The sequence below is a fragment of the Pan troglodytes genome, chromosome 2 (genome assembly GCF_028858775.2).
Source record: "Pan troglodytes isolate AG18354 chromosome 2, NHGRI_mPanTro3-v2.0_pri, whole genome shotgun sequence".
Taxonomy (NCBI): Eukaryota; Metazoa; Chordata; class Mammalia; order Primates; family Hominidae; genus Pan; species Pan troglodytes.
The window spans coordinates 76,276,932-76,342,646 of record NC_086015.1 but is presented as its reverse complement, the minus strand read 5'-3'; the positions used below and the strand labels follow the sequence as shown (position 1 = coordinate 76,342,646).

Below are 65,715 nucleotides of genomic sequence, written 5' to 3'. Positions count from 1 at the left end.
TCACTATGTTGGCCAGGCTGGTCTCAAACTCCTGTCCTCAAGTGATCCGCTCATCTCGGCCTCCTAAAGTGCTGGGATTACAGACATGAACCATGGTTCCCAGCCTGTAAATACATTTGAGTAAGAAAAAGTTAAGTCAGTTAGAAGGCAAATGCTAAGGGAAGAGCAGCAGGGTGGTGAGTGGAAGTAGAAACAGCAGTCAGGTGGGGCTGGGATGCTGGGATTTAGGCAATGTCGGGTGACTCAGCTCTGCTGTTCCTTCCAGCAGAAAATTCTGTGGTTCTCAGAAGCATGCTCTTCATGGGCTGAAGCAAGAGGTGAGTTCGCTCTTCCCCTGTGTATTCGTTTCCTGTGGCTGTCATAACAAATTAACTACAAACTGGTGGCTTACAACAACAGAAAAGTATTCTTTTACAGTTCTGGAGGCCGGAAGTCTGACCAAGTTGTCAGCAGGGCCACGCTCCCTTCGAAGGCGCTGGGGGAGAATGCTTCCCAGCCTCTTCCAGATTCTGGCTCCAGGCTTTCCATGGCTGTGGTCCCATCACTCCAATATATCTGCCTCTGTTTTCACATGGCCTTCTCCTCTGTGTCGGTATCTTCACCTCTTCCCTTTCTTAAAAGGATGCTTGTCACTGGATTTAAGACCCACACAGGTAATCTAAGATGATCTCATCTTGAGATCCTTAATTTAATTACATCTGCAAATACCTTTTTTCAAATATAATCAGGTCACATTCACAGGCTTCAGGGGTTAGGACTTAGACATGTCTTTTTGGTGGCCACCGTTCAACCCACTATACCTGGATCTGGTCCCTATTCGGCACCAATCCCTGTTCTGCAGTGCTGCCCTCTCCAGGGAAGCCTCGCTATGTCCTGAGGCCCCTTGGGGGTTGAGGATTGGGGGCATCTTTGACGGGGCCCGGGTGTGGAGCAGCAGGAGTCTTTCTGGGGAAGCGGCTTGCTCCCAGGCAGCCATTGTGGGGGGCTGTTTGCTCTGGTCATCCATTTCTGAAGAAGGAGGAAAGGGGCTGAACTGGGAGGATTTGGTCCTCAGGGAATTTGTTGAGGGCGGAGGCCTGCTTATCCACCTCTTTGGAGTTATCTAGTTCCTCTGTAGACTTTGATGAATATTGCTTTCTGAATGCAGTGGGGGGAAGAAAGAGAGGGGAGGAGGGTCTGCATCAGGCATGTGACTTGGGAGTCCCATAGCCTGGATGCCAGTGCTGCATTCACTTGGCAGATATTCATAGATCACCTACTATGTGATAGAGCAGCAGGAACACAGCACCAGGAGCTTGCAGCCCAGGGAGATTAGACAGATAAAACAATGACAAAAACTGTGATCACTGCTAGAAAGGAAATAGACTGGGTGTGGGGATGGAGAGCGTCAGGCAAAGCCTCTCAGAGGAAGTGGTATTTGAGCTGAGACCTAGAGCTGGAGGAAAAGCATTCCAGACAGAGGGAGCAGCATGCGCAAAGGCCCTGAGGTTAGAAAGAGCCCAGCTCATAAATGGAAAAATGTCCAGTGCTGGAATGTACTCAGTGGGGGTGAGAGTGGGAGAGGTACTGAATCCTACTGGCCTCATGGGCTGTGGGAAGGAATTTGGATTTTATTCAAAAGATTTTAAACACGTTGTGCCATGACTTGAGTCAGCATTTTTAAAGATCCCTTTGGGGACCGGCAGAGAATAAATTCTAGGGCAGTGGTCAGAAACCTTTCTCTCTAAAGGTGCAGATGGAAAATATTTTTGGCTTTTGGCTGGGCACTGTGGATCATGCCTGTAATATCCGCACTTTGGGAGGCCAAGGCGGGTGGATCACTTGAGCTCACGAGTTTGAGACTAGCCTGGGCAACCTGCATTTTTTATCTCTAAAAAAATACAAAAATAAGCCAGACGTGGTGGTGAGTGCCTGTAGTCCCAGCTGCTCAGGAGGCTAAGGTGGGAGGATGGCTTGAGCCTTGGAAGCGAAGGTTGCAGTGAGCTGAGATCATGCCACTGCACTCCAGCCTGAGTGATAGAGTCTCAATTAAAAAAGAAAGAAAGAAAATATTTTTGGCTTTGGGGGCCATATAGTCTCTGCGGTAACTACTCTGCTGTTGTAGCCCCAAAGCGGCCAGAGGTAATACATGAGCAACCAGGCATGGCTGTGTGCCAATAAAACTTTATAAAAACAGGCAGTGGCTGGCCTGGCCTGGGGGGCTGTGCTTTGCTGACCTCTGTTGTAAAGTGGAAATGAGAAGAGTCTTGTGGTCCAGGGCAAGTGACTTAACTCTGTGCCTCAGTTTTCTCATCTGTAGAACAGGCACATCTTACCTCATAGAGATGTTGTGAAATTTCTGAGTGTTAATGGAAATAAAGTTCTGAGCGCGGAGCCCCGGCCTGTAGTAGGTGGTCGACTCTCAGTGGCCATAACAACACTAGTGGCTGCACTAATTATTATTACATCCAGCTGGGATGATCATCACAATTATAAAGCAAAGACTTGGAGTGAGTATAGTTCACCAATGCTGGTCATTGTAGTACTTCAGTGGTGGGTTGGAATGTCTGTGTATGGAGTTGAATGAATCCTACAGTGACATGAATTAGAGCTTCCTCCTTGGGTGTGCCAACATATCTTCCTCAAATCTTGCTCAAAGGCAAGATTTGTCCTGAAACTTTATTCTTCAATGTAGCATCTGCCACATCCTGTCTGCCAGCCCAAGTGGCCCTCCTGTCATCCTGTCCCCCTTTGGGGAATATCTTTCCAGCTGCAGCAGCTGCCCTAGGCTGTTCCTCTGGGTTGCATATGAGGTTTAATTAATCTTTGTTTACACCTTCTTCTTGCTTTTTTTCCTCTCCCAACACGGGGGGGTTTCAAGACTTCTCTTTCCAGTAACTTGGTAGGAAGGAAACTATAGAGAAGGATAAGGGTCAGTTTTTCTCAAAAATCTCACCTAGGGAAGGAAGAGGTAGGTACAGAAGAGAGACGTGGGTGGGGAAAATGTGGGTAGGTGTATGGGGGAGTCTAAGAGACCACATTTGTCTACATGTTCTGGCTGATTTAGAGGGCACAGCTCAGGCTGAAAGGCAGGAAGGGTAATGTGGGGCCTTTTCCTCACCTCTGTGCCTTCAGGGTCACTGTTATGGTCCCTGACCTCTGAGACCAGGTGCTTCAGGGGAGGTGGGAGAGGCCTAGTCCTAAGGCATTTCTGGGTGGGACCGATCACAAAACCAAGAGGGACAGAGGCAAGAGGGATGGGCACAGAAGCAGGGAATGAGGCTAGGACTTTCGAGTAGAAAAATGGGGGTTCCTAAAGTTCACTGTCTCCTAAGCCTGCTCTCCCAGAGCAAAGACCTCCATGGTACAGTTTGGGAAGAAGGGGAACCTTGTTCAGAATTCTGTGTTCTTCCAGTTGAATATCCCACGGTTGGGTAAACGTTGTGAGTCTAGGAACTGCTACAAAATAGAAACAGACAGATAAGATAGATAGATGGGTGGGTGGATGCATGGATGGATGGGCAGAAGAATGGATAGACAGAGAGATAGAAGATAGACGGGTGGATGGATGGCTAGATATATGATAGATGAATAGGTGAATAGATACATATAGAGCAGATCTTCTCTGTGCAATCAAGTGAGAGTCATTCATCGTTTATTAACAAAGATTTCATGAGCACCAACTATGTGCCAACTATGTGTCTAGTACTGATTAGACAATGCCAAGTGAAACAGGTGGGCTCTCTGCTCTCGCAGTGCCCTCAGTCTCTTGTAAAATCTAATGCTCTGGGCCGAGAGAAACGATTACGATTTCTCTCAGTGTTGTTTCTTAGTGTGAGTCACAGAGGAGCCCACATCCTCCACCAGGAGAAGGCAGAGGGAAGGGCCTGAAGGCCTGGTACCCACATAAGTAAATTTTAAGAGGCTGACAGGCATCATTGAGCCAAACCATTAAGGCTTTGGAGTCAGGCCTACCTGGGTTCAAATCCCTGGTTTTGCCACTTTATAATTTGTGACCTTGGACAAGTCACATCCCCTCTCTGAGTTTCAGTAGCCCCATTTGTTCACTCATTATTTATTTTGAGTTCTTGCTAGATACTAGATACTGATTTAGGTGCTGAGGAGGCTGTAGTCAACAAGATAGATAAAGTCCCAGTCTTTCTGCAGTTTATAATATACCTGCGGGGAGACAGAAAATAAAACATCAATTTCTAATACACCAGTTCGTGATGAGTGGATGGAGAAAAGTCAAGCATGGGGCGAGGGGTTTCATATGAGCAGCTCCCTGAAGGAGGCGAAGAAATGAGCCATGTGTATGTCCTGGGGAAAAGCATTTCGGGTGGAGGGAACAGCACACACAAAGGCCCTGAGGCAGGGGGCACTTTGCAGATGTGATTAAGCTCAGGATCTTGAGAAGAGACGATCGTCCAGGGGGGATCATGAAGGTCCTTCTAAGAAGGAGGCAGGAGACTGGAGGGACAGAAGGCAATGTGACAAGGGAAGCAAGAGGTTGGAGGGATCCGAGGAAGGGACCATGAGCCTGGGAACACAGGCAGCCTCCAGAAGTTGGAAGAGACAAAGGGGATGGTTTCTCCCCTGAGGCCTTCAGAAGGAAGACCTTCGGAATGCAGACCTGCTGTCACGCTGATGCTAGACTTCAGACCTCCAGAACTCTAAGAGAATCAATCTGTTTTAAGCCATCGAGTTTGTGGCAACTTGTTCCAGCAGCAATAGGAAACTAGTCCAAGAATGCCTTTCTTCTTTTGTGAAACAGGACCGTGAGAGTCCCTGACTGAGGCCCTGTAGAATTAGGGGACAGGAAGCCTGGCAGCTCTGCCTGAGGTGGGAGAGCTGGCTTGGAGTTGGCCTGAGAACCAGGCTACCCCTGGGACTCCAGCTCCAGCCCCTCTGGCAGGTCCGAGGTGCCCCTGGAGGCTCCACTCTCTCCTGCCTCCAGGCCTCTGCACAGGCCCTCCCTTCTGCCAGGAGCTCCCCCATCTGGCCCCATCCATCCTTTGGCTAAGCCCCAGATGGCTCTGACCCTTTCTTTCCCTTCCTCATCACCCTAACCAAGTAAGTGGAGCTCCTGCTTCTGGATTTATACCCTAACTGAGCCCTTGCACACTCTTAGCATTTAAATACTTGTTTTCTACTTTGCATTCCCCTCTAAGAGTAAGACAAATAGCTCACCGTTTATGGGGCCCTTACTGTTTGCCAGACAGGGCCACTGTGAAGAGCCGCACAGGCCATGACTGATCAACCCTGGTGTGAACAGCACCCACTAGAGCTGTGTGAGGTGGTAGCAACAGTACTAAGTGCTCATTCATTCTTCACAGTGACCCTGTAGGGTAGGGCCGTATGCCCACTTTACAGATGAGGAAGGAATTATGGGGCAGAAGGGACACACTCACAGCTCCCTGGAACATATTTTCTAAGCATTTATTGAATATTTTGTTAAATCCTCACCATGACCCGGTAAGATTGGTGCCATAACTATTCCCATTTTACAGATAGGAAAATTGAGGCTCGGAGGAGAAAAGCCACTGGCCCATGGTTGCAGATCTAGTAAACATGTGAGCTGGGATTCAAGAGTGGGTCTGCCTGGCTCCTGAATCTGAGGTCTTAAGCCTCTGCTGTGCTGTCCTCCCGACTACACACCTCTAGAGCCAGAGACCGGGCCCTCATCACTGTTGTTTCTGCCTGGTTCAACAGAAGAAATGCTCATAAAAACTTGCTGAAGGAATGAATGAGGAAGGAATGCATCAGGAGGTGGCCCTGAAGTTCCTTGGCTATGACCTTGGGGATGCTTTATTACCTGGCGTGTTGTAATTTACAGTTATAAGTGGCTGTGAAGGTCAAATGAGCTCACCTCCCCAGCAGCCCTCTGAGAACAGGACAGCAGTGTTAGCGTGGGAGGGATTTTCCTGGGCCCACACCCAGGTTCTCAGCCTCCTGGGGAAATTCTGCCTTTCTGGCTGCCCTTACTCTTCTCAGCTTCAGAGAAGAGTCTGGCTTTTTCTTCAGCTTCTGGAGGGCCTGAGACTCTGGGCGTTCCTGGAAGAGGCTCCTGTCCCCACCAAGGCCTATTTGTGACACCTGGGCCCTTGGCTCTTACCTGGGGGAACCCCAGAAAATTTCCTCCTGTTTTCACCTCCCTGTCCCTGGGGACCAGGCCCCAGTGGCTGTGGTGTCAGGAGCAGCTGGTGCCTCCCAGAGGGTCTGTAGGATCCTTTGGGGAAGCAGGTGGCATTTCAGGGTGGCTGCGGAGGGCCCAGCTAGGCTCATCGGTGGCACCATTACCAGGCTGTGCCCCTGTGCCTCCCAACACTTTGGGGCTGAACGTCATGGCTTCCCAAGTACATGTGCGTCAAAGATCTTGATTAATCCTAATGCCTCCCAAGAGATGAGGATTAATCATTGTGCAGGTTCACATTTCTGGGTTGTTTACTAGGTGCCAGGCACCGAGCTGAAGTCTTCATGTGGATTGTGTTTTTCCTCCTCATGACAAGCTTATGAAGTAAGTGCCTTTCTTGAGCCAGTTCCCATTTGTGAATGGGGACACCGAGGCGCAAAATGCAAAGCTCCCTGCTGGAGACCACACAGGTGGTGGCAGAGGCATCTGGGCACCCAATCCGAGTTCTGCCAAACGGCTTCTATCAGAAACAGCTGTTTAACTGATGAAGAAACTGAGGCTCAGAGAGATGGAGTAACTTGCCCAAGGTCATCGACCCTGCCCCCCAAATTCTGCTGCCCAGCATCTTGCGGGAGAGTAAGGGAGGGCTGAGGCTTACCACCTGCCCGGGCTCTGGGGGACAGCCCCAGGGGGGGCCGGGTGTGGGAAATGCCCTGGGCCCTTGAGGGCTGTGGGCCTCTGTTTCCCCAGCTATAAAATGGTGGTGGTAACAGAGGTGTGACTGACAGACACATTGCTCCTTCCTAAGACTTCTCCAGCCCTGCATTCCAAGACCTGGATTTTCTAGGGCAGCGTTTGGCCCCAATCCAAGCCCCATAAATGGCTGCTAGTGGGCCCGCCCCACCCCCACCCAGCTATCCTCTCTCCCCTAGCCCTATAATTGGAGTCCTGTAGGTGAGTTATTGGCTCAATATGTTTATAGGTTCCCCCAGCTCCCCTCCCCCTCCCCCACAAACAAAGGAGCTATAAGACTAGAGCCAAAACACAGCTCCAAGAACGTGTGCCTGTGACCCAGCCCCCGCCAGGATGAGGTGGAGAACTTTCCATGTGGCCCATTCCTGGGCAGGGCCTACTCCTCTTCTCCCTCCGGAGGCTCCTGCTTCCCTCTTCCTGTCCCTGCTGCTCCACAGAAGCTGCTCTGTCCCCTCAGGCTGGGCCAGCTCCCACAGCAGCACTTTAATGGTTTTGGGAAGGGTAGGGACTGTGTTGACAGGCTACCTGGAGGCAGTTGGCCAGGAAAGTCAGTCAGTCTGCCCTTGTCTCACAGTCAGACTCCGAGACACAGCCAGGGCCACACAGTGAGGCATGGCCACGCACACCGTGAGTCCCAGGCACGGTCAGCTGGTCTGTTGGCCAGCCTCAAGCAGTCAGCCAATTGGCACACTGGGCCAGTCAGGGAGTTAGCTGTTGTCTCACAGCCAGACTTGCCTATACGAGTCAGGGCCACCCAGTCAACGCCCACTCACATCAGGAGTCGCAGTCACAGCTGGTCAGTCAGACACCCAGCCAATCTCAGTCAGTTGGTCAGTCAATTAGTCATTGTCTCTTGGTCAGATTGTGTTACACAGTCAGACATGGCCGCTCACACAGTGAGTCACAGCCGTGGTCAGCAGGTCTCCTGCTGCCTGGTCAAACTCGATCTGTCAGCCCATCAATCAGTCAGTCAAGGCAGGGTTAGCCAGTCAGCCAGGAGTCATCAGTCACCCACATAGCCAATCAGAATCAGCCACCCAGTCAACACATTCAAGTCAGTTAATCCATAGGTTATTGTCTCACAGCCAGACTCAGTTACATTGTCACAGCCATCCAGTCAGACAAAGCCACTCACCACGAGTCACCCAGCTGTCTCTTGGCTGGCCTGTTCATCTCAGTCAGTCTCTGGCAGTTGAGTCAGCCAGAGTCAGTTTTCCATGACTAAGGCAGGTGGTCAGTCCACCCGGTCTGTCCTGTGAGTTGGGTGTAGTCAGTTTCATGGTTAGTCACAGGTAGCCATAGGCTGTGGCTTGTTCAGCCACAGCCACAATGAAACACCAGGCAACCAGCCAGTCAGTTGATCTCAAAATGTCAGGCATGCAATCAAGGCGGTCAGTCAAGACTCAGGGGTCACAGTCAGACCCACGGTTACCAAGTCAGTCTGGAAGAGACAGCCAATCCCAGAGCCAGCTAGTCAGTCAGTCAAGATCATCACTGACGGCTATCAGTTAGGAGATCATAGTCATCCAGACATCCAGTCAGTCTGAATCAGCCTGCCAGTCACACTGACTCAGTTATTCCCTCAGTCAGCCAGGCAGGCAGTCACAATAGTCAGTCATAGTAAGCTGCCTAGTTATCCAGTCAGTTTGAATTAAACAACCAACCAGTCAACCATACACCAAACTCATTGTCATCAACTGGCCAGTCAGTCAATCATGTATGTGGTCAATGAGTTGGTCTCCTTGTCAACCTGTCTCCTCACCAGTCATGTTCAATCCACTGAATCCATCAGCCCAGTTGCAGTTGGCCCAGTCATAGTCACAAGCTCCCACAGTCCATGGCCTGGTCAGTCCAGATCACAGCCAGCTAGCTACAGTGAAACGCACAGTGACCATCAGTCAGTCAGTCAGTCAGTCAGTCAATCATCTAACCTTGTCAACACAAAGGCCCTGACTGACTTCTTACAGTATCACATGAATCACTAGCGATCACTGACAGAAACCCTAGATCAAACCGAAAGCATGCCTTGACCCTCTTCAGCAATGTCCAGAATAAGTGGTCCCCAGTCAGCCAGCTACTCCTATTCATCAGGAAGGATAGGGGCAGGGAGAGGCAATTAAGTTGACATATGAGTTCAGGGGAACCCACTTGTCAGCCAGAGAGGCCATGGGGCTGGCAGCCATGGAGAGAGGGCAGAAGACCCTTGGGCCAGTTTTCCAGTCCCACCACCTGGATGCTCCATGAGGGTTTTCTCAGAGCAGGGACCCCCAGTGCCCTTTCCAACACCCCTGCTGTCCCCAGGTAGGGGAGAGTGAGAGTATGAGATACCCCTGCAATCGCTGGCCTCCTCCTTTCTCCTCCCTCCCTTCCCCCTTCCTTTTCCTCCCTCTCCTCTTGCTCCTCCACTTCCTCGTCACCTCCGCCTTGCTCTACATAGGTGAACCTAACCCACCCACACTCAGATCCTGTCCTGGTGTTCCACAGTGCCATTCCCTCCCCCACCCTACACACACCACACAATCACAAACACTCCCAACACACACATACACACACCAGTCACAAACACCACCACACATACCACACACATACCCACACACCACACACGTACACCCACACACTACATATACACACATACACACCCACACACATCACACACATACAGACCCACACCCATCACACATATACACACCCACACACACCACACACACACCCACACCACACATACACATATACACACCCACACACCACACATACATATATACACACCCACACATACCACACACCCACATACTCCACACATATACACCCCCACATACCACACACCACACACATACACACCCACACACATCACACACACCACACACAATCACAAACACCCCCACCACACCCACACACACACCACGCACACCACACATACACACCCACACACATCACACACATACAGACCCACACCCACCACACACATACACATATACACACATACACCCACACACACCACACACACACCCACACACCACACATACACATATACACACCCACACACACCACACACCCACACACCCCACACATACCCCCACATACCACACACCACACACATATACACCCACACATACCTCACACATACACACCCACACACACCACACATACACACCCACACACCACACATACCCCCACATATCATACACCACACACATACACACCCCCACACACCACACACACCATACACATACCCACACACAACCCCACACAATCACACACACCCCCACCACACCCACACATACACCACACACACCACGCATAGACACCCACACACATCACACACATACAGACCCACACCCATCACACATATACACACCCACACACATCACACACATACAGACCCACACCCATCACACATATACACACCCACACACACACACCCACACCACACATACACATATACACACCCACACACCACACATACATATATACACACCCACACATACCACACACCCACATACTCCACACATATACACCCCCACATACCACACACCACACACATACACACCCACACACATCACACACACCACACACAATCACAAACACCCCCACCACACCCACACACACACCATGCACACCACACATACACACCCACACACATCACACACATACAGACCCACACCCACCACACACATACACATATACACACATACACACACCCACACACACCACACACACACCCACACACCACACATACACATATACACACCCACACACACCACACACCCACACACCCACATACCCCACACATACCCCCACATACCACACACCACACACATATACACCCACACATACCTCACACATACACACCCACACACACCACACATACACACCCACACACCACACATACCCCCACATATCATACACCACACACATACACACCCCCACACACCGCACACACCATACACATACCCACACACAACCCCACACAATCACACACACCCCCACCACACCCACACATACACCACACACACCACGCATACACACCCACACACATCACACACACCACACATACACACCCACACACCACACATACCCACACACCATAGTCCAAACACCACCACACCCACCACACACATACACACCCACACATCACACCACACAATCACAAACACCCCCACCACACCCACCACACACACACCACACAATCACAAATACCCCTGCCACGCACATACACACACCACACAAACACCACCACAGACACCACACACACACCCACACACACCACACAATCACAAACACCCCCACCACAGCCACCACACACACACACCACAAATCACAAACATCCCCCAAACACACTATACACACACACACCACACAATCACAAACACCCCCACTACACACACCACATATGCCAACACATACACGGGCCCACACACATCCGCTCACACACATGCACACACACCACACATACACAAACACTCCCTGCCACACACCAGACACCGTGTGCATGTGCGCATACCACATGCATATACACACCCACACACCACATACATCACATATGCCACACGTCACACACAGACACCACACTCACACATAGCCCTCGCACACCGCACCCTCCCACATGCACGTGCACTTACAACACAGGGCACACACACCACACATGCACACATGCATATACCACATGCACCTATGCACACCACACACACACACACATACGCTACACAGACACGCACACACGCCCTGCTTCTTGGCTAGCCTCCTCGTTTTGGAACATCCTGTTCCAGGCAGCCTGGGAGAAGGCGCTCAGACACTCCTTGGGCCGGCCCCTCCCCCTCTGCTCCCAGGGTTTCCGCCTCCTGTCGCCGCCCTTGCTGGGGTAGGTGGGGGCCTCCTGGCATAAGCCTGAGCGCAGTGTCCTGGGTGTGGACTCTTTCTGCAGGAACTCCTCCTTCCAGCTCCTCTGGAGGAGAGGGATGAGCGGGGGAAGGCTGGGGAGGGGAGGTGTCTTTGCTCACTTCATTTCTCTGCCTGGGGGCTCCCCCGCCGGCTTCCCTGGAGTCAAGCAGGGCTCCCCAGGCAATTTCGTTACCTGGGTGAACACTGGCAGGTGTCCAGCTCAGAGAAGCAGCTGGGAGTTCTAAGCCCGAGGGGAGAGCTGTTCATCTCAGGCTGACTGGGGCTGCTTTCTGCTCGAGCGGGCCACACTCTAGGCAGAGGTGCCCTCTGGACCTCTTTCTAGCATCTGGACTCCACCACTTACTAGCCTTGTGATCACATTGGGCACATTAATTGGGGTTTAGGAGCCTCAGCTTCCTCCTCTTTAAAATAGAGAGGATAACAGAGCCCACCTGCTTGGGTCTGGGTAACGATGAAACGAAGAACACGTGGAGAGGGCTCAGGGCAGCATCTGGTAGCTCCTGTGACTGCCGACTTGGGGCTCATTTGTTCCCACCAGGCAATTTGGTGGCCAGGCCACAGGGGGTTCTAGAAGCTTCTTTCCATGCCCCTTCTCTCACCTGGCTCCATGACCCCCTGCCCTATTGCAGCTTCCAGTCACCGAGGGCTCCTAAGTGCCCAATACCATGCTGGGTGCTCTGTTGACATTATCACCCTGCACCCTCACAGTAGCCCCATGATGTCGGTGCCCGTACTATACCCATTTTACAGAGGAATAAACTGAGGTTCTGGGAGTTAGAGTAATATGCCCAAAGCTGCAGGTAGTGAGTGGAAGAGCCAGAACTGGCTGACTTCCTGAGGCCCATAGGGTGGCATGGTACCTGCCCTGGTACTGAAAGCCACATGTGCATCTTTGGGGCCTTTGGGGAGGGTGGGGAGGTGTTTTCCATGCCCCAGTTATCCCAGGTTCCCAGCTTCTGCTCTATCTTGTACTGGTTACCTGACATGTTTGTTGACAACATTCATTGACTTTGCATTAGTGAAGAGTTGAGTGGATGTTGGTGGAAGCACAGGCACTCCAGAAGCTGGGGTGGGTGGGTGGAGGCACTCCTCAGACTAGGGAGGCCCCAGGGACACTTCCAAAGCTCTGGTTTGGCTGAGGAGTTCATATCTGAAAGGAATGTATGAGAAGGCTTTGGGAAACACAGAGAAGCTATCTTTTATGGGCGTAGGGAAGGCCGCAGAAGAACAGCATCCAAATCTCCACATCATGTGGACCTTGCTGTCGATAACAGCAATCTTAATGACAATCTCTACAGGCCCTGGGCTCCTTAGGAGGTAGGAGGAGGGTGTCTTTATCCAGAAACCCTTCCTATTAACAGTAACAACATAAGGATTCCACCCAGTGCCTCTGGGGCTGGTGGCGAGAGGACTCCAGCTTGGGGCCACCCCCTAGGAGAGATTGCTGTGAGCAGCCCTCGAGGGCCTCGCAGTGATGCCCGCCAGCCTTCCAGCTTTCCCTCAACCCGCAGGTGGCTCTGCGAAGGCGTCTCTTTATTTGGAATTGCACTTGGCAGTGATGACACTTTTTGAAGGGCTGCAGGGTAGAAGTCGGCAGCAGAAGCCCTTAATTCCCAGACCCGAGGGGGCTTTGCAAAGACAGCTCCTCTCCTGCTGAGCACAAACCCACCATTTCTCTCACTTCCAGTCTCCAAGGAGGAGGGCCAGGCCACAGTGTGAAATGCTCTTAGAGGACTCCCGCTGGGGTGACAAGGCTCAGAAGAAAAAGGCAGATGGCTCCCCACTGCCCTCGGATGACATCCAAACGGCCTGCCTGCTGAATTAACAAAGGCCATCCTCATCCTGCCTCCGGGCACTGCTCCAGCCCAGGCCTTTGCCATGCACACCATTCCAGCTACGGCGAGCTTCTCAGTCCTTACAGCAGGACTCCTGGAACCCCAAGCTGCCCCCTCTACAGAGAATATGCTTCCCTCCCATCATCTCTCAGCTAACTCCTATGCATCCTTCAGGACTTAGGCGTCACTTCCTCCAAGAAGCCTTCCCAGAATGCCTCTCCCCTAGTGTCTAGTAGCCTCAGGCGTTCTTTAGCTTGTACATTGCATTCTCCTGGTGTCTTCTCACTGTCTTCCTCTGTGCATGTCTGTCTCTGTCCATTTCCCCTTTGCATAAGGACACCAGTTATATTGGATTAGGGCCCATTCTAATCATTTTATGTTAACTTGATTACTTCCGTAAGAGCCTATCTCCAAATAAGGTCACATTCTGAGGTTCTGGAGTTTAGGAGTTCAACACATCTTTGAGAGAGAGCACAATTAAACCAGAACACTTGCTTCGTGACCTTAACTTCTAAGCTAAGTGTATTCCTTAACTTCTCTGAGCCCTGCTTTTCTGTCTGTTAAATAGGGATTGTGAAAGGGAGAAGAATTACCCCAGGATGCTGGGGACTTTGGCTCAAGACTGGGTTCCACTGAGCAGCTGTGTGACCTTGGGCAGCCCCTTATCCTCTCTGAATCAGTTATCTACTGCTGCAAACAGACCACCTCCAAGCTCAGTGGCTTACAACAACATCATATGTTTTGTTCATAAATCTGCAATTTGGGCAGGGCATGGAGAGGAGGGCTTTTCTCAGTTCCCATGTGACAGAAGCTGTGGCAGCTCCACTGGGTCGGAGGATACAATTTCAAGATGGCTCGCTCATGTGGCTGTGCCTAGCAAGTAGGTCTGTTGGTCGGCTGGGAGCTCAGCCTGGAGCTGTGGGTTGGGGACCTTGGATTTTCTCCATGTGTAGGATTTTCTCCATGGGCTGTGTGGGCTTCCTCACAGTATGCTGGCTGGGTCCCAAGAGTGAGCATCCCAAGAGAACCAGGCAGAAGTTGCATTATCTTTTGTGACCGGGCCTTGGAAGTTGCGTAGTGTCACTTCCATTGTAATCACAAGCCTGCCCAGATTCCAGGGAGAGAACCCAGGTTCTGTCTTCTGGTGGAAGAGTGCCGAAGTTATGTATTTTGGAAAACATGATTTGCCGCATCCTTCACTGACTTAGGCAACAGGAGTTACCACTTAACCAGGGCATAGGTGGTGAGCTGAGGCCTTTACACACATTATCCCATCTAATCCCCACAACAACCGCCTGCTGCTGGTGGTATTGTTATCTCATTCCACGGATTAGGAAATTGAGGTTCAGAGAGGTAACTTGCCCAAGGTCACCCAGCTAGACAGTGACAGAGTCAGACCTTCCTTCCCTCCAGAGCCTTCTGTTACTCAGATGGACATCACTGGTCACTGCTGTCTAGAAGGTCCTGCCCACCCCTTCTCCCTCCTCCTTTGGAGTCCCCTGAACTTAGTGCTTATAGTGTTCTTGGCCTTGTGAAGTTTGCCTTTTGTACCCAGTCTTTTCTCATATAAGAAGATCTAGCTGGTGGTGGGGTGAGGCTGATGTGGGGCTCTGAGCCAGCCGTTAGGCACATGGTGGCTTAAAGAAGCTTTTGCAGGCTGGGAACACTGTTTCTATGGGAAAAGCATTCAGAGTCCATCCCATTAATTTTCAGACACTTCTGGAAACTTCTAGAAAGATAGATACTGCCTTTACCAATAACTTCATCTAGATTGATATGTAGGTAAACGTGTGTGTGTGGTGGTGGCGGTATTTCTTTAAATATAGGGTTTAGAGTCTGACAGATTGGGTCTGAGTTTCTTTTTTCTTTTTTGAGACAGGGTTTTGCTCTTACCCAGGCTCGAGTGCAGAGACATGATCTCGGCTCCCTGCAACCTCCGGCTCCTGGGTTCAAGTGATTCTCCTGCCTCAGCCTCCCGAGTAGCTGGGATTACAGCTGTGTACCACCATGCCCAGCTAATTTTTGTATTTTTAGTAGAGACGGGGTTTCACCATGTTGGCCAGGCTGATCTCAGGTGATCCGCATGCCTCGGCCTCCCAAAGTGGGGGATTATAGGTGTGAGCCACCGTGCCCCGCTGGGTCTGAGTTCAATTCTATAATAATAGTCAAAGGGCATTAGTTTATAATCAGAATACAAAGACCCAACCCTCACCACCACCCCATTTTACAGATGAAGAGTCGGAGGTTCAGAGAGGTGAACTGACTTACCCAAGGCCACAGAATGAGTAAGGGTAGGAATGGGGAATTGACTCTTGAGCCTGAGCCCTTTTCATCTTAACTCCTCCACTTAAGCCTGAGTCATGAATAGCCATTAGCCACTGGATGAAAACATGACAGTGGTTGCATGGCTGGTGAGAGGAACCTGGCTCCTCGAGGCTCTGCACCAGCTGGTGGTTCAAGGGGAGAATGAGCATTTGTGCAGCTTGGTGGTTAGGTCAAGGTTTACCAGGCTGAAGATTCCCAGAGACCTTGCTTGGGATCTTGGCTTTGCCACTTACTGACTGTTCTGTCACCTTGGAAAAACACTTATCCTCCCTGAGAGTTCAACTCCCCGCCTGTGAGAGGGGTCTAATAATAGCGACTTTACTGGGTCATTGTGAGTAGGAAGGAAGAGAATGCCCATGGAGGTCTTTGCATGGGGTCTGGCGCATGGGACACCTTCAGTAAAGGCATCTGTTTTATTCATATCCAGAGATATCTGAGATGGAGCTGGTGTCAGAGGCTTGGCACGTGGAGTTCCTCCATTGCTCCATAAATGTTTGTTGCCTGAATAACAAATCTCATTTTCTAGAGATGGAAACTGAGGCCCACGGAACTAACTTTTTATGCTCATACAATGACAGATAGGCAACGAGGATCTGAAGCATGTATGAATGCATGAATGAATGAATGACTTCTGTGTTAGGCTGGATTCCCTTGGAAGCAGACTCTGAGGTGAAGATTTGAGGACCAGTAGTTCGTGTGGGAGGTGACTCCAGGAAACTCTGGGAGGATGTGGGAAGCAGGGAACATTAATAAGCAGGTTACTGCTGTGGGTGACGGGGACTCCATCTCATCAGGGACCCTGGGAGACAGTTGCGGACATGTCTTAGAATGTTCCCCCTGAGGATGGAGGAATCTGGGTGCTTAGCCTCCAATTCCCCCTGTGTATCCCTGCGGCTGCTCCTGGGGCGCTAATTCCATGTCCTCCCCTGGCCAAGCACGCTCCTGGACAGAGGGCGCCATGCACAGAGGGGTGGAGGTACTTGCCCAAGAACCCTGTGGGTGTCAGGGAGCAGTAAGGGCTGATGGGGTATAGGTAAGGCACCAACAGACTCGACTTGGGCTCTGGCAGCTCTCTGATTCTGGATGTCCTTTGAAGGCAAAATATGATTCTGAAAACCATCTCCCTGTAATCCTTCTTCCTCTCCTGCGTTCTGAAGCGCCCATGCTAACCCTCTGGTCTCTGTCTGAAGCACCTTCTCCCACTGCCACCTTCACTAGCATTTTCTCCCCAGTCCCTCTATAGCAGGGGGATCCTGCCTGGAGAGCAAGCTGAACCTCTGAGGTTGCAGTGGGGAAATGGGTGGTCAGAGCTTGAAGGAGCTGGTTTGGATGAGGCCACTTCAAGCATTTTTGGCTAAGGGAGCAAGGAAGGGGTTCTCTGTACAGGTGTCCAGAGGCCACTGGCCTGTTGTTTGTCCACACCACTGCTGCTTGCAACCCTAGGCCGGGCTCTGAGTCTTTGGAGGAAGAGGCTGGGGTGGAAGCCAAAGTCGCCTTTCTCTGTGGGATATAAAGGGACAAGCTGCCTGCCTAGCATGGGGGAAGCTGACATTCCCACTAGACTTGAAGTTAGGCTTTGGTACTGATCTTGGCTGTGCCACTTCTGGCTGTGACCTTGGCAAGTCTCCAGGTTCGTTCTTCTGCGTCTATAAAATGAAGGCAGTTTTAATGCCAGTTTCACAGGGCTCATGTGAATGTGATATTAGCTATGGACACATTTGATAAATGATAGAGCGAAGGTAAAGACTGTCTCCCTACGTCAGCTTGAAACCTGGGGCTTTCTTGGGTTTGTTCTTGGAGGATCTGAGCTTTTGGGGATCCTTGGGAATCACATGCTATTGGTCTAGACATTGGGGTCCACTCAGCTGACTTGACATCAGGGGCACAGCTAAGGACCCCCATCAGAGATTCCAGGCAGTGAACACTGATGGCTGCAGACGAGGGGAGTCCATGGCAATTGCTGCTTCCTGAAGCAGGTTCATAAGCCAATGGGACTCACCCCTTAGAACACCTAACACACCCAAGGAAAAGTGGACAGGGGAGAAAAGGTACTAAATGGTGCAAGAAACCAAGGGCAGAGCCAGAAACTCTTAGCTTTCTTTACGCGCAGTAACAACTGAGCCCCAGTGGAGTATCTACTGTGTACCTGGGCCTGGGGTTAGTGATTGCCACACAGAAAAAAAATCATATTTCATCCCTGCAGCAAGGAAAGAGGTAGAAACTATTACTGTCTTCGTTTTTACAGACAAGGAAACGCAGGCTCAGAAAAGTGAAGGCAATTCCTGGGAGTGCACAGCTAAAAAGCGGCAGAGCTGGGATTGGAACCCAAGCCAGGGTGACTTCAGAACCTGAATCTCAGCTGTGAACACAATATAAAGAAAGTGCTCCTTGATTCTGAACAGGAGGAAGAAAAATAGAGAAACTAGTTGAGCGTGCAGATCAGAGGAACTTGCAAAGAGGGCAGGAGGGTTCTCCAGCAGCACAGGCAGCATCATTTGCAGGGCCCAGTGCAAAGTGAGAATGCAGGGACACCTGTTAAAAAATCATTGAGAATTTCAAGTCGGTGACAGCTGAGCATTAACTAAGCATAGGGTCCTTCTAAGTGTGGGGTCCTGTTTGACTGCTTGGGTCACATGCCGCTGATGCTCGTCCTGTGCCCCTGTTTTGGACAGTGAGTGGGTACAGATGGAGTTTCCTGCAGCAGGATGGGTAAAGGGCAAACTCCTGGGTCAGATGGCTTGGGTTTGAGCCCTAGGAATTCCCAGCTTCTTAGCTAATGACTTTGAGCAACTTCTTTAACTCCTCTGGGCCTCAGTTTTCTCATCTGCAAAATGGAATGTTGTTGGCTCTTCTTTTCTAGGAGTATTGTGGGGCAGATGCAGTAAAGTATTGCGCATAGCGCTTGGCCCATAGTACTGACCAGCAGTACCGGGTATTAGAGTTAATAGTCCCTACTGCCCCAGCTCCCCAGGGCACGGTGCCCATGGAAATGCCAGGTCCCTGCTGTCTTTACCTCTGTGCTGCTCAGCCTGGGTTGGAATCTTGGAGGCTGTAGCCTCCCTACTCTGGCAGCCCTTCTTTCCCTCCCCATCCCCCAGGCTTTTAATGAGTTTAGTATTTTCATCAAATCATTCTTCCTACAACACAGGGCTGGGGAGGCTAAAAATAGCTCCCCGAGTCACGTGACAGCTCCAAATGCGGAGGCTCCCAGCAAAGGTACAAGTGCGACTCCCTGTTTCCTAGGAAATGAGAGTCATTGTGATGCCTGAAGCCAGGCCGCTGCCAATGCAGCCGGGCCCTCGCAGGGGCACATTGTTTCCTGTGACATCCTCCAGTGTGACAGACGGAGGGCGGGGGGGCAGAGAGGGCAATAGCACCCTCAGAACTGGCAGACCCCAGGCCTGGTGCTCCGGGCTCAGAGCCAGAAGCTTCCCCTTCCCTTCAGGAGCAACGGTCTTGGAGGCAAGGGCTTTCTCATACCTGGACACCGTGTCCCCATCCCTTTCCCAGCGAGCAGGCAAGGCATGTCTTTGCCAGCAAGAGAGATGGGTTTTTCTCTCAGGTACCCATGCTCCCTGCCCACTTGGTTCCCTCACCAACTCCTTGCAACTAAAGCTATTTTATTATTTGGGAGTAAAGGTAAATCTGTTGACAAATATCCCCCAAGGAAGCCTTTCTGGACTCCCCCCAAGTTCCTCCTCCGAATATAGAATAACTTCCAGCACCCTGGACCAGTCCCAAGAGACCCAAACTTGAGGGCATTACAGTAACGCGGAGGGCTTCTTAACACACTGGATGCTGGACGCTGGCCCTGGAATTTCTCCTCCAGCAGGTCTGGGGCTGGGCTCAAGAATCTGCATTTCCAGCAAGTCCTTGTGTGATGCTGATGCTGTGCTCCAGGAGCAACCTTTGAGAACTGCCATCCTAGATGCTGTGACCCCCGCCCCTTTCTTCTTTTTCCCTAGCCCCTTTTTTCTCTTCTCTTCCCTCTCTTATCACTGCTTGCAGCAACCCTAAACTACTTTTAGTCTCCCCATACCCTGGTCCTGCACTCACAATTTTGCGGCCTTTGGGCCTTTGCTTTGGGTCTTGCTGGCTGGAGTGCCCTCCCCGCTACTTCTCCCTTGACTAACTGCTACCCTTGCTTTAAGTAGAAATAGTAAGAGCTAGCACTTATTCACAATTCTATATGGTAAGCACTGTTGTTATCCCCACTTTACAGATGAGGAAACTGACATTCAGATGGAAAGTCACACCCCTAAATTACAGAGCTAGAAAACAGAGCTGGGATTTCAGGTGGTTTAATTTCACACCTACAGGTGAGTTACAGTTCACCTGTTGACTCCCATAGGAAGCCTTCCCTAAAGCTTCCAGACTGGATTTCATACACCTTCTTGGAGGTCTCCTGCACTAACAGCCTTGCAGAACAGTTTTCTATTGATGGGTCTGTCTTCTTGCTTAGACTGTTCGTTGCTAAAAGGCATGGACTTTGTCCTAATAATCACACTATCCCAAGTGCCTGGAACAGGGTCTGGCACTAGTAAATGCTCACTAAATGCCAGCTTGCTGGCTGATTGGCTAAATAATGACTGTGCAAATGTTCACTGAATAAATAAGTAAATGTTTGTTGCCTAATTACTATTAAGTGAATACATAAATAGTAGGTGCTCAATGCTGAATAAATGAATGAGATATTAAATTCTCTATACATGCTGGTTGGCTGAGTGAATGAATTAACAGTAGCTCTTAATAAATATTTTCTGGATAAATGAATGAATACATGAATTGTTGGTAGGTGCTCATTAAGTGTCTGTTGCCTCACTGGGTGAATGGATGTGTTGGCTGGTAGATGATAGATGGGTTGGATTGGTAGGTGGATGGATAGGATAGTTGGATCAATGGATACGTAGATTGGTATATAGATGGATAAATAGGTGAATAGGTGGAGGTAATGGGTAGCTGCATTGGTGAGTGGATGGATGGATGCATGGATGGGTGGATGGATAGGTTGGTATATAGATAGATGGATAGCTAAGTAGACAGAAGCAATGGGTGGCTTGGTATATAGATGGATGAATAGGTGAATAGGTGGAGGTAATGGGCAGGTGGGTTGGTGAAAGGACAGAAGAATGGAAGGGTAAGTTGGTATATAGATGGATGACTAGGTGGGTAGATGGAGGCAATGGGTGGATTGGTATATAGATGGATGAATATGTGAATAGATAGAGGTAAGGCACGGGTGGGTTGGTGAGTGGATGGATGGATGGGTAGATGGATAAATGGATGGATGGATGGGTATGTGGCATATAGATGGGAGGATAGTGAATAGATAGAGGCAATGGGTTGGTAAACTGGTATATAGATGGATGAATAGGTGAATAGATGAAGGTGACGGATGGATGGATGGATAGGTTGGCAATAGATGGATGGATAGGTGAATAGATGGAGGCAATGAGCGAGTGGGTTGGTGAGTGGATGGATGAATGGGTGGATGGGTAGGCTGACATATAGATGGGTGGATAGTGAATACATGGAGGCAATGGGTGAGTGGGTTGGTGGACAAATTGGTGGATGAGTAGGCTGGTATATAGACGGATGGGTGGTTGAATAGATGGAGGATGGGTGGGTAGATTGGTGGATGGAGGGATAGATAAGTGGGTTGGGAGGCAGACCCATGACTTCGACATTGTTAGCACAGGGCAATCTGTGTGATGCCATTTCTGCCAGATAAATGACAAAGAATAAGTTATCGACAGAACCCTAGGGCATGCTGGGTCTGCACTCAGCAGGACAGCCTGAGGGTTTTCTGGGCCACCAGCTGTGACTTTGGAAACCAGATGGATGATGCATCTTGAGCATCAGGAGGAGGCTGTGGAACTGTTTTAAATGTCAGGATATCACCCAGCTGTGAGATTGGGGCTTGACGTTTGTCATGTTCCTGAGCATTTGTTTTAATGACTAATTATTTCCCTTTTCTGACATGGCTCCTTGGAAGGGGAACAGGGGAGCTTGGCTGGAAGCTGGAGACCTGTGCTCGCTCTCAGCAATTGAATTCACTAACAAGCCAGAAGTGAATTAACCCCAACCTGCCAGGTGCAGAGCAAAACCTGGAGGCCCAACTCCCAGGCCCAGCCAGGTGCTGCTCAGCTGGGAGTCCCTTCCAGGGTTGGCTGGCACCTGCAAAGAATCCAGAAAGATTAAGCCAAAACCCAGGAGGATATCTGAAGAGTTGAGGAAAGGTAGATTGTTGACTTGAAAGTTACTTGATTTTTCCCCAACACAAAAACAAGATAAATGCTTCAGGTGATGGATATCCCAATCATCCCGATTTGATCATTACAAACTGTATGCTTGTATCAAAATATCACATGTGATCCCCAAATATGTACAACTATGATATATTAATTAAAAAGAAAGTTACTTGATTTTGGTCTACATGAAGTGATTAACCGTGTGTGTGTGTGTGTGTGTGTGTGTGTGTGTGTTGCAAGTACTTACTATGTATAGAACATTATATAAATACTTCACCTGAATTATCTCATGTCATCCTTGCAACAGCCCTTTGAGGTAGACTGTATTATCATCATTTTCCTCATTTTACAGATGTGGAAACTGAGGGACAGAAGTTGTTACAGTGGTTTTAAAACATGCCTGCAAATCCTGTGATACGTCCTTCAAGAAGTAAAGCCTAATTCCCTTCCCCTTGAGTATGGGCTGGGATCTGTGACTTGATTGCAAGGAATTAGAATGAGGTATAGATGGCACGTGTGACCTCTGAGACTAGATTAAAATGGTGATACAGCTTCTACCTAGCTCTGTCTCTCTTGAGACATGTGCCTTTGGAGACCTGAGCCACCATGGAAGAAGCCAGGCTGCCTTGAAGCCATCATGCTGGAGAGACCACATAGGGAGACCACACACAGAGAGAGAAAGAGCCTCAAGGAGCCCCAGCCACTCTAGTCTCAGCAGTTTGAGTCTTTCCAGCCCAGGCAGCAGACATGTAGGTCAGGAAGCCTTGGAGATGACTCTCGCCCCAGCCCCTGCCTGACTACAACTGCATGAATGACTCTGAGGGACAACCACCCAGCTGAGCCCAGCCAGCCCCCAGAACCAGGAGTGATCATAATAGAATGATTCTTGCTATGTTTGGGTGGTTTATTATACATCCATAACTGATACGATGGTGAAATCAGCTGCCCTGTATCAAGGAGCTGGAGAAGAATGGAAACAAGATTGGAGCCAGACAGTCTGGTTCAGGAGCCATGAGCTCAGCCCATAGAGCATCCAGCCCTGCCTTCATGGTCTTGCAGATTTAATCTATCCATTGCATGGACTGGCAAGGCACTAGACTCACCCTTGTAGGCTTGGAGAATTAATTTAAAAATTCAAGTAAAGCACTTGTGTTCAGTGCTTGGGACATGGCAAGTTCACCATCTTAGTTAATGGCAACTCCATCCTTGCAGATGCTTAGCCATAAATCTTGGCATTATGCTCAAATTCCTCCCTTTCTCTCGTATCTCACATATAAGGTGTCTGCAGACCTGTCTGGTGCTACTTTCTTTTAGGTCCAGAAAGCTATGCCTTATCCCTCCCTCCCCCTGTCCCTTCACTGCTACATACTGGTGGGAGCCTGCATTACCGCAGCAGTTTCCTGACTGCTCTCCCTATCTCAGTCCTGGCCCTTTTAGTCTCTTCTCAACACAACACCCAGAGAGATCCCCTTACAATGCAAGTCAGATCATCTCTCGCCTCTGCCCAAAACCCTCTTGTGACAGCCCATTTCTCTGAGCACAGAAACCAAAATTCTTGCTTCAAGTGATTTCCAATGCCCTACACTCTCTGCACCTCCCTCTCCAATGCTTACCTCCCTGACTCATCTCCCAACTCACCCACCCTGGCCTGGTTTACTCCACTCCAGCCACACCGAGTTCCTCGCTGCTCCTTGAACATCCTGGGCACATATTCATACTACCTTGAGGTTTCCAGTTGCTATTCCCTTGGCTCGAATTGCTTTTCCTGTTGCTGACCAAATGGCTTACTTTCAGCTCTTTCAGATCATGGCTCAAATGTCATCTTCTTATTGAGGCTACTTCTCACCACCTATTTAAAATGATGCTCCCTTGTCTCTATCTTTCCCTCTTTTTGATTTTTTCTTCATAGCACCTGTTGCTGTAAAACACATCAATATCTTTTTTCTTATTCACCTTGTTTCCCGACTCTCTCCACTAGAATGGAAGCCTCACCAGGACAGAGATTTTTGTCAGTTTTGCTCACTGCCCCTAGCATAGTGCCTGGCACATAATAGGTGCTCACTAAACAGTTGCTGAGTGAATGAAGGGATGTTGGCTGTTGTTATTAGGGAGGCCAGTTAGGAAGTTGTTGGGCTACTCCAGGTGAGGACAGACTGTGCTGTGGAGATGGAGTGGGCAGCGCTGTGGTATCTGGTGGGGAGGCATGAGGATGTTCTGGGTGTTTTGGCCTGTGTGGGAGTGTGGAGACAGGGTGGGAGGAGCCGGCTGCAAGGGAAGAGGAAGGTGGCAGGTTGGTATGGGAGAAGCTTGAGGTGTTTCTGGATGTCCATGTGAGGATTAGGTCCCTGATAGAAATGCAGGCGGGAGGCATGGTGAAAAGTCCAGCATAGAAGAACCCTGGAAACCCCCAGAGAGTGGTAAGGTGAGGCGGCTGGGAACAGACAGAGAAAACAGAGTTCCTCACTCCAGTGCCCACACGGTCAAGTGGGTTGCGTCAGGGAGCAGCAGGGCCTATGGCAAAAGAAAGTGCGAGTGTCACTGCCAAAAGAGACAGGGACATCTCCCAGTTTCTGTCAGTGTCAGTGTGTTGTCATGTGGGAGACAGGCCCAGGCTTGCAAGAGTTTCTGGTTCATTGAGGGAAGCCAGAAATCTGAATTTTCATGTGAAATTTACTGGGATTTTTTTGAGGCAGTTCATTCAAACTTTGCAAAAGCACTGTATGGGCCAAATAAGCCACCTCTGTGAGCTGAATGCAGCCCATGAGCAATCAGCTGGCAAACTCTGGGGTAAGAGGAACAAGGAAGAAGCTGGGGCAGAGCCCTGGGGCCATGGCTGCAGGGTTTGCTCTCTGAAGGAAATCACAGGAGGTAGGAGGTTTTGGGAGAGAGTGGGTTGGAGTGCTGGGTATCACAGAAGGCCACGAGTTTGAGAATGGAAATTTGGCCTACAGAGCAACACAGAACAAGTTTGTGCAATGGTAGGGGCAGAAGTCATCTTTTCAGAGCCATCAGAAAGTTTCCACCTGCTATGGCTGAATGTGTGTGTTCCTCCCAAATTCAAGTGCTGAATTCCTAACCCCCAAGGTGATGGTTTTAGGAGGTGGGGTCTTTGGGGGGTGATTAGGTTAAGGGAGTGGAGCTCCCCATGACTGGGATTAGTGCCCTTATAAAAGAGACCCCAGAGAGCTCCCTTGTCCCTTCCACCATGTGAGGACACAGCAAAAAAAATGTCATCTATGAACCAGGAAGAGAGTCCTCATCAGACACTGGACCTGTCAATGCCTCGATCTTGGACTTCCAGCTGCTGGAACTGTGAGAAACAAATTTCTGTTGTTTTCAAGCCACCCAGTCTATGGTATTTTGTTATAGCAGCCTAAACATACTAAGATACCACCTTATTTACAAGGGACAGTAAGGAAGAAGGAAGGAAAGTGTCTTTGCTTCAGAGCAGAGCTACCCTAGAAGGGAGTGGCTGAGGACTGCTCAGCCAGTGTGAAGCCCATTCCCCACCAATCCCATTTGAAGGGAGATGGAGCTGCTGACACCTTCCGGTGGCCTCCTGCGATGTTGTGAATCACAGACTTTGTGAAATGAAAGGTTAATGATGTTCAAAACAGAAGAATAAGGTTCATCACTCCCACCCCCAACTCCTGTTCCAGGTGCAAGGCCTGGGGTGAGCTCCTTGGTCCGTCCACCTGAGAGCGACTGTGAGAGCTGGAAGCAGCACCGCCCAGCAGTGCTTTCCTCATGCACAGCCACCTTCTCCATCTGTGCCGCCCAGTACAGTAACCACGTGGCTGCTGAGCACGTGAAATGTGGTTACTGTGACCGAGGGGCTGGATCTGTTATTTTATTGAATTTTAACTAAAATAGCCTCATGGGACTAGCAGCTGCCATATTGGATTATGCAACTCTAGAGGTTTGGAAGAAACATCATGACTACATAGGCAATAACTCTGCCCTTCCCTATCTCCTTTCTCATCTCTCCTGAGGAGGAGGGAAGGCCAACAGGGAGCCTGGTGTCCTGGGTTGGGTCACTCTGTATTGACAAGACCCTGTGAGTGTGGCTCCCTTTTCTCTCTCTTACCTCCCAGGGGCTGGATAGCGAGGCTGAGGTGGGGCCTGTCTTCTTGGGGCTCTCAGGGTCATCTTGTCCTCTCTCTTTTTTGATTCTTATAGGCAGCTCTGGCACTCTGGTCTTATCAGGCCCAGAGAGAGCTGGACATAGACCAGGGCTTAGTGGACTGGACACAACTCCATGGGTTGTGGGCCTGAGCCTTGAGCTTCAGCTCAGTCACCCACCTACGGGTTCTGCTTGCCTGGCAGCTAGCCGGGCTCATCATAAAAGGACCACGGTTAGTTTCCTTCCCCTGATCTCTCAGGTGAGGTTGTCTCTCAGAAGGACTTGGTGGGACAGGAGTAGGGGAGGAGTGGCCTTGGTTTGGCAGGATTCAAGCATTCTTGAGTTCCTAAAACATTTGCATCTAATAGGGTCTCAAGCCCCTAACAATGGTATTTTCTTATTTTTTATTCTGGTATTCAAATAATAATGATAATAATAAAATTAACTTCACATATAATATAGAAGCATATTCCCATTGTAAAAGATGAAAATAATTCAGGAAGTCCTCCCCATAGATAAAATTGCCTATAGCCCTCCTCCCAGTCTTCCTTCTGTACACACACACACACACACACACACACACACACACACCAGCAGGGGTGTTTTAACCCCCACTGCCAAAGATTATACTATATATTCTGTGACTTGCTTTTCTCACATATCATATCTTGGGGGAATCTTTCCATATCGGTTAATGGAGGTAGATCCCACTCCTTTTAAATTGCTGCATAGTATTCCATTGTACCCATGCAGCGTGGCTTCCTTAATCACTCCCTGTGAATGGATATTTGTTTTCCCCCCTAAATTTCGATATCACAAACTGTGTTGCAATGAGCATTTTTGTACATACCTCTTTGTACATGTCTGTGAGCATAAGCAGACACACACACAATAGGGAGGTGTGTAGACTGTGGTTCAGCAAGTGTTCACTCCTCCCCTACCCCAGCCTCCATGGGAGGGGTGTACCTCCCATCCAGTTGATATCCAGCTTGGCCCCGTGACTTGCTTTGCCCAACAGAATGAGGGCAGGAGTGAGGGGCACCAGTTCTGACTTTAGGCCTGAAGAGGCCTTGAAAGTTCCCAGTTGTCCCTCTTTGGCTTCTACTTTCATCGCGAGAGTAACACTCCCCAGGGAGCTATTGGTCCAAGAAGGCTGAGAGACACAGTCTGGAGCCCAGCCCAGCCATGTCCAGCCTAGATCAGCTGAACCCCAGCCAAACAGCAGGCAAGTAAGTGAGAAAATAAATGCTTGTTGTTCTCTCCAGCTGAGAGTTCAAGGTTGTTACACAGTAAAAGTTGCCTGACACAAGTGAAAACTGGTAGAGCTCTTAGTGTCTGTCAGAATGTTTAATGATATGCCCTTTGACCTAGGGTTCTACTTCCAGGAGACCAGCTTTCTGAAACATTCCATGGAAGACATATGGACGGTGATCTTTAGATGGACTCCAGCTGGAGTCCCACCAGTCCAATTGATGGGTGGACTGTCCAGGCATTGAGCTTCCCGGTCACTTAGCAGCTCATACAGAGTGTCAATGAGGGGGCTAGGAAGGCCTTTATTGCTGGCCCCCTCCCCAACCCCTATCCCTTGCACAGTGTGATAGCTCCAGAGGTCAAACAGGTCCCATAGCTACACATGTGTGGGTACCACCTGGCTTTTCTGCAGCCACACAATGCTGACTTGAGAGAAAGCCTTCCAGTCTTATCATCTTAGGAGCCTTCCCCAGCAGGACCAATGGCTCCCACACAAGAAGTTCCCATCCCTAGAGGGCTGCGGGGGCACAAGTCTGGCCGGGGAGACTCATAAGACAGAATGCTGGCAGAAAGAATACTTTCTCATTGGGTTGAAGTTGACTATTTTCCATTCACCCCCTAAGATAGCCAATCCCTTTTACTAAAGAACCACATTTCCAGGCCTCCTTTTCCCCTCAAGGTCCTCCAGTGGCATCTAGAATTGGGTTACGTGGGAGCCTTGTTGGGTGAGAAGATGCTCAGGGCAGTGATAAGGGGTTTGTCGCCTGGGTCTCCCGCCTCGTTCCTCAGCTGCTCACAAAAGGTTGAGGGGTATAAAATTGACTCCCACACAAGGCCCTGCAGACACCTTTGCAGATAAATTCCTGTTTTGTTGGGGGGAAGCCCAGATGGAATCTCGGGGCTGGGAAACAGATCTGCAGGCTGGCTGTCCCCATTCGCCTCTCGGTTCATCTGTCACTGTTCGCTCACTGCTGATAATTCTGTCAAGTTGGAGCACTTGCCTGGTTTGGCAGCAAATTGAGTCGAGAAGGATTCTCCCCCATTCCCTGGTAGAAACTTACTGTGTCCACGGATATTGGGGGTGATGCTTGAGTTGGGACCAGGGGGTGGCTTCATGGTGGGGGCCTGGGGTTATTGGGGTCTTCATATCCAGCCAAGATTATGAGCATCTGTGCATCAGCCCGCAGTGGCTGCCCACCCACAGGGGCCAGATGAGCCGAGAAAGCTGTACTCCTCAGTCATCCCTGGATGTCCACTAGCCCATCCCGAAGGACTTGCTTCATCCCAGCCTCTGCTAAGAAATCCTCCCACATAATAACAAAGGTGGGGGGCCTATTCCTTTTTAACTGCTTCATAGTATTCCATTATGTACACGTGGTGTGACTGCTGTGTTGTGGGAGAGGTAGACATTGACTGAAGTAATGTGGGGACATGACTGATTATTCACAGGCTGGTCAGTGATTTACGAGGTGCCAGGCACAAAGCCCTGCCTAATTGGTACAAGAGCGTCTCATTTCATCCTCCAAACAACTTGTAGGGTAAGTACTATTATCCCCATTTTACAGGTAGGGAAATTGAGGTACAGAGAAGTTAAGACATTTGCCCAAGATGACACAGCTAGTAAGTAGCAGGGCAAGAATGCAGCCCAGGCCTGACTTAACCCCCAAGGCCACCCTTGTAGCCACCACCTCCCTCAAGGAGAAGCAGAGGAGATGGCTGCTGAGTCATATCCAGGGCCCAGTACTCAGGAAATTTGCTGAAGTCTTACCGTTGAAAGAGAAGATAAGAGGACATGACTGCACCTCACTCTTTGTGCCTGTTAGAGCCCCAGGTATGACAATAACCCTCCCTGTCCATACTCAACAGCTGTGAGGAGCCAGGGTGGGTGTCTGGCTGCTGCCAGTGACAAATAGCTGAAACTCAGCAGCTGGATCCAAAGCCTTCGGCTTTTGGTTTTTTGCTTTTGCCTGAAATAATCAGATAATTACAGCTGAAGCAAGTCACTCAGCTTGACTTGCAGAAGCCAATTGCCTCCTTCCTGGACTTGTTCTCCCCAAGGGAAGCCTTGGCTCTGCTGTCCCAGACTCTGGTGTGATCATCTTCAAAGCCAACACCCTAAATCCCAGCCTCAGCTCTTGTTCTGCTGCAACCAGAGAACCTGGGCCTGGGGGCTTCAAGGAGATGCTCAGATTGACCCTTCCTGGTCGCAGGGTGTGGGACGGGGTTGCAAATATTGCCAACTGAGTTCTCCCCAGCTCCGACCATCCTGTAAGCAACGTGGAGCGCTGGGGGCCAGGCTGGGCTGGGCCTGGTGCCTGGCCGCTCCCAGCAGATGTGCCATTTGAGACTCCAGCATGCTCACTCTTCTGCCTCCAGCAATCCCAGGCTGGGCCAACGCTAATATTTACATTCAAAGGCAAGGCTGCAGCTCAGGGCTGCTTCCGTCCCTGTGGCTTTCCTGGGCCCAGGGGATAGATTTGCAGAGCAGGGTGTTGGGAGACAGCTTGTGTGGGCTGAGCGAGATAGCAGGCAGGGAATTAGGCCCAAGGACTCAAATAGCAAAAATAACTGCAGTGATGATAATAGCAACTATTTATAAAGTACTTATGATATGCCAAATGCTGGGATAAGTCTTTCCCATGCATTTATTTATTTATTTATTTTTTTGAGACAGGGTTTCACTTGATCACCCAGGCTGGAGTGCGGTGGCCCGATCACGGCTCACTATAGCTTCGACCTCCCAGGCTCAGGTGATCCTCCCATCTCAGCCTCCCGAGTAGCTGGGACTATAGGTACATGCTACCATACCTGGCTAATTTGTGTATTTATTTAGTAGAGACAGGGTTTCGCCCTGTTGCCCAGGCCGGTCTCAAACTCCTGAGCTCAAGCCATCTGCCCTCCTCAGCCTCCCAAAGTGCTGGAATTACAGGCATGAGCCACCGTCCGGCCATCCCATGCATTTTAACTTTAGTTCTCATCCCCAGTGCCCCAAGGCAGGAGTATCACAGTTTTATAGGGTAGAAAACAGAGGCAGAGAAAAGTAAGTAACTTGGCTAAAAATCATACAGCTGGGAGGAAGGGATCTGGGTGCACAGCTGAGCGAATGTATCTTGGGACTCCTAAAATCAAATGCCTACAGGGGCTGGGTGGTTTAATTCGATGAGTAAAATCTGGTAAGTTTAAGGGACTAGGGAGGGGTGGGGATTGGGGCCACGGGGATGGAACACACCATCTATTGCCCACCTCCAGCTAGTTGTTGCTGCAAGGACATGTGTGCCCTGTGGGGCCAGCTTGTCTGATTTTCAAAAGAAAATCTTAGCATGTTTGTTTCTACAATCGGGGGGAAAACACATATTTATACATCTACAGGTTTTTATTTGAAGTCTTCTAATTTTTCAATGTTGGTAACACATTCCTTTTCTAAAAAAAAAAACACAGCAGGAGCCAAGTCAAACATGTGTTTGGGTGACAGCACTGCTGTAACTGCTAAGCCCAGCTCGCTCACACTGTGCTCTACCTCCACCACGCAGGAGGCAGGACTGCGACTTCAGCTTGGAGAACCACAATCTGGATTGTCACCCCTGAACCTCTTTCGAGGTGGATGTTTGGGTGCACCCTTGGATCCAGACCACTAGGTCTTTGCTGGGCCCCGCATTTCAGAAGGCCTCACTCAGGTCCTCCTATAGCCATGCCTCCTTTCCACCAGGTGGAAGATCTGCTGGGCCTAGAGACCCCTGAATTTCCTGACCCAAAGGCCTGGAGTCCACTTTCAGGACCTGCACGTCAGTTACCTGTTGCTGTGTAATAAGCCACCTAAACTTAGGGGTAGGAAGCACCAATCATTTCAATATTATTCTCAATCCTCTATGGGTTCTGGGGGCTGACTGGGTCAGTGGAGAGGCTCTTCCTTGCGCCTCTCCTGAGGTCCTGTCAGAGGGTGGCTGGGCTGGAATCACTCACATCTGCAGTTGATCTGGCTGGGGCTGACACTTTGGCTGAACTGTGGCCAGAGCACCTGCACGTGGCCCCTCCATGCGGCTGGTGCTTCCTCACAGCCTGGCAACAGGGTTCAAAGAGGGAGGACCAGGAGGAAGCTGAGCCACCTTTTATGACCTAGCCTTGGAAGTCACACAGTGTCACTTCACCGTGCTTTATGGCCTGAGGCAGTCACAAAAGTTCATCTGGATTCAAGAGGTGGAGTTAGAGACTCTACTCCTCTTGAGGTGGACGGATAAGGTCACATTGTAAGAAGAATCTATGGGATGGGAGATACTTCTAGGGCTGTCTTTGGAAAATAGACTCCATCTGCAACAGCCTGCACGCTGCTCTCCCCGAGGTCTTCCTGAGGATGCACCCTGTGGGAGGCAAGGCCAAGGAGCTACTGCCGGGGCTGGGGTGGATGGAGCCAGCTGCAGGCTGGGCTGGCACCCGCTGGGCGTGCACACAACACACACAAGGCCCTCTGACCCTGCCAGTGTTAGGGGCAGGCTGCCTGGAGAGCAGCACAGGACCCTTGGACTTGCTTTGAGGAGTCCCTACTGAGAGCAGCATGTGAACAAGATAGAGGACCGCTCCTGGGGGATCTGAGCGATGGCCTCCACTGAGAAGAAAGGGGTGTGGGGAGGAGAAGAGAGATGGAGATAAATGAGCCTGCTGTGTGTCCACCAATGTCCTGACAAATAAGTCTTGATTGAGGTAGAAGGGAGGCTCAGGGCTTGCAGGATGCTGTGCGGGATTGTTCGTGGGACTCCAGTTTGCAATGACACACTAGCCAGTTATCACACAGTGAAAGTCACTGGGCAGATTTGGGCCAAACTGCAGGCCTCTGTAGAAGGCAGGTGTTAAAGCACCGGTTGTGCATATCTAAATCACCTGGGGGGACTTGAAGACCTACTGATGCCTGGGCCTGCCCATCTTCAGGATTCTGATGCAATTGGCTGGTTTGTGGCCCATGCCTGGGGGTTTTTAAAAGCTCCTAAACAATTCTAATATGCAGCCAAGTTTGGGGTCCACTGAGCCAGAGGAGCAATAGCTGGAGGTTCTTAGGCCTTAATGAGGGAATGGCTTGAATAAGCCCAGATGGCAACGGAAGGCATTGCAGGTGGGAACAGCTGCAGCAAGAAGGGGCCATGGGAATACACATTGCAGAATTTGGGGTAATATTGGGGAGCAGTAAAACATAAGGTCAGGTATTCTAAGGTGCTGGTATTAGTAATAGTAAAAAATGGTGGCGTTCTGCCAATTATGTGCTTTACTGATACATTCTTACTAGGTTCTTACAACAACCCTGTGAGGTAGATATTTTAATTCCCATTTTACAAATGGGAAAACAAAGGCTCAGACAGACTGTATGACTTGCCATAGCTAACCCTGAGCTGGGATTTTAATCTGTGACTCTTGAATTCTGAAGGTCGTACTTGGAGGGTTCCTGGTGCAAACGTGGCGCATTCCAGACTTGACGTAGAGGTAACATAAAGCCAATGTAGTGAATTGGGGTTCTAGTGAAGTGGTGTGTTGGAGTAGGTATCTATGAGGTGGTGAGCATGGCAGGGTAGTGTGGAGGGGAGAAGATAGGATGGTGTGTGTGTGTGTGTGTAAGAGAGTGAGCGATTAAGTGAGAGAGAACGGTGGCCCATATCCCCTAAAGGAGGGTTCAACTCTGGGGACCTGAACAGCTCCTTTCAAACTGTGGTTCCCTTTTTGCTGGGGGCAGGTCACTTGAGGAGGCCTGGACAGTCTTCTCCAGCCTGTGTGGTCTCATTGAGCCTCAAGCCTCCCGGCCTCAGCATGTGCTATTCTATTGAAATCTTACACGTTTTCCACCTGTTTCAACGCTGCTCGTCTTCGCATGCATTGCTGAGATGTCACTAGCTCCTGGGGTCAAACTGAGTTTCAAGTTTGAGCTCTGACACATACTAGCCCTGTCTTCCTGGGAAAGTTTCTCAACCTCCCTGATTCTCAGTTTCTTCAGGTGTAGAAGGAAAATAGTAAAAATAGTCCTTGCCTCAGAAGGTGCTGGGAGGTTCCATGTTATCATCATGCATGCAAGCTCTTAGGATACAGCCTCATTCAGAATGAGCGCTCCTCAAAGGCTGCACCCACCACTCCCTCGTAGCGCCCACAGCTGTATAATGGCTGCCCCTCTTCGAGACTGGAAGTCCCTTGAGGGCAGAGGCCATGCCTGGTCACCACTGAAGCCCTGTGCCCAGCATGGAGTAGGCATGGTAGGGGTTGTTGGATGCTCACTCAGTACCTCTTCCCTCCTTGCCAACAGAACCCCAATGTTGCTGGGAGCAGGGATGTAGCTACCAAATAGATCCCACTTTCCATACTCCTTTGCAGCCAGAGATGGCCACGTGATGCATTCTGTCCCACCAGGTCATCTTAGGTTGGGCTCCTAGAAACAGACTCCTTGAAGCCAAGAGTCAAGGGCAAGTAGCTTATTTGGAAGGTGATTCCTGGAAGGGGAAATGAGACAAGGAAGAGAAGCCAAGTGCAGAGAGTGTGAGTGAGCAGCACATTATTGCTGGGGGTACCTGGGGCCAGATCCTGCTGGGAACCTTTGAGAGCTGGTGTACAACAGGCCCCCAATTTTCCCACCTGAGGGCCAGAAAGCTGGGGTGTTTGCCCACCAACTGCTGTCTGTCATTGGTTGACGATGCTTCTGGGCAGAATTAACTCTGGCCTCTCTGTGCGGCAACCTGAGCAAGCTACTGGGGCCGAAGAAAGGAGTTTGTAGAAGGAAGGTTCTATAGAGCCCAGATGATGAATGTCAAGGGGATGTGGGTAGGGCAGGCCCCAACAGTGTCTGTTATGGAAGCGTAAGTCTACATTGTTTCAAGAGATTTCCAGAAAAGCCCCCAAATGGAGACCGACTCATCAGATATGGCCCCTTTTTCTCAGGATCTCCCTACTTTCCTTTTGCATAGAATACAGGCTTAATGGCTAGAGCTGTGGCAACCTTCTGTGTACATGAGGCAAAAGCCTAGAGAGCCACCAGGACTTCTCTCTGTTCTGACACCTTTTAGTTATTATTTACTTGTGGACATTATGTCTTATAAGAAAAATAAAACCCCTCTCTTTAGCGTTTTAGGTGGCCATTGATATGTGAGTCTCCTGTTACTTACAGTGTAACTCAATAGAAGTTCAATAATTCAAAAATGTTGAAGAATGAGTGAGGAAGTGGTGGGGTGGAGTGGAGAGCATCACTTGCTTATAGAGATGCCCAGAGGTTTGACTATATTCCTAGACTGTAAGCTCCTGAGAGCTGGACAGGGATTATTTTTGCTCTTTATTTTATCCTCAGCATTTAGACCAGTGCTTTGTAGAAGAGACTTGTGATCACTATTTCCTGAATAAACAAATAGCCAATGATCCTGGGGAAGGAGAGGAAGCTGCAGATGCTCTAGATACAATTCATTTGAGTTTGCATTTATGGAAAGTCTTTTCATATACTAGATTGTACTTCCCTTTTGCTAGAGGGAGAAGGGTTGAGGAAGGGAGAGAAGTGAGAGCAAATGAACTAGGATAAAGTATTAAAAGTTGAGTAGGTTAGATTTCCTCTCCCTGAGCCTCAGTTTTCTCATCTGTAAAGTGGGGATAATAACCATACCAGAGTTTGTTGTGGGGATGAAATGAGAGAATGTATAATCAGTGATTTGCAGAGTTCCTGGCACACAGTAGGTCCTCAAGAAAGGATACTTAATTATTATTATTGTTTTTGTTATTACTAATAGGTACCACTACTGGACCCTGTAGAAAATAACTAAGACATGGGTCCTTATCCTCAGCCCATGATTCCGATAGGAGGAACTCACTGTATTACGAGGGAGGATAAATCGTATGATTTCCAGTTTATAACTGGAGACATAGACTCTGAAGTGTTATAAAATGTACCTGAGGGCCTGGTACAGATCTGTAATCCCAGCACTTTGGGAGGCTGAGGTGGGAGGATCGTTTGAGCTCAGGAGTTCAAGATCAGCCTGGGAAACATGGTGAAAACCCGTCTCTACAAAAAATAAAAAAAATTAGCTGGCTGTGATGGTGTACACCTGCAGTCCCAGCTACTCGGGAGGCTGAGGCAGGAGGATCACTGGATCCCAGGAGGCTGCACTGAGTCATGATTGTGCCACTGCACTCCAGCCTGGGAAACAGAGAGACTCTGTCTCAAAAAATAATAATAATAAAATAAAAGATAAAAGGTACCTGAGATCAGCTGACTGGTTTGTGGCAGGGATCTCCCAGCAGCACCATGCAGGAACTCTGGAGGAATACTTGAAGTGTTACTAATTTAGGGACACATTCAGCAAAAAAATTCTGTGACTTGGTCTTGTACCCAGGATCAACATTTGACAAGCATCCCAGGGGGCTCTCTGATGGCAGCTCTAAGCCCAATCTTGCCTCACCTACTTCCCTCCCATCCTCCAGGCCTCCAAAACCTCCCAAGGCCATTCCAGCTCTAAAATGGAAAATGTGTTTGTTGAAAGGGGTTGAATTGGCATGAAATGACTAAAGGAGGTGCAGTTTAGCAAAGCCACGAACTGGAGCTACCTTCTAAATTAGGATGAGGGACTTTCTTTTCCAGATTAGTCATTGAGCAAGCTCCTTCATTCTCAGAACTGCCTCCGTGCTGCTGGTTGGACAGTTATTCTCACCAACAAGAAGGTAGATGATGGTTAGTCTATCTGCAGCTGGTCCCGCTTACTGAGGGGAAAAGAGAAGACTTTCCCTTGTAACCTGGCTGGGAGCCTTCCCAAGGTGGGTGAGGACATTTCCAAAATATTTTTTTATGCTAATTAATGGAGGTATTAAAACGTACTGGCTAAATAATGCTGCCATTGAAAGAAGCTCAGGATGGAAGCACGTCTAACTTCCCTGTAAGTAGGCTTCCTTGTTGAACATTAAAACTCCCACCAATTCCCCTGTGGCTTCATCATAGACTCTGTGGTGACCACTACCTATGGACCACTATTATGAGACCACTGTCTCATAAAGTGACTTTCTAAAGGCCTCAGATGGTCATCTTCAGAGCGTGGAGGAACAGGGGCCTGGGGCTGAGAAAACTTGATTGGTTTCAGCCTCAAGAAATCAGTACCAGCCCAGGTAATGCTGGGCTTTGGGTCTCTCCCTGTGCCTCCTTTGATAGTTTGGTGTCTTGAGGCACAAGGCAAGGGGACCTTTCCTTCCTCCAGCATCTTGTCACCTAAGAGATGATTTTCCTTTGGTGACACATTCCCACAGTCATAGGTCAATTTTTTTGTGTGAAACCAATCAGCAAAAAAAATCATCATGGGTCTTGCCATAAATCCTCAAGAGCATGTAGTGGGGTGGCGGGTGACTCTGAAAGTATGAAGGCATGAGGTTTTTATTCCTGGTGTTTCTCTCTACCCTCGTCCCCTCCTCCATTCTGGCTGCTGTGTGCATTTTGTTCTCATTGCCTCGGGAGAGGCAGCAACTCGGAGAGAAGAGAATGTCAGCTCTTGGCCTTGGAGTTGCAAAATCTTAGGCCTGCGGGGATGAGAAGGACTGATGGGCATCAGTGATGGAAGTGGGGAGGAGAGCTGGGAACAAGATGAATTTCTGGGCCTGGAGATGGCACGGTTTCTTCTGGGTGGGGAAGGAAGAGAGATGGAGGGGACACAATAAAGGAGAGAGGTCCTGCGGCCATGTGGGCTGGAGGAAACTCAGTTTCCAGGTACTGCCCAGCCCCTCCTGGAGAGCGGACTTGGGTCACCCACCAACAATGCCCAAGGGTGCTCAGTCAGCACCTCCACACCCTCCAGCTTATTACTGCGTTACCATCCAGCATCAACACATGGGAGTTGCAAAGGTGGTCCTTTCTGTGGACAGCTGGTGGGAACTCCTAGCTCAGAGGGGAACCTCCAGCCATGTCCCGAGTGCTTGTCTGGCACCTTCTACTTCTCCCTCATGGATGTTCCTGTTTCAGCATCTCAGGCCATCTGCAAACTGTGGAGATGGGGTGAGGGCCTGGGCACCTGCTGGGGTAGCAGTGATAGAAAGGACAAGAGGACAGGGTCCCTCAGTACTTCTACCTCCTTGAACCTGCCAGAGTCCACCTGCGGAGGTGGGGCGATGGTGAGCCGCAGCCCCCAGGAGCCCTTTAACTACAGAAGCTCATGGCGTGCAGAGGGAGGCAAAAGATGGGCCATGGAGTCACGCGAATCTGAGGACTGGCTCCAACTCCACCTTTGTCTCCCTCTTCGGAAAGCTGAACAGGGTGCAACGTGAGAAGGCGCTCTTCCTTCCTGCCTTGCAGGCACTCTGGGGACGCTGCTTGTTTGCTCTGCTCTGCCAACTCTCCCCTGGGGACTCTCCTCCCCAGCCAGGCTGCCCTGGAGGGTGGAGTCTCCCCGCTGCCCTCCTGCTCCACCCCTCAGTCCACCGACCTTTTCATTTAAAGAGTTCATTGCTACAGGAAACAGATGGGAGTCACAAAAATAATAAACAGAGAGAATTTCAAAGGTTCCGGAAGCTCAGAGTCATGGTCTCAGGCCCGTCGTTAAAGACTTCCTTCTGAGATGGGGCCTGAGAATGACTGCAAACACTGTTGTTTCAGCCACTGGGATGGCCGGGCAGGGACCTGCAGTGCTGAGAGCTGTCAGCCCCTGGACTAGTGTGTAACCCTCACAGTCGTCTTGCAATGGGAGGGTGTCATGACCCCCACTTTACAGATGTAAAAACTGAGTTCAGAGAGCAGGATTGGCTGCATGATTTAGGACATTCAGTGTAAAATAAAAATGTGGGGTCTTTGGTTCAAAAATTAAGAACTGCAAGACTGAAACCACAGCAGAGTGTTAAACCAAGTGAGGTGTCCTTCTGATCACAGGCCCTGAGTGACTGCCTGGGACACAGGCTTGTGAAGTCAGCCCTGTCAGAGATTAGGTAACTAGCCCAAGGACACCAGCTAGTGAGAGGCAACCGCGGCTTCCATGCAACGTCTAGGACAGCCTTCAATTGAATTTTGCTATCTTCCTGGTCTTTACCTGCGGACACCCCCATCCCTCCCTCCCACCCGCCATGGCTTGGCTGTCGGCATTATTTTTATAACTTAAAAAGAATCGTTAAAAAGTAAAGCATGACTTTAAGACACCAACACTACACAAATCCTGATGTTGCTCCAAGAAGCCCTTTGGCTTTTGCTAAAACGGAGGCGGAAGAGGTGATTGGGCATTGCCCCACCTCCTCCTCCATTCAATTAACTTGACAAGGAAACATTTCTGAGACAGATGATTCTCATTTTTAATGCAGTTTGAAAGTCCGTAGGGGCAGGAAGACACTCGGGCTTGCCTACTTGAGGAAGTGGTGTCTTCCCTCCAATTTATACGGACTTTATTTTAAGAGACCTCAGCTGGCTCAGCCCACATTGATAAGCTTCCCCAATGGGATATGCATAATATAGGGCTTACGGTACACATTCAACACAATATCTTAATACATGTTTATACGAATATATATTTGTATTTTATGCTATTATCACAGTGGTTCTCAGAGGAGAGAACGACTTTACCCCTTAGGGGAACATTTAGCAATGTCTGGAAGACATTTCTGCTGTCACAGCTAAGAAGCGGCTGCTATCAGTTTCTAGTGGGTGGGGTTTGGGGGTGCTGCTAGACATCCTACCATGCACAGGGCAGCCCCCCACAACACAGAAGTATCCAGCCCAAAATGTCAGTGCTGAGGCTGAGAAGCCACAACAAGCAATCATAATTAATTGGTATTGTCAAGGAATGAAAGATTACTGGGACTGGAACCCCACTTTGTAAAAAATCTACCCTTAGGAAATAAATTTTTGAGTGCTGCCAACTGAATTTGTGACTATTATGTAATAACTAACTGGGTCTCAAGTTAGGAGTCAGTTGAACCTCAGATAATCTTCACAACTCCCCCCAAGAAGTTTGAATTCTTTTTTTTTTTTTTTTTTTAGAGGCGAGGTCTTGTTATGTTGCCCAGGTGGGTATCGAACTCTGGAACTCAAGTGATGCACGTGCCTCGGCTACCCAAAATGCTGGAAATATAGGCGTGAATCACCACATGCCTGATCAGAAGTTTGAATTCTTATATTCATTTTGCTGATGAGAACACTGAGCCTCAGAGAAGAGAATTAGGGAAGGACTTCCTGCAGGTTGTTTTACCCAGAGATGCTGTCAAAGAGTCAGCCAGGACGACCTGGGGTTCTTTTTCTCAAAGATCTACTTTTATCTCTTGGTACCAGGCCAGCTGGGCTTACTCCGCTAGTTGGAGCTGGGGGACACCCACATCCCTGCCTCTGGTTTAAGAATCTCTCCTCCTTGCATCTGCTCACAGTAGATCCTGTTTTTCCTTCCTTTCATATACTGCATCTACAGTACTATCTACAGTACTTGCTTTTTCTTTAAGGGAAGCACCCTCTTTCCAGAAGCTAGAGGTAGACAGACTCTGAGTCTGGGGATGGAGTGTGTAAACCAGGTGATAGCAGCCGATGTATTAAGTTCTTCTGCCCACAGTGACTGGCTCAGGATAGTCACATAATCCAGTCTGAACCATGAGAGGTTTGCTGCCCTATTGCTACCCCAGAGGACCCAGCCTAAGGCCGAACTCCAGTGAGCTGCCAGATAAAACACAGGTGGCCCTGTTAATTAATTCAACAATGAATATGTTTTTAGTACAAGTATGTCCCAGATGGGCCGGGGACAGTGGCTCATGCCTGTAATCCCAGCACTTTGGGAGGCCGAGGTGGGCTGATCACTTGAGGCTAGGAGTCGGAGACCAGCCTAACCAATATGGTGAAACCCATTTCTACTTTTAATAAAAATGCAAAAAATTAGCCGGTTATGGTGGCCTGTGCCTGTAATCTCAGCTACTCAGGAGGCTGAGGCAGGAGAATAGCTTGAACTCAGGAGGCAGAGGTTGCAGTGAGCTGAGATTGTGCCACTGCATTCCAGCCTGGGTGACAGAGTGAGACTTTGTCTCAAAAAAAAAAAAAAAAAAAGAAAGTATCTTCCAGATATTTAGTGGGACATACTTATACTAAGAAAAGTACTTCTTGTTTATCTGAAATTAAAGTTTAACTGACGTTTTATATTTTTATTTGCTTAAATCTGGCAACCAGTCAGTGGAATCTAAAAAGGAGCTGCCTCTTGGTGACATCATGTGAGCCCTGAATTGTACCTAAAGCCAAACTGTGCATGGACTTGTAGCTGAAAGATTGTTAAGGAATTTTCTGGACCTTATCAAGGCCTTGGCCTTAGGAAACATAGAAAGTCTTGTGAGGTGACTACACTTCCTTGCCCGTCACAGTGCTCAGCGTCCAGCGACAATAAAGACTTACTGGGTAACAAGGCTCTGTGCATAGCTCGCTTCTAATAACTACCTTCATTTTTTGAGCATTTACCACGCCTGAGACACTGTGTTTTAACTTAAACTACTTCCCACCTTCAAATATATGTGAGATAAGTAACATCACACCCATTTCACAGGTGAGAAAACTGGGGTCTGGAAAGGTGACTTACCCTTGACTTCAGGGCACAGGCTGAGAAAATGAGAAACAGAATTTGAACCAGGTCCTCCTGGCTGCAAAGCCTGTGCCGCTTTCTTGACAGCTTGCCACCTCTCAGGCCCCACACCTTGGCTGCTGGTCAGGCCCCTTGGAAGGAACCTAGTGTTATCCCTGACCCTGCTCTTCCTCTCTCAGCCCCTGAGGGCCCCCATTAGCTGCCCACCTCCTGCTTGAAACACGCCGCAGAACATCTGGAAGCCCTAGGAGGCCGTTTCTTTGACAACCTTCGATTTAAAAGCTCATGGAAATTCTTGCTCCAACTGCTGTGACGTGAGCAGCCCAGGTACACAGCCCTCTGGAGGCCAGAAGGGGCTGCCAACATCTGCTTCCCATTACCCGGGGGAGGGACTTCACCACCAGCCGCTGGTAACAGGAGACCCTGGCCTCTGATTTATGGCTCATTTGGAAGGAGGCCTCGGAGCAATTACTTGTTGGATTGAGCCAGGCGAGGGGCTAGAGCTTTGCAAAGCGGAAAGCAGCCCCTGGCTGGCAGCGCTTTCTCCCCAGGAAGACAGGGACTATCCAGTGAGTACTTTCTTATTGACTTAAGTTACCTAACTTTCATGGATCATTGCCTATGTACCAGGCACTCTTCTAAATGCTTCATGAATATTCACTCAGTTAAGCCTCCCTAGAAGGGAGATGCTATGATCATCCCATTTTATGGTTGAGAAACTGAGGCCCCCAAAGATTATACAGCTTGCTGCAGTCACATAGCTAGGCATGTAGACTCTGCTGGGATTTGAATCAAGGCCCCGGAATCCAGCAACCGTTATGCTGCTCTGCAAATGAATAATCTTTAAAACATGTAAATTGGACCACCAGATTCCCAGCTCAGAACCCCCAATGGCTTCTAATGACAGAGTGAAACCCAAAGTTCTCAAACTGTAAGAACCTCTGGTCTTCTCTTCTCTGTCTTCTCCTTGCCTATTCCCCTCCAGCCTTCCTTGCCTGTTCTTGCTTCTTTTTGTTCATTTCATTTCATTTCTTTTTTTTTTAAAAGAGAAAAACCAGCTCTATTGAGCTATAAATAACATCAGGCTGGGCATAGTGGCTCATGCCTTTATCCCAGCACTTTGGGAGGCTGAGGTGTGGGGGTCACTTGAGCCCAGGAGTTTGAGGCCAGCCTGGGCAACACAGCAAGACACCACCTCTACAAAAAATTAGCTGGGCATGATGGTGCACACCTGTAGTCCCAGCTACTCAGGAGGCTGAGGCAGGAGGATCTCTTGAGCCCAGGAGGTCAAGGATGCAGTAAGCTATGATTGTGCCCCTGTACTCCAGCCTGGGTGACACAACAAGACCCTGTCTCCAAAATAAAAAATAAAAAAAAATTAACGTCTCATAAAACTCACCCATTTAAAATGTACAGCTCAATGGTTTTAGTATAATATATTCAGAGTTGTGCAATGATCATCACAATCAAAGTTTAGAATATTTTCATAATCCCCAAATTCCCCATCAGCGGTCATTCCCATTCTCCCTCCCCTCCAGCCCCTGGCAACCATGAATCTACTTTCTGTCTCTACAGATTTGCCTATTCCTGGCATTTCATACATATGGAACCATACAATATGTGTTTTCATTTTGTGACTGGCTGCTTTTACTTGGCCTAATGTTTCAAGATCCATCCACGTTGTCTCATGAATCAGTACTTTATCCCTTTTAGAGGCCAAATCATATTGTGTGGTATGGGTATGCACTTTATCCATCCATTCGTTGGTAGGCATTGGGGTCATTTCCACTTTTTGGCTCTTATAAACAATGCTGCTGTGAACACATGTGTATTTTGCCTGGACCTCTGGTTCCTTGGACATGCTAAACATGCTCCCCTCGCAGTGCTGTTGCCCTTGCCATTTCCTCCTCCTGGCTGCCTTCCTCCAGGTCTTCCTGTGGCTGGCCCCTCACTTCATATCCCTGTCCTCACACCACCTCCTCACATGGGCCCTCCAGACCACCCCCTCTACTTGTCATTCTCTCCCCCATCTTCTGCTTTAGTTCTCTTTCTTGGCCTTGCCAGTACAGGAAATTACTCTATATCCTTATTTGAGTACTGGGATTCTCTCTGTTTCTCTACCTAGTGTGGAAGCTCCATGAGGATGGGGACCTCCTTGGTCTCAGTGCCTGGCGCATAGAAGGTGCTCAATCAGTAGACAGTGTGTGAATCAAGCAATGCAACGGAGCATGGATGACTTGCTCCACGGCAGCACAAGGCTTCTAAATAGTGAGCAAGACACCCAGTGACTCCAAACGGTAACCAGGGTGCTCTCATGATTGCTACACCTGCAAGGTCTCGGGTTAGTCTTTCAAATTTCCCTGCAAGCGTAGAGGAGAGAGAAGAGCAAACCAATAAACCAATAGGATGCTGCCACAGGAAGCAAGGACAATGTGGCTGCTAAGAGTAGGCACTTTGGCAGGAGACGTCTGGGTTGTTATTAGTTACTTCTGAGCTTGGTGACCATGAACCAATCCATTTTATTTTCTGTGCCTTGGTTTTCTCAACTGTCAAAGGGAAGTAATAATAGTACCTTCTTTACTAGATGTTTATGAGGGTAAATTGAAATAATGTGGGTAAAATGTTGGACATATGTTGGCTATTTTTGTGTGGATGGATGTAGGCATCAGGAAAGCAGAGACAGCAAGGAGGATGGGCAGGTAACTAGCCTGGAAGGGAAGGTGGGAGGAATCAGTGCTGGTTTCCTGGGGGAGGTGGCATCTAAGCTAGGACCAATAGGACTTGGTCCCGGGGAACATGACGTCTCTTCTCTTTCTCCTCCTCCAGCTCAGGATCCAACATAGCAGAGGAGGACTCCAGGAAGTCATTCTACCACCTCTGCCTCCCTGCTGACGAATCCAATATTTGGTGAGAAGCCTCCTAGGACAAGAGGAAACTTGGCATAGTGCTTAATTTCAGAGTTCAGGTCTGATGGGGTAACCTGGTGTTCAAATATCTCTGGCTTCCTGACTGCCTAACTGTGTGCCCCTGAGCCATGTGCTAAACCTCTCTGGGCCTTCATGTCCTTGCCTGTAAGTGGGGGTGATGAGCACAGTGCCAACAGCACAGGGTGAGAATTCAGCGAGGTAATGCCCGGCGAGCACTTGGCACATGGGGAGTATCAAGTCAGTGTCAGCCCTCAGCCTTGGTGGAATCCCTCTCTCACCTCAAAGTCTCCTTGCTTCCAGTGTTTTCCCAGAGCAGTAGCAAAAGCAGGCAACTAATTTTGCTTAAAGAGCTGGAGCCAAGACTAGGAGAATGGAGCCCAGGTCAGCCCCGTACTTGCCATGTGGTTTGGGAAGAGTGAACCCACCCCGCAGAGCCTGTAGGAAAACCGTCACTGGTAAGGGGGAAATGAGATAAAGGCGGTCAAGCCCTTGCTGCTTCCTGTCTCCCTGGGAATCCCTAAGAACATTCCCCAGCCTCCTCCTTTGCCCTCATCCCTCTCCCAGGGCTTAATTGGGCAGCTGCCGTCAGTTTGCACTTAACCTTCTCCCCATCTGCCCTCGAGGGAAAGAATTAACGCTAATCCCTGAGCTGCTTCCCTGCCTGTCGAGGGAAGTGTCAGAGTGCAGGGACCTGGATCCAGCTCAGCTCAGGCTTCCCAAGTAGTGCAGCCCAGCTCCAGTGCTCAGGGGCTCCCCAAACATGCCCACCCCAGAGTCTCAGCTCCTCTGTGCTGGAGCAGTGGGGGACAGCCCTCCCAGCCAGTGAGCCACCTTCCTCCTCACCCAGTTCTTGTCCCTCTAAGCCCAACACTGTACTATAGAAATACAATGTGAGCCACGTAAGTTATTTACAATTTTCTGGTAGCCACATTAAAAAAAAAACCAAAGGGTAATAGATGAAATTTTAATAACACATTTTATTTAAAGCAATATATCCCAAATATGATCTTTTTAACATTAACCAATGTGCACAGTTTTTAAGAAGATATTTTCTGTTCTTTCTTTGCATACCCAGACTCCCCAGTTTGGTGTGTGTCTTATACTTTTATGGCACATGTCAATTTGGATACTAAAATTTTCATGGGAATACTTGATCCGCATTTAGACTTCACAAAACTTACAGCTGAAAAAGATTCACCTACCCAAGTTGATCGAGACCCTCATAAAAGTTTTCCAATCACTGAATCAAGTATGAGTTTTTAAGTTTAAATGTAAAAAAAAATGTAATTAAATAACATGAACAGTTCAGCTCATCAATCACATTAGCCACATGTCAAGGCCTTGGTGGCCATGTGTAGCTGGTGGCTACCATATTGGATGGTGCAACTCTGGCCTTCACCCAATTTCCCACAGCTGCTCCTTGGCAGGCCTCTCCAGGAAAATGTGTGGTGCACTGGAGTTGGGAACTCTGCCTCCAATTTGCTGTGTGACTTTGGGTGGGTGTCTCTGCCTCTCTAGGCCTTTCTTTTCCCAGCTCTCAAATCCTTCCATTTAAAGAAAGTGAGTGCCTATGCTCACAACACCTTGTTCTAGGCTCTGGGAATGCACAGCAAAGAGCACACGGTGCCCCTTCTCACAGAGCTTCATTCTGGGCTGGGAAATGGTCATCAGAGCTGGGATTACATTTATGGAACCCTTTCTATATGCCAGGCACTGTTGGAAGCCTTTGACATTAGCCAACTCTTTTAACCATCACGGTAGCTTCATGGGGAAGGTGCTGGCATCATTTCTCATGAGAAAATTGAGCCACACAGATCATTAAGAAACTCGACCAAAGTCTCCCAGCTTAAATGGGGCTGTGGTGGGATTTGAACCCAGTCTGCTTGGCTGTAGTGTGAGTGCTTTCATCACTTCCTTCTACTACAGGTTGAACATTCCTACTTCAAAATTCCAAAATCTGAAGCAGTCCAAAATCTGAAACTTTTGGGGCACTGACGTGAAGCCACAAATAGAAAATTCCACATGTAAGTACTCAACACAAGCTTTGTTTCATATGCAAAATTATTGAAAATGTTTCATAAAATTACTCCTTCATCCTATGTGTATAAGGTGTATATGAAACATAAGTGAATTTCCTTTACTGTTTTTGTATTCACAAACCCTCCCTTCCACTCCAAACCCTGTAAGCATCTGGCATCTTGGCTAGTTTGCTGCTTCCGAGGTGCCTGGGGGTTCATGCATTTTAGACTTTGTGTGCTCCGGGGACTAGACATGATTTCAAAGTGCTGCTGACTTGGGTCCCAATCCCCAAAATATCTCATTATGTATATGCAAATATTCCAAAATCTGAAACAGTCTGGTCCCAAATACTTCGGATATGGGATACTGATCTCTCTAATGAATGTAGAGTGGCAGTGATGGCTGCTGAGAAAAGCAGCAAAGCAGGAAAAAAGGGGGAGGGGCTGCTATTTTAGATGGAGGGGAAAGAGGCCCCCTCTCCTCCAGGCTACACAGACCATCCCTAACATCCCTTGCACCTCAATCAAGGGTCTACCATGTGCCAGACTTTTAAAGGGTCTTGGAGGCCCCAGGCAGTGTGTGATGGGCCAGGGTCTGTGAAGGTGTGCCCCGCATTGAGGAGGAGCCGGGCATCTGAACTGCGAAGCACAGCCAGGCCTGCCAGGCAGGTGTGCCATGTGGACTGGGAGCCGTGGCCAACAGCTGCCAGGTGGAGCCAGGCTTGTGCCAGGGACTGCAGTCAACAGAAGCAGCTGCCCTCCAGTGTTTACTGAGCATTTATTTTCTCTCCTTCTTTCTTCTTTCCCCTTTTCAGCCCATCTTTCCTAGCCTTACCCCTTCCCCTTTCTTCCCTCTCTCCTCCCTCACTCCTTATCTCCCATCCACCCAACTATCCAGTGTTTATTGAAGGCCTACTATGTACCAGACACGGTGTCAAGCCCTAGGGACACTGTGGTGAATAAAATGCTCCTGTCCTCAAGGAATGTCATGGTCCATTTGGAAGGACCCATAAATAAATCTGTAATGTCTGCTGAGAAAGGATGTGTGTGCTCTTTGAGAATAACAGTGAGACGAATTGGGGAAATTAATTACTCTTTGTACATGGAAGGACACTATAGATAAAGTTCAAAGGCAAATGATAGGCTGGAGAAATATTCGCACCGTCAGGGATGCAGAAGGAGCCCACATCTATGTATAGAGCTCACTGTCAGGGCCTGGCATAGAGCGCCATTCCCTTCATAGCGGGGCTTGCTCTTATTTTTTTCACTCTCCTTTTTTTTTTTTCAAATGCATCCTCTGTTCTACATAAAATGGTTGTGTCCTGTTGGTAGATCAGGGGCCCAACTTCCTGACTCAATGATTATAACAAACATGAGGTCAAACAAGAAAAAAGGTGTCATGGGAGCAATCCACCCAAGCTCCAGCCTTGAATTAGAGAGAGTCCCCGACCCAAGGATCTTGAGTCCAGTGTGGGTGACAGTGCGGACACTAAGCAAAGGCTTTTCAGGGTAGTTTGTGGGAAGGGGCGGCATAGGTGTGGGGAGCTTCGAAGAGGGTCCTGCTGTGCAGAGTCTTGGGGGCAGGAAGGGATAGTGGGAAGAGTGACAGCTAAGGGGAGTCCTGAAGCATGGGGAGTAGTTAGCTAGGTGCCAAGGGGAGGGGAAAGTATTCCAGGCAAAAGGAACTGCTTGTGCAAAGGTCTAGAGACAGAAAAGTTTAGACCCCGACATACACACACACACACACACACACACACACTCACTGCAGACACAGAGTCTCCTCCATCTTGCAGGAGTCTGAGTCAGGGAATCATGAAAGATGGGGGTAGAGAGGTAAATGGGTCAGATTACAAAGGGTCTGGTAAGCTATGCAAGGAGGTTGGACATCATTTGAAGATCAGTGGGAAGCATTTGAAGAATTACAAGCTAAGGAATGATTGTTTCAAATTTGCGTTTTAGAAGGATCATGTTGGCCACATTCTGAATAATGGAGTGGGGAAACTGGAGCCGGTTAAGAGGCTGTTGCCAAACATCCAGGGGAAAACTGATACTGGCTTGAAATAAGGAAATGGCCATGGGGATGGAGAGAAATGGATGGAGGTCAAGGTCAAGATCAATGTGAAAGGTTGAGGCTGCAGCTCTAGAAATGGGAGTCACAGGTGGACAGACAAGACCCGAATCAGGGGGCAGCGGCAGCCCCTCAGGGAGACTGCATCATGCCAAGAAAGAAGGGACCAAACGTCTGATGCTGGGTTCTGTGTTTGGATCAAAAGCTGGGAGACTCCTGGGTTCTTGCCTTTGCTCCTCCCTCGCCGGCTGTGTGAATTCGGGGTGTTCACGTCTCCCCTCTGGGTTCGTTCTCCCCATTTGTAAGATACTGTGACTTGAATAGGATCAGTGATCCTTACTGTCCCATGGAGCCCTAGGAGTCCTTGGGAAGTCAGTCCTTCAGCAGCAGGGGCTGAGGTGACATTTGGTGGCTGTGGCTTGGGACTGTCACCTCCTCTTTAAGCACAGTAGTTCCGCTTCAATTTGTTTTGTAATTGGCCTTCTGACTCAGCTTTGATTTGAAGAAAGGGTTCCATGACTCAAAAGAGTTTGATGAGGGATGACCTCTCGTGTTCCATCTGGCAGAAGGTAGAGCCACACCCAGTTGGGAGTTTCCCTGATACTAGGAAGAGCGACATCTCCATAAGTCAGAGGGAATTAACAACTATAGACCTTACGGCACTGTTTGGTGCAGACTCTAGATCCAAGGAAAACTCATGACCCTGCACCCAGGGGTCTAAGTGGTCTTGTCTGAAGGGTTAGCATCTCCAACCCAAGTACTCCAAGGGTGACAAATAAGATTCAGCTCTGGCAGTGGATGGTAAAGTTGCCTGGGGCTGCACTGAGGAGCACTCGGTGAGGATAAATGCTGTGATTGATTAGAAATGTCTGCTCTGGACAGTAAATGGGTGGTAATGGTGTGTGTGCCATGAATCTGCTAGCTTTGATCTAATCTTTGCTGTTTAACAGGGACATGAACTCTCATTCCCATCACGGCCCCAGGCTGCTCTATTGTGCGATCTCTTCTTTCTCCTCCTTTTGTTGTTGAGTACTTCAAAGGTCTATCCTGGCCCTCTTCCCAGTGGACCAGTCACTTCAGGAAACGAATGGGCTGCTCTCTGGAGGAAGCCAGATCACTCAATGAGTTCCCATTTCTCTAGAATTAGATGGTTAGTCATGCCGACCAGGGGCAGTAGGTGGGCTCAAGGCCAGGGCAGCACAATGCTTCTTTACTGAGCCCCCAGGGCGTGGGCCTTGTTTCCCAAAGATATCCAAGGCCATGTTCAGGAGCCTCTTGCCACCATTGTGATCCCACTTGCTGCATCTGTGAGGGACTGCCAATGCTAATGGTTGGGGTGGAGGCAGGAGGAAAAAAGGGCACTCTGCTACTCAGGAAATTAAAAACCTGCCATTCTCTTTAATATTTTAAAAAAGTAATCTTCATGACATAAATAAATCATGTTTATTGTAGAAAAGCTGAAAAACATGGATAAGCAGAAAGAAGAAAATAAAAGACATCTATGTTCTGATACTTAGAGAAAAGCATTATTTCAACAAGTTAGTGTGTATCTTTCCAGACTTCAGCAGCTCTAGGCACCAGCCCCTCAGAATGGACGATGGCTGTAGCCCTGGGGTGAGTGGAGGCCTCCCAGCTGTGCCAGGCATTAACCCTGTAGTTGCTGACTGGTGGGAAGGTCTAGGGTTCCTGGGGGTGGAGCCAGGGCAAATGGGGTGGCCTGCATGGGGCTCAAGTGACGGCTCTTTCCAACCAGACAGGAACTAGTTTGTTAACAAGCTGAGCTGGCACTTTATGGATAATTCTCAGTGGTGTCTATCCCTACTCCTCCGAGGGTATAATTAGACATATTGGCTGGATGCAGGCCTGGGCTTAGAAATACTACTGCTGGTTGGCGTTAGGAGGGGTCACTTCCTAGTCAACGTCCCTATTTGCATTTGAAGCATTGTTGCTCCTGGCGGGTGAGTTGAGCCGCACATATCCCTTTCTCTTTTTATAAATCCATATTTCCCTCATCACTCTCTCCCCACAACAGGGACTGAGAGGTTTCCTGGAAGAAAAATAATCTGTGATCCCTGTTTTTACTTTAGGAGTCAAGGGTAAAAACAACTTCACCTTCTGGGCTAGGCTGGCCTCAATCCAGAGCACACAGAAAGGATCACAGGATTCCAGAACAGACACTCACCATAAGAGAAAACACAGCCTGCACAGGTGCCAGGACTCAGCACCCAGGCCCTGGTGGCTGGAGATGAGGGTTCCTTCTGAGCACGGTTTGAGGCTGGCACTAGAACCTTCCTGATCCAGCCACCCTAGAGGAGTGGGTACCCCATGGGGAAGATCGTGCATAAAAATTTAATGATTCTAACACTTTGGGGCTTGGGCAACATTGCTATAGGGCCCTTCTCAACTGCAGGAGTACACAGTTCTGAAGGGACAAAGAGGTATCCCCAGTTTAGGAGTCCAGCCAGCAACTGTAGATCTTATACAATCTGATCAGATCTGGGAGGGGCAGAGAATGGCATAGAACCAGCTGCAGCTATATGGTCCAGTTTGAGAGATGTGACTGAACTTCTCTGTCTCTCTGCCAGGCGACAAAGATGCTCAGGGCTTATTTGACAAGTGGTTAAACTTAGTGATTAAGAGTACAGATTCTGGAGCCAGACTGCTTGGGTTGGAATCCCATCTCTACCACTTATTTTCTTTGTGACTTTGGGCAAGTGACTTCACCTCTCTGTGCCTCAGGTTTCTCATTTGTAAAGTGGGGGGACACATAGAGCCTATCTTAGAGAGTTGTTATGAGGATTAAATTAATATATGTAAAATTATATCTAGCTGATTGCTATGTTTGCTGACACACACATACACCCTTAGGTGGTTTTGAAGTTGTAGCATTTAGGAATGGGAACACTGGAAAAGCTGGAAATTCTTGTTAATTTGGAAGGTGAGGCTTTGAAGTGGTTCTTTTTTTTTTTTTTTTTGAGACAGAGTCAGCTGGAGTGCAATCAATGGCAGGATCTTGGCTCACTGCAACCTCCACCTCCTGGGTTCAAGTGCTTCTCATGCCTCAGCCTCCTGAGTAGCTGGGATTACAGGCGTGCACCACCACACCCAGCTAATTTTTGGATTTTTAGTAGAGATGGGGTTTCACCATGTTGACCAGGCTGGTCTTGAACTCCTGGCCTGAAGTGGTCCACCCGCCTCGGCCTCCCAAAGTGCTAGGATTACAGGTGTGAATCACTGTGCCTGGCCCAGGAGTGGTTCTTAAATTTGAGGATGCATCAGCATCATCTGGAAGGCTGCTTGGTAAAGCACAGATTTCTTGGCCCCACCCCCAGTCAGTCTGGGGTGGGACTGAGCATCTACACTTCTCACAAGCTCCCAGATGATGCCCATGCGCTGTGGTCCACAGATCACACTTGGAGCAACACCAGTTTTGAATATTGTTATAAATCTATTTTATTTCTTCTTTTTACTGAGTATAATCTTCTCTGACATTTTGTAACCAGACTGTAAACTTGACAAGGGCAGGGGCCATGACCTTACTCACCATTGAATACACAGCATCTGACATGCTGTAGATGCCCGATAAATATCGGCTGAAAGCAGGATAGCAGCACGCTTTTTGCACTCAACAATGTTCTTGTGTACATTTTTCGTGTTAATAAATATTCTCCCACAACATTGTTTGGTTGGTTGCATAGTTTTCCCTTGTATGGTTGTAAGTGAGAGAACAACTTGAGCTTGCTGGAACAAAAAGGAAGAATTCAGTCTAAGTAGGCAGGGTGCCTCAGCGACTGGAACCAGGAAGCTGAGAACCAACAAAAGGATCTTTCCTATTGCCTCCCATCCGCATCCCCCTGTGATGGCTTCATTCCCTTTCCCGGGCTTTTGTGACTTTTCTGTCCACATGACATCCAAGATGGCTGCTTACATCTCCCAGATCTCTTGTTACAGCACCTGCCATGTGGTCAGTCTGTCTGTCTGCCCTTTAGTCTCTCTCCTAGTAACTCCGTTAGGGACTCTGGCCCTGCTGGGGTCAGTGCTCACCCCTCATCCAATCAAGGAGGAGGGCCATATTCAAATATGGCTGCCAGCTGCCCCTGTGGTGGTAGTCGGGAGAGTACAAGAAAAGTGGGGCCTGGTGATCGCCAAACGATCCATTCTAAATTGCCGTCCATTCATCTTCTCATCCCTCTCCTTAAACCTGATTTCAATTTCAATCTGGTGACCAGGATTTGGTTTCTGTGGACTTTTCTGGGCTCAGAGCAGGGATTTGACTGACTTAACCCCATCTCTCTTCCATTAGCGATAATGGCCCATGGCAGCGTCACAGGTTTGTCTGATGTCTTTGAACATTTAATCCACACAACGTGATTTTGAGGGAGGCAGGAGGTTTCACCCAATGAGGCCTGTTTAGTACCAGCAAGTCTGCTCATGATCCGAAATGCAGCTGAAAAAATAAATATAATTAAAAAGATAACTCAGGCCAGCGTTCCCAGAGACTGTTTTACATGGGCGCATAATGAATGCTAAACTCAGTGCAGCAGTGCCAAAAAGCAAAATAAATTCTTGGAGTTGGTCTGTTTCCTGCCTGCAATACATTTGCTTGTTCCAAACAAATATATTTGTCAATACAACACAATTAGGAAGGCTGAGCCAATCAGACCATCAAATATCCAGAGAAGCAGAACGTGGCTTCCATACACTTTGCTAGATGGAGCCAAGGTCTGGGTGTGTTATGACCAAATCAATTACAGCCCGGGCAGGCCTTACATTCCCCTCCAGGACAAGCTTCCTCATCTCTTCTAGTTACCGAGGGAGTTCTGACTTTTTCTCCCTTTCCTTCTCTCTAGTATTAATAACCATGAGGCCCCTCCTTCCCAATCTTTTAGGTTAATTTACCTTTTTTTTTTTTTTTTGGCTAACAGCTAGAAACAACTTTTGACATATATAGTTTGTAGAATGAGGGCCTGCCAAAATAGGACTAATAATGAGTATTTATAATAATAGCTACCATTTATTGCACAGATGCCAGGCATTTCACACTCGCGGTTTCTCCTGACCCTCACAGCAATCCTGGGATAGGTATTACTAGTTTCATTTGATAGGTGAGGAAACAGGCTCAGAGAGGTCCAATGATTTGTACAAGGCCACACAGCTAGTGAGTGACTGAGCTGAGGTTAAAACTCTGCTCTTTCTAATGCTTGAGCTTGTGTTAGGACTATTGATGTTAAAAGACATAGAATCTAACTCAACCTGGCTTTAAACAATAAGGGGATTAAATGGCCTTTGAGTTGCTAGCCCAGGTGTGAACTTCAGGCAAGGCTTAATCCAGCCACTCTAATGACGTCTTCAAGGACCTGGCTTCTCTCTGCTCTGCCTGCCTTCATCCTTAGGCTCCTCACCATTGGCTTCTATAGCCCACACCTCTGAGCTCTTCCTTCAGGAAAGGAAATAATGACAGCAGCTACATCCAGCAGCTTATTCTTAAGCCTCATCAGTCTGGAGAAGAAAGAATGTCCCCTTTGGTAGTATCCACAGAAGAGAGAGGAGCTTCTACTTTCAAACTCTTGGCATTCCATTTGCTTGGTTTAAATTAGGTGCCCATCCTTGAGCCATAGCACCTGGCTTAGGGATATGACGTGTTGGTTAGTTTAGATTGATCAGGCCCCTCTCTGGAGCTGAGGTGGTCAGCTGTCTTGCAAGAGCCTCAAGGCTGAGCAAGGGGAGGGACAGAGATCCTAGAGCAAACCTGGGTGCTGTCATCGGAATAGGGGCATGAATTGGCAGAGGGGATGGCTTAAATAGTTAACCAACTGGCCTGGCACAGGCACTGACCAATTAGAACAGATGCTGGCTATGAAGACTCATTAGCCATTTGCTATTCAAAGTGGGCTCCTTGGACAGCAGCATCAGATCATCTGGGAGCCTGTTGGAAATGCAGGATCTCTGGACCCACTCCCACAAACTGAATCAGAATCTGTACTTGAACAAGATCTAGCAAAGTTTGAGCAGTGCCGATTTAGCAGAGTGATGGAGCATGATAAATACATAAATACGTGATAAAGTGCCTGGCATGTGGTGGGTGCTTAATAAACATAGTTCCCTTCTTCCCATCCCAAATGTTTGCAAATGGGGAAACTGACTATCTTAGTCCGTTTTCTGTTTCAATAACTGAATACCTGAGACTGGGTAATTTATGAAGAAAAGAAATTTGTTTCTTACAGTTCTGGAGGCTGAACATCCAAGATCACATGTGGTAAGGGCCTTCTTGCTGATGGGATTCTACAGAGTCCTGAGGTGGCGCAGGGCATCAAATGGCTCATGAGAGATGAGGGGCTCAGGAAAGACGGCCAAACTGATTTTTATTACAGACCCATTCTCGGGATAACTAACCCATTCCCTAAATAACCCATTAATCCATTACTCCACGAATGGATTAATCTGTTCATGACAGCACAGCCCTCATGACCCAATCACCTCCCAGATGTTGCACTTCTGAATGCTGCTGCATTGGGGATCAAGTTTTCAACCTATCAACTTTTGGGGAACACAGTTAAATTGCAGCATTGACCCAGCAGGATTTCTACATGCCTAAAACAGAGACATGGACTCTGATGCCCTGAGGGCTAGCCTGGGGCTTGGCTTTTCTCAGTACATCAGAGGTTCTAAACCCAGGCTGCACATTAGAATCCTCTAGTGAATTTTAAAAAATCTTGACGGCCAGGCATCACCCCGAATCAAGTCAGTCAGTATCTCCCAGGGGAGATCCAAGCATCAGTACTTTTAAAAGTTCCTCAGTCAATTTCTGTGAGCAGCCAAGGTACAGAACCAGTGCCTCCCACTTTGCTGCCTTCTGAATTCATTAAAGTGTAAGAAGGCTCTGCTTTCAACAAAAGGGTCTGCTTTGAACACTTCTGGGTGGCTGGCTACAAACCCAAGGGTGATGGTTCCTGTCTTCGAACACTGAGCATGTGCTCTGACATGGCTGTGCCTGGTAACACAGAGGAGTGCCTGGTAACACAGAAGAATCTGTGCTGACTGGCTCCGGCTTGCACTTCTCAGACGTCTGGTAGAGGTTCAGTTTCTGAGCCAGGGAACCAACAGGCATGGACCCATAACCTAGACTCCAGGGATTCGGCAGGGCAGGTGGGGAGCAATGATCACCTCTGCAATTCTGCACCGCCAGGTCCCCAGATGCATACTCAGAAGTCCTGGACCCCTGGGGCGTCTGGTGAAACCTCTGGAGTCTTCTCAGAAAAAAAAAAAGTTTTTGTTTTACATAATAAGACTAAGGAGACTAGGCATGGTGGCTCACACCTGTAATCCCATAACTTTGGAAGGCTGAGGCAGGAGGATGGCTTGATCCCAGTTCGAGACCAGCCTGGGCAACAGCGAGACATCTTCTCTAGTTCGAGACCAGCCTGGGCAACAGTGAGACGTCTTCTCTATTAAAAATTAAAAATAAAATTAGCCAGGTGTGGTGGTGCACACCTGTAGTCCCAGCTACTTGGGAGGCTGAGGTGGGAGGATCACTTGAGCCCAGGAGGTCAAAGCTGCAGTGAGCCATGATCATGCCACTGCACTCCAGCCTGGATGACAGAGCAAGACTCTGTCTCAAAAAAAAAAAAAAAAAGCACTAAGGAAAGAAATAGTTTTGAAATACAATTATCATCTGGGCATGGTGGCTCACAACCTGTAATCCCAGCACTTTGGGAAGCTGAAGTGGGCAGATCACTTGAGGCCAGAAGCTCAAGACCAGCCTTGCCAACATGGTGAAACCCTGTCTCTACTAAAAATACAAAAATTAGCTAGCGTGGTGGCACGCGTCTGTAATCCCAGCTACTCGGGGGACTGAGGCACAAGAATCGCTTGAGCCTGGGAGGTGGGGGTTGCAGTGAGAGGAGAGTGCACCTTGCACTCCAGCCTGTGACAGGGGGAAACTCTGTCTCAAAAAAAAAATGCACTTATCAAGATATTAAAAAGAAATGTGCATATGTGCTTCTTCTTCTTCTTCTTTTTTTTTTTACGTACGTGCTTCTTTATGAATGCGTTAAATGAGCAGGTCTGGCAGTGTGTCTCACAGCTACCGGAAGCTTGAAGTGGTGCTGAACATGCATAATGTACTGAGACGTCTGCAGCAACTGTCCTTCCATAGGTAACTATCTGTGATTTCTACTGGTGACAGTCACAGGCGCTGCTAATCTGACTGTAGTTTGTCACATTTACAATGGAGACAAATGCTGAACTTTGGTTAGAAGTTAGTGAAAATAATGATTCCACCCAAGTCCACTGACCCTCTGAATTCTATCCACAGACTCCTTGGATTTCGTGGTCCCAGGCTGAGAAAGCTTGGGGTAGAGAAATAGGGCTGAGGGCAAATCGCTGGCTGTAGCCGTGCTGTGGAAGGTGAGTGCCACTGGGCATAGCATGTCTCCATCAGAAGATGCAATCTGTTTTTCTCCTAGGTCCTGGATGCTGAGGTTTCAAGGGAGAAGAGGTGTGTGTCCTGGGGCTAGGGGTGTGTACAGAAGGGATTCAGAGCTTCTGAGAGGATCATGCCAAGGTTCTCATCCTAGCTCTTTTCGACACTGGTACTGTCACCCAAGCATGCTGCCTAACCTCTTCAGACTTCAGTTTCTTAATCTATAAAATGGGGCTCCTAAAGCCTGCTTCAAGGGTTTCCGTAATAATGAATGACAAATGCTTAGCACGGTAGCAGTGAACTTACTAGTTAGGTGTGCCAGCTGTGTAATCTTGCACAAGCCCTTGACTTCTCCAGGACTTGGTTTCCCCACCTGTAAAATAGGCTACAAGTGCCTGCCTTATTGTGAGGATGCAGAGCCTGGCACCAAAAGACAGCCCCATACACAGTGGCTGGACAGCTGAGGGCCCCAGGCAGCCCACAGGACTCCACACACAGCAGCTCTGGAGACTGTTTCCTTGGCCAGATTGTGCAGGGGACCAGTTGCAGGGGCTAGTCCTGGAGGATTCTCGGCAACCTTAACTCCTCAGGTGCACCAGTCAGTCCCTGCAGTGAGGGCCTTGGCCAGGTGTGTGGGGTCGGGTGGGGAGGAAAACACCTGGGGAAGGGTGAGCTGTTGTAGCTGGCTCACACTCCCCTGGGCTGGATGTCTCAGGACCCTCTGTCTAGAGCCCCAGCCTCTCCCACCGTGTTGGCTCTGACTCAGCCGTGCCTGTAGGGACACCTGGAGACCAGCCAAGCCAGACCCCAGCTAGCAAGCACTAGAGCCCTGGATTTTTTTTTTAAAGAAAGAACTCAGCTGGGGTGTCACCTTCCCAGCCTCTGCCCCTTTCAGTCTGGAGTCTTTCATTTTCCCTCTGTTTCTTTCTCTTTCTGTGAATGAGGCTGTACCTTGCTTCTATTTCTCTCTCCCAGTCCCTCTACCTGTCTGCCTCTGCCTCTCTCTCTCTCTCTCTGCATTTATCTGTTTTTCTCTCCCACCCTCTCTTTCCCGGTCCTCTGTTTATTTAGTCAGTTTCTCTCCACTGTCTGACTGTCTTTCTATTTCTTCCCGTTCCTATCTTTGCTTCTCTCTGTCTCAATGTCTGTCTGTCTGTTTCTGTCTCTTCCTCTCTCCATGTCCCCGTCCCCTCTCCCCCACGCATTTGACATAGGGCACTGAGTGACTGTGGAGGACAAATGCGTCCCGAAGTTTCCCTCCACTCCCACTTAGAAGGCAGAGCCTGCAGAGGAACAAATGGGACAGGGCACATAGGGCGCCTGGGACCTCTGAGTGTACGAACAACCTTAGCGATGACTTCTGTTTCTGTTAGACTGTGAACTCCTTGAAGACAAGAGCACATCTGAATTACCTTTGAATCATCAATAACTAGCACAGGGCCTGGTATGTTGCTGATGTTCAGTAAACATTTATTTACATGAGTAAGTGATAGAATGAAAAAAAAACACATTTTTTTTTTTCTATCAAGTAAAATTTACTCATGACCATTTTGGGCTATCAGGACCTCTTTTTTTTTTTTTTTTTTTTTTTTTGAGATAGGGTCTTGCTCTGTCGCCCAGGCTAGAGTGCAGTGACATGATCACGGCTCACTGCAACCTTGACCTTCAGGGCTCAAGTGATCCTCCTACCTCAGCTTCCCAAGTAGCTGAGACCACAGGGGCATGCCGCTATGCCCGCTAATTGTTAAAATTTTGTAGAAACGGGGTCTCACCATGTTGGCATGGCTGATCTCAAACCCCTGGGCTCAAGCGATCTTCCCGCCTTGGCTTCCCAAAGTGTTGGAAATATAGGTGTAAGCCACCGAGCCTAGCCTGTCTTTATCATTTTAAGTGAGTGCTCCCTCAGATAGAGAAACCAAAGTCAGTTTTTAAACCCTTGCTTTTTTAACTCTAATCCTCCTGGCACCATCACCACCCCTTAAACCTCCCATTCCAGAATATTCCAGAATGTGTCAGGCTGTTCTTAGCTGTAGGGTCTTTGCACTTTTGATTCTCCCTGCTAACTCCTGTTCATTCTTTCCATTTCCTCGTGGATGTACCATTCTCCTTCCCTGACTACCAGGCTAGATTTGGCTTTCCCCTTCTGTTCTTCCACAGTAGGCCATGCACACACCTACTTAACTTGCCTCCTCCCTCTGAACTGTAGGCTGCTTGAGGGAAGGGAGTGGGGCTTTCCTCACCTTATCTAGGACCTCGCACGGGTCCTGTAGTTCCCACAAGTTTGCCAATACGTCCTGAGCATCGTAACTCCTGGGGAGTTGCTGGGAAGTGCCAGTGGCTAAGTGATAGCTCCTAGCTCTATCTCTAGTTTTTAGCAGTTAAAAGACAATCTTGTCCAAGAATGAGAAGACCACACAAAATGCAGGTGGAGGAGACCAGTCTGGGGAAGCCACTTCCGGGCACCCAGGAACGCCTTGCTGGCTGTACCTCGGCTGGGGCAGGAGCCCGCACGAGAGTTACTTGCCCTTCAGCTTCCATGTTAGACAGGTTGGTTCTCAGCCAGGCTGAGCCCCAGGCACAGAAATAACTACCTGCTCAGACTGGTGGTTCCACCCCCCATCTCCTGCAATATTTTTTCAACAGGAGGAAGTGAAATGAATTAATTATGAGCCGTGTGTGTTCACATGCATGCGTTCTGTTGCCGAGCTCCCGTTCTTGAAATGTGCAATCCCAATTGCAAATGAAACGCTCCCATCCTACCCCGTGCTCCAGAGGGTTTTCATAACAGCGCCTTTGTGGGCTCCCTTGAATGTCTGCCATGCCAAGGAGGCCGCACATTCCTCCGGCGGCTGCCTCGCTGGGCTTTGAGGAAATCTGCTGGCGGCGGCCCCAGTTTGCAGGAGGTGGGAGGGCATGTCGGAAACGTTGCTCTTAATCTGCCCATCTCCCCTTGAGCCCCCAGCAGCCCAGGGAGGAGGGGTTGAGATAAAGCCACATGCAGCAGGCAGATTAAGAGCTGCTGTTTTTATCGCTGCTTTCAGAGTCTCATGTCACATGGGCATTAGCAAGCTGGGAAGAGCAGGGGGGCACGCAGGGATGGGGGAGAAGGGCTGGTACCGCCCACCCCAGCAGCCGTCATGGCCCGCCTGGAATCACTCGTGGGCAGCTGTAGCAAGGAGTGAAAGACAAAAATGATCCTGAATTGTGGCCTGGAAATATGAGCTTTGTGTAGAGGCTCGTGGTGTTTAATGTTCAGAATATTAAATGTAACTGTGATGATAATGACAGCAACTGACATTCACTGTACGCTTACTAAATATTTTTCATATATTATTTAAATTGATCTTCATCATAAGTCTGTCGTGCAGGCACTGCTCTGATTCCCATTTTTCAGGGGGAGCCTTAAAGGAGGTCAGGAATGTGTGGGGGTCTCATGGTAGTCAGCAGTGGAGGTGGGACTTGAACTCGAGGAGCCTGGCTTAGGAGCCTGCACATTGGCTTTCTCCTCCTTAAAGCCAGCGTGGGCTACAGCAGACAATACTGTTTAGAAGAGCACGTGATGGACTTCAGCCTGTCACAGAGCTGTGTTCAGCTTCCAGCTCTGCAGCTTCCTACCTGGGGGCCCTCAAGAGGGTCGCTTCACCTCTCAGGGCCTCAATTTCCTCTGTGTGATACCTGGAGAAGCACACCTGTCTCACAGCTGCTGTCAGGATTGAAGAATATAACACATATAAGGTGCCTGGTGGGCATCAAATTGCATCCCTCCAAAAAGATATGTTGAAGCCTTAACCCCCAGTTCCTGAGAATGGGACTTTATTTGGAAATAGGATTGTTGCAGATGTAATTAGTTGAGGTCACTGGGTGAGATGGGCCCTTTCCAATGTGGTTGGTGTTCTTAAAGGGGGAAATTGGGACACAGAGCCAGATACACACAGAGCTAAGACTCAGAGAAGATGGGCCTGTGAGGGCAGAAGTAAGTTATGTGGCCACAAGCCAAGGAACACTGATGATTGTCAAGAACTGCCTTGGCAAGGTGGATTCTTTCCCAGAGCCTTCAGAGGGAGCACAGCCCAGCTGAAGCCTTGATTTTGGACTAGCCTCCAGGACTGGGAGAGAATACACTCTCATTTAAAGTCACCCAGTTTTTGGTACAGTCATCACTTGGTATCCATGGGGGATTGGTTTCAGGACCCCCGTGCACCCAAAATCCAAGGATACTCAAGTGCTTGATATAAAATGGCATAGTATTTGCATATAAACTATGCACACCTTCCTATATACCTTAAACCAACTCCAGATTCCTGATAATATCTAATACAATATAAATGCCACGTAAGTACTTGTTATATCATATTGTTTAGGGAATAATGACAGGAAAAAAAAGTCTGTGCATGTTCAATACAGATGTAATTTTTCCCCCTGAATATTCTTGATTCCATAGATGTGGAACCCACAGATGCAGAGGGCTGACCGTGCTTTGCTATGGCAGCCTGAGCAAATGAAGGCAGTGCTAATGATCATAGAGGCCGCCAGTGCCTGCACTTCTTCTCCAGGCCACCCTGGAGTCACCTGCAGCTTGGTGTGCACAGCATGGCTCTTACCTCAAGCACCAGTGTCTCCCTGCCCAAAGGTTCTCTCTGAATGCAGAGCAAGCCTAGCAGGGCACAGAGGAGGCTGCAAGTGCCAAGAATGAATGCCCTGTGAACAGCCCTCAGTCAGTGAGGACTGGGAGCTGCGGGGTGGATACCCAGCCTCCCTATCTCTGGACAGGATGATTCTGAGTTATAATCTATGCAGCCTCTCAGAGAATGTCCAGGGAGATTGAGCCCCAGTTGCTCATAGTGGTAACTCATTTATTAATGTCACCTTCCATCCTTATTTCCCTTCCCTTCTCTCCTACTGGTGCTTCCTAATATCACCTCCTAATAAACTGTACTCCAAGCCTTGTCTTGGGGTCTGCTTTGGGGGAGAATCAAGAGAAAGACAGGCATGGGATGATTCTCAGTCAAACAGCCCCTGCTTTATCTTCCTGATTACAATTTCAGCCAGAGGCTGGCATCCTTGAGCTAAATGGACCCGTAGCTAGTCTTTGACCAACTGGGAAACTTTGAAGACCATAAAGGCCCCTGCCCCCAGCAAAAAGCTCTAGCATCTTAGGGAGATGAAGATGACATCAACGATGATGGAGACAGCAATTTACAGGAGTGGGGAAATGACATTAATCAGAATTCTTGGGCACAGCCCTTGGGAGGCTGCTGTTTGGTGGGACTACTCCCCACATAATCGCAGGGAAGGCTAAGCTGTTGCTTCTCAGGGGCCATCTGAGGCAGAGGGTCATGGGTGGGGAGCCTGGGCTTTTAGAAGGGAGCAGAGGCCAGGGGAGAGATGATGGGAGACTCCGAGGGAGAAGATGTGGGCAGGATAATCTCTCCTGGTGACTCCTCAAGCCTTCTGGAAAGTTACTAAGCTGTGCAATTCATGCAGGTGGCAGGATTCTTGTAAAGCAAGTGAAGGGGCCAGGGTCCATGTACAGTCCAAACTGAGCAGGCACAGCAGACACAAGGGTGGAGAAGTAAGGTGGGCAACCTGTTGCCATTGTGGGAAGGGCCCTGGCATCATGTAGGCTGGGTGCAGGGGTCTGAGCCGAGTTGACCCAAATCCCAAGGGACAGAGTAGCATGGAGCAGACATTGGTCATTTGTGGCTGCCCATCACTCAGAAACCCTCTTCCTCCATTTTAGGCAATTTTCCTTGTTTTGAGTCCAGCCTTAACAGGATGGAAGGAAGCAGACATGCATTGCTGGACTCCCTGGCATTTCACAACATGACCTGCAAGGGCCTGCACATTCGAGGCCCCCACGGGAGCCCAGTGTTCAGAAGTGAGCACTCCGAGGACATGGCCACACAAAGGGAACCCCATCATCTGGCAAGAACAGTGACCAAGGAATTCTGCCCTTCAGGGGCAGTCGAGAGGGGCCCTGGATAGTGGTTCTGTGTGTCTGAGGAGCTTTCCTCAATGACAGAAGAGCAGTGTTTTCTCAGAAGTCCCCACGGTGTGGCCGGACATGGCTCCTGGCTGTGAAGCTTCAGAGTGGCCTTCCGTACATAGTCCTCCTCGGGGTGCTGTGCTGTGAGCGAGCTTATCTCCTCTAATACATTATTTTATTTTCTGGTTAAGCAAGCGTGAGTAGATTCTGTTATTTGTCCTTAACAATCCTGCCCAATATGGGTCTGAGTGACTTCTAGATCTCAAAAATAACAGTCAACATTTACTGAGGGTTTAGTAGGAGGCTGGCTGTATCTTACATAGCTTGCATGCATTATTTCAGTAGATTATCCCAACAACCACATATGACAGAGGGGGGAGCCTGTGGGGAACTGGATGGCAGGCTCAGGGCTGTATAGATCCAAAACTTGTTTTTTTCACCATCTCTTGGAACCACTGGGCCTGCAACTTTCTTCACTTACCATGACGGCTGACAGCCTTATTTTGTGTACTGGTGCCCAGATGAAAATTCTCCTCCTTCTTTTTTCTCCCTTTCCACTGCCCTAATGATGAACGCCCGTTGCTAAAAGAAAAGAAAGCTCATGTCTTAGGCTTAATGCGTCAAATTATGGTAAAAAGAAGGGTTGGAAGTTGGGAAGATGATCTTTATCTTTCCCACATTTAGCTGAGTAGAAACGATATTGAGTCAAGTCCTGCTATCAAATAGGAATGTCTCCTACCCAATACTCCAAAAATAGGCCATAATCCATACGGGTGGTCACCAAAGATTGAGCTCCATAGTCATTGCTTTTGAGCTCTTTCTGAGGCTGAGAGTACTGCAGATGCACTGAAGAGGATTTTTAGACCCATTTAATAACAGCATGCAGAAGATAAACAAGAAGAAACAATAGCTAACATATGTTGGGATCTTACTACCTGCCAGACACTGCACTCAAGCCTCCTTTTATTTATTATCGATTAGGTGCTATTATTAATAGCCTCAATTTACAGAGAAGGTGCAGTTTGCCTGGGGCCACCCAGTTGGGAAATGGCAGAGCCAGGGTACTGCTGGGAGCAAGTCTCTTAGCCATCGTTTCGTGACACCTCCCAAGAAGTACTGCCTTAAATCCCCCCATTGATTTTAACTCATGTCTTGATTTCCGAAATGTTACAAAATGAAGGGGCATGCATCTTGGAGATGAGGAAATATGGAGGCGCTAAACTCATGGGGGAGCCCTGGGAAGGCTTCCATAATTCACCGCTGCCTCTCCCTCCTTATCAGGGAGGGAAGGGAGGTAAGGATGAGATGTCTTGGGGGCTGATGGCTCAGCAGAACCGAATTCATCTCCATCTCTCTCTGAGGCTTCTATTAGCCTGGACTGTACCTGTCCTTGTGGTGAAGCCGGCCTTAGAGTAGAGACTGAACTGGACCCTGCTGGTCAATGCAGAACTTTTCCTTAGCTGATGCAATCCTGGGTCTGTGCTGATTCTAAAACCCTGGAAAGCCTCCTCAAGGGGCTGAATCACACTCCCCTTCTCTTTTAATTATTCAGGACCTGACACGCTGACTGGGAATACATCACTCAGAGTACATGGCTGGTAAGATTAAATATTAGAGGAAACTCTTTTAATTAATTTTTAATGCGTTCTTTAGAACAATTCTTCATACCTAACCACACACCGAAACAGAGTACTTAAAAGAAAAATTAACGTTTAGAATCTCAGGGGCTTGTAGGTCTAGACAGCCCCTATTTGGGTCGCCTCTAAGCTACATATCAGGGTGCACTAGTGACTACATCCATGTCATGGGATGAGCAGGTGTCCTGATTTTACTGGGACAGTCCGAGCTTATGCCTGTTTTCCCAGCGTACTTATTATTAGTGCCCCCTTTCCTCCTAAAAGTCTTCCAGTTTGGATGCTAAAGGATATAGTCACCCTACTTAAAGGCCATTACTCTCCCTTTCCTTGCCAGTGGCAGACATCACTAGTTCATCACAGCACCATTTCTGTGCTCAGTTCACGTGCATCTCCAAAACACATTCTCTGTACAACCCTCCAGGCAGCCACTCTGAGCAATCAAAGTTGGCTTTGAGATGAATCCTATTTTTCTTTCCTTAGAAAGCAGTTTACACCATTTTTTTTTAATTAAAAAAAAAATTAGAGACAAGGTTTGTACTCTGTTGCCCAGGCTGGAGTGCAGTGGCACAATTATAGCTCACTGCACCCTCGAATTCCTGGACTCAAGGGATCCTCCTGTCTCAGCCTCCTGAGTAGCTAGGACTACAGCTGTGTGCCATCAGACCTGGATACTTTTTTAATGTTTAATTTTGTAGTGATGTGTCTTGCATATTGCCCAGGATGGTCTCGAACTCATGCCCTTAAGCAATTATCCCACCTTGGCTTCCCAAAGCACCGAGATTACAAGCATGAGACATTGCTCCTGGCCTGAATTATTATATTTTTTTATTTCATCTCTATCTTTATCTTTAAACCCTTTTTCCATTCAGGGCCTTACTTTTTTTCTATGGGACCACTATTGTCATTTTATGTGGGACAATTCATTGTGGGTGACTATCTGAAGCATTGTAGAACATTCAATATCCCTGGTCCTGTTGGCACTAAATGCCAGTAGCACAATCTCTCCCACTCCCCAAACCTGGTCATTCTGACAAACAAAAAACAAAAATATGTCCACCCTGCCCTACTCTCATTTTCAAAACACCCCCAGGGGAACAGTACTGCCCTGGGTTGGAAATATAGGCAAGTAGTAAGAACTACACAAGTCCAAAGAATGTTGCTTTGGTTATCTACTGCTGCACAATAAATCCCATTTTCTCCCTCCTCTCCAAAGAATTTCGTGATTTAAAACAACAACAATTTTTTTTTAATCTACCTTCTCACAGTTTTGCAACTTTGGCAGGGTTTGATGGGCAGCTCAACTGGCACTAGAGGCTTTTCCAAGAGAGCTCACTCACATAGCAGGCAAACCGGTGCTGGCTGCCAGCTGTGAGCTCAGCTGGGGCTGCTTCAGTTTTCCTTCATGTAGGCTCCTCCACAAGGCTGCTTGGGCTTCCTCACAGCAAGGTGGCTAAGTTTCAAAGAGGAAGTGGAAGCTGCTGTTCTCTTAAAAGTGAGGCCTGGAGCTGGCATGTAGTCACTTCTTCCATATTCCATTTGTGAAAGCAGTCACAGGGGCAGCCCAGGTTCCGAGGATGAAGAAAATAGACCCCACTTC

General features: G+C 48.8%; 1 long non-coding RNA gene across 1 annotated transcript; it reads left to right on the top strand.

Moving 5' to 3' along the window:
* Positions 1–19,265: 19,265 nt before the first annotated feature.
* LOC107970479 (uncharacterized) lies at positions 19,266–26,063 on the top strand. Its single transcript, XR_001713069.3, has 3 exons — positions 19,266–19,486; positions 20,147–20,243; positions 22,528–26,063. It is a non-coding gene; the product is annotated as an uncharacterized LOC107970479 (long non-coding RNA).
* The last annotated feature ends 39,652 nt before the right edge of the window (positions 26,064–65,715 follow it).